General features: G+C 44.7%; 1 protein-coding gene across 3 annotated transcripts; it reads right to left on the bottom strand.

The window, feature by feature from the left end:
- Positions 1-3,346: 3,346 nt before the first annotated feature.
- Positions 3,347-56,653, bottom strand: NGF (nerve growth factor). 3 transcript variants are annotated; one of them, XM_063797813.1, is made up of 3 exons: positions 56,587-56,653; positions 11,053-11,176; positions 3,347-4,237 (listed from the first exon to the last, which is right to left on the bottom strand). In XM_063797813.1, the coding sequence occupies exon 3, from the start codon at positions 4,223-4,225 to the stop codon at positions 3,500-3,502; it is 726 nt and encodes a 241-aa protein (XP_063653883.1). In that variant the 5' UTR covers positions 4,226-4,237; positions 11,053-11,176; positions 56,587-56,653; the 3' UTR covers positions 3,347-3,499. The 3 variants fall into 3 exon arrangements, with proteins under 3 accessions (XP_063653883.1, XP_009426346.3, NP_001012439.1); XM_009428071.5 differs by lacking the exon at positions 56,587-56,653 and adding an exon at positions 56,426-56,532; NM_001012437.1 differs by lacking the exons at positions 11,053-11,176; positions 56,587-56,653 and having other exon boundaries at positions 3,500-4,225.
- Positions 56,654-72,089: the final 15,436 nt, after the last annotated feature.

Consider the following 72,089-nt stretch of genomic DNA (forward strand, 5'->3'; position numbering starts at 1 on the left):
ATCATGGCCTGGCTATGCCACATCTATATTCCATGATGCCCACTGACCAGAGGGTTTCCCTTATACAATCCATACACGTGCCAATAAACAAACATTTAGTGAGCACCAACATAGTTGCTTCTCTCCTATAATCAACACAGGAATTGTTTGGAATAAATTACTTTTCCTAACACTTGCATAGGACTGGACTTTTTGCTTTCAAATACTTGGTTTTGCTTCATGCTCACAACTCTGGGATATAGGAATGATTATTTTCATTTCACAGCTGCAAGAACCAAGCTCAAAGAGGAACTGTTGCTTGCCAAAGTTTCACAGATAGAAATGGGGGAGCTGGGGCCAGAACCCAGCTCTGCTGACACCAAGCCCAGAGTTTGTACCATGACACTGGGCTGCTCCCTCGGCGCTGGGTTTGGCTGATGACCTCAACTCTGAGCACCCGTTGCCTCCCACTGTTCCGTTCAGGCCTGTGCGAGAAAGACTCCCAGGCCCCTGGGTTCTCCATAGCCCACACTTCCACTCGGCTCCGCTTCTCTTGCCCAGCTGTCTCTCCTCCAAGGAGCGGACAGGGCGGACACGAGACCCGGGTGCCCTTTTGTCCTCTATTCCAGCTCTGGGCGGATCCTCCTCCCATGATGTGGATGATGCTGAGGAGAAAGTGGTAAGGCTTTTAGGAGGAACACTCCTGTTTCACGGAAATGAAAATAGCTGCTGGGTTGTTGCTGAAACTCTGTCCCCATGGTGGGCTTTCTATTAGCAGGGAAGGGGTCAGGCTGGGGAGGCTGGCGCTCTGGTTGGTGGAGGGCGTCAGAGGGACAACTGAGTGTACCCCAGAGTCAGGCACCCTGCGGTCTCCCAGGCCGGGGCCTGAGCCTTGCTAGGAGGGCGGACAGCCAGGGCGGGCGCTAGTTTTCTTGGGCGTGGTGGAGGGCGCCTTCCACCAAACGAAGTTGCCGAGAGGAGACAGATCTGCTCTCACCTTTTGGGCTTTTGGGGAACCCAGGCAGAAAAATCTCAGTGAGGCACAGGAAGGAAAATTTTGCAAAATGTGCTGCTGCCGCTCCTCAGCAGAGTATAGTGGGCGGTTTGAAGCTGTTTTCTTGGTGTTCAAGTGGCTGGGGCCCTGGCGACCCCGGTCAGCCCTTCTGGGGCAGCCCGGGTGGGTCTGAAAGCCAGGGCTCCCCTCCGTGTGTGGGAGCAGAGCCCAAGCTGCGGAAACCACCGCGCGCGGGGTTGTTTTTGGAAGGCTCCGACGCCGATCAGCCAAACTGATATCCCTTATATTGTGTGAAAACATTGGCTCCCACGCTGGGACTCCAGTGTTTCCGCCTAGAGCAGATTTCGCCTTTGGGAAGGTGGTGGTGTTCCTGGGATGAGGGGCCCTCCTCTTACCGGACACGCAGGAGAGCAGCCCACATGGAAGTGAGGGCCTCAGCCTCTGTGCTCCCTCAGAGGGTCCTCCCTCTCGGCGGCCCAGGGGAGCCAAAGACATTTTTTAGATGTCCCAGTGTCTTGCAGTGCCGCGGGCAGCACTCCAGGACCCTCTTTGTTGGTGTAGCTGCTCACAAGCCAACCTTCCTGATGGGGAGCTTCCTGAAGGCCTCCCTCTCCACTCCTCTCCCCACATCCCAGGCCCGAAGTCCAGTCCTAAGAGAAAAAAAGGCACCCAGAAACTTTGTAGGGGCACCTAGGACGGCTGAGACCACTGGCATTGGACCCCAGTAAAAGTCACAGACACAGATCACTGGGAGGGCTCCTCCCTGAGGCCTTTATCTCACTTAGAATCTCAGCACAGAATGTTCTAGCTGGTGTTTCTTGAGCATAAATCTTTATTCCAATTGCAGTGGCTCTGATAGAAAAAACAGGGCACATTTCATCATGCTTCTACCCTAATCAAATGGCTCTCATGCCAAAGCTCCCTACGTTTCTAATTTGCCCTATTTGGATGGCGTTGGAGGTGGGGCCGGACAGCGAGAGTTACAGAGGGAATGAATAAGACCATTTGCTCTTTTCTCGGATGGACAATTTGGGCCTGTTCTCTTGAAAACCAGTGTAGGCATTTCATCCTCGGGGGGAGACAGGATGGATAGAAGGGGAAATTTTCTGTCTTAATATAAATGCTCTGTCTGGGGGAATATTGTGGCTTCAAGGAAAATACAAAATGAAAGTTGCAGGGGAAGGGTGTCATGTGAGGCTGGGTGGAGCCCTGCTGCAGGCTGAACCCTGGAGTCCCTCTGTCACCTTCACTCCTGTCTAAGATGCTCTGGATGGAGTCAGTGTTTATTAGCACATCCAAAAAGCCCCACAAGAACCACCCAGGTTGCTAACTTTCCTGGAGGCTGGAGAGTGCTGGTAAAGATGAGAGATCACACCTTCTTCCTCCTCCTGCTCTGTCCTCCCCTCCCCTTCTTCACATCCACCTCTGGCCTTCTCTTTGTCATCCTTGTTTCATTTCCCCTGTTTGGGAGAAGCAGAAAGCCGTTGTTCCCTGCCGGCCCACCTGTCCTCCACATCTCCAGGTTTATTTGGTTCTTACTCCATTTACTTCGTCTTTCTGCCCCACCCTCTTCTCTGCAGGTCCCACGGCCCCAGTCACCTTTGGTCACTTATGGAAATCATCCAATTAAGAATAAAAACGTTTTCAGAAGTTCTCTTCCGTCTCTGGCTTCCCTGGCTGTGGGCTGATGGTGGGGCCCCTGGAAGTTGCTACTGTGGCTGTTAGTGGGTTGCAAGAGTGTCGGAGGCACTAATGTTTTCTTGGGGTAATGAAGTCTTTCTGCAGGAGGCTGCTGAGGGATAAAACGAGTACTAAGGCCAGCTGAACATGAAACCAGATCTACTTTGACAGGCCTCGTGAGATTACTCTGTTACAACTCTTCCAGACAGCACATCTCCCTCTACAAATGAGCAGCTCACAGATCTTTGGTGCAAGCCTCTTCCTGTCTATCGAGTGCCCCCAGGACTGAGACTGTGCCTCTGAGGCCAGGGCAGCCCCATGCCCAGTGGTGATCTGCCTCCTGATGAGGCTCCACTAACTTCCCCAAGGGAGGAGACCAGGGCCCATGCTTCCAGGCCGTGGGCAGGTAATCTAATGATTAGGTAGCTTTGGCTCTGGAATGTAGAACAAAGTTGCAATCCAGCAGGCTTCCTTTGCTAATCATGCCTGGCTTAGGCTAATATCTGAAACCAGTTAGCCTTTCCTGAAGTTGCAGCACTGGCTGGGGGTGGGGTAAGGGTTACAGGTGGGCCTTAGAAGGAGCCAGGGGGTGCTTCAGACAATTCCCCCTGCATCTTCCTGAGACTTGCAGATGATTTTACTGAGAAAAATAACCAGCATCAGCACACAAGATGCTTCCAAAAATTTAATAAATAATGATTCTTTAAAACTGTATAAACTATAAATTACCATGCAGTCCTTATAATTTAAAATAATTTACAGGTTGAGGTAGGGAGGGGCCCAGGAGAGTGTAGAAGGGGCAGGGGGAGGGAGCGTGTCGGCAGGTCAGGCTCTTCTCACAGCCTTCCTGCTGAGCACACACACACAGGCCGTATCTATCCGGATAAACCGCCAGGCAGCCTGCTTGCCATCCATGGTCAGCGCCTTGACAAAGGTGTGAGTCGTGGTACAATATGAGTTCCAGTGCTTTGAGTCAATGCCCCGGCACCCGCTGTCAACGGGATTTGGGTCCCGGCACTTGGTCTCAAAAAAGTACTGTTTGAATACACTGTTGTTAATGTTCACCTCTCCCAACACCATCACCTCCTTGCCCTTGATGTCTGTGGCGGTGGTCTTATCCCCAACCCACACGCTGACACTGTCACACACCGAGAATTCGCCCCTGTGGAAGATGGGATGGGATGATGACCGCTTGCTCCTGTGAGTCCTGTTGAAGGGGGCAGCACCACCGACCTCGAAGTCCAGATCCTGAGTGTCTGCAGCTTCAGGTGGGGGCTGGGTGCTAAACAGCACACGGGGTGAACGGAGTCGCCGCTTTTTAAACAGCCTGGGGTCCACAGTAATGTTGCGGGTCTGCCCTGCCACACGTGCAGCTATCGCTGCTGCCGGGGCGCTGCGGGCTCTGCGAAGGGCAGTGTCAAGGGAATGCTGAAGTTTAGTCCAGTGGGCTTGGGGGATGGTGTGTCCTGCAGGGACATTGCTCTCTGAGTGTGGTTCCGCCTGTGTGCCGATCAGAAAAGCTGTGATCAGAGTGTAGAACAACATGGACATTACGCTATGCACCTGGAATGAAAAAGAAATGAGGGTGACTTCATGGAGTACTAAATGCAGTCAAAAGGCAGTTTCTGGGTCCCTCAGAGTTGACCTCCCAAGGGGATCACGAAGAGGTTTCATTCAAACTGGGGCACTTCTGAGAGGGAAAGGGTGTGCTAGCAATGGTTACACCGGGACAACAGGCGTAAGCTGGGGCTGACTCAGGCGGTATGGATGTGTGGTCACCCCATCCGAGCTTCTCCAGGAAGTGACAGAGCCCCTGAAATTTTGCCCAGTAGTTCGATATGAGCTTGGAAACATCACTTACAGAGTCCTTTGAGTTCTCTGAAGCTTAAGGCGGCTGAGGGAGGTGGTAAGTGTCCATGTGTGTACCAGGGAGGCCGGTGGGGAGAGTTTAACACCTCTCCCTGGCACTTGTGCCTTGATGTGATGGTGCTGTCCTGCTCAACAGTTTTGGATCCTCTGGGAAGGCACTGGGAAGATCTGCTGGGGACATGTCTTGAAGCCTCAGAACTGGGTACCCCCTTTCAGACAGTGCACTGGGTCAGCTCTAAGATCTGGTGACTCGGAGCCCTTGTTATGAATTCACAAAGCATCATGTTTGGCAAAAACCTTCTGGCTCTGGGACCATCTTAGTCCAGGCACCTCTTCAGACGCTACCCCACATATATAAATGTGGACCACATAATAGTTCCTCTTTGTGTGATGTTTTTAAAATGTGTTCACTTCTATCTTCTCATGAGTCTGTGAGTTCAATTAGGATTTATCATATTTATTTCACCTATAAGGAAACTGATTCACAGAAAACGAACTAACACTAAAGCACTGAAGTCACAAATGAAAACTGAACCAGAAATAGAATCCAAAGTTGACCCCTTACTAAGCTAGTGTCCTTCCATCCACCCTTCCTTCTTTTCTCCCTCCCTTTCTCTTTCACTCTTAAGCATGTCTTTTCTTTTTATTGTTTGTTCTTATGTGACTATAGATCAAATGGTATGGATCTATCTGTCCCCAAGAGGACTCCATACTGCACTGCAGTTACCCCACAAATAATCCCCCAACTTGGTCAAGTAATTGTGGAATTAGTTCTGCTCCTGGAGGGCCTCTCACTGGCCTCTGCGGAGCTCCTATGCATACTTGTAGATGTGTAGCAAACGTCAGCTCCTCTGTAAAGCTTCCATAGGTCTTCCTGGTAGGATTAGAAATATCTCCTGTAAGAGTGCTCTACAAACTTCCAATTCTATCCTTTCTCCCATCTCTCCTTCCCACTCTTATGGGTCATTCTGCTCCGTTTCCATACAGATACCACCTAGTCCTCGAAGCCTTCTCAGATCACTCCAATCAAAAATGATCTTTTGCCATTCTGCACTTCAGAATAGCATAATTGTATGTGAATATGTGTGTGTTCATGTGAGTGTGAGTGTGTGTGTTCTCTCCTACTAAATCAGTGTAATGACAAGAACTCTGCATTGGGTCTAGGGGTTAGAAAATCTTGTTTGGATTCCTACTCCACTACTTGTTAGCAGAAGAAACCCATTTAATTTCCCAGAGCCTTAGCGTTCCCATTGATCGGAGGTGGGCAAAAAACACTATCTCCCAGAGTAGTTGTTAGGATGAAGTAGGTTCTCACAAAATTTATGTAAATCATGAGTTATTTCTGTCTCCTTGTGGTCAAGGACTTTGTCTTTTGTGCTTTCTACTGCTGGTTTTACCTCTCTCAGACCTCCTTCAAAGCCATTTTTATTGTCTCACCCTGACTGTGAGATACTCGAGGGTGGAGCCGTGTCTCATCCACCTGTGTATCTGGGCACTCCATCCCTTGTATTCCACAGCAGTTTGTGCATAACCCTATCACCTCTCCTAGGGTTGTGGATAATCATTAACTTGTCTGTCTCCCTGAGAGTGCTTTGCAAGCTGCACAATTTGCATTTCAATATTTCCAGGGCCAGTTGCCGTGTCTGGCATGTAGTAGGTACTCAAAAAATTTAAGGAGAATGAATGAAAGAAAGAATGAATGAGAGTGGCAAGAGAAGCTCGCCATCTGCCTTCTTTCCATCACAGTGTGTGGTTTCTTTTGGCCTTTGTGCATATGGCTACACACTGCTTTTCTAATCTGTTTTAAGGCAACACATTCTTCTCCTCCATACTGTGCTTTTATTCAGCTGGAAATAGACAGCTCTTTGGTGAGATACCAAGAAGGAAATCACCAAATTCTTTTCTCTTTGGTTTCTTTGAAGAATGTTTCTGTTTGCTCCAGTTCTCTAGCTGACCATGCAAAGGAGGCAATGGCATATCTGGGGTTTTGACCATTATCAGATCTGTTGGCTAATGGTCTTGCAGATAAATGTCCGGTCAACTCTTAGCGGACTGAATATTCAGTTGGCAGCAAATCTAAACCTTTTACTTTGGTCCTTTTCATGTTTCATTTCTTTGTTCTTCTCGGTACATAATATCTCTTATCAGATAGATTAAAGGAGAAGAAAGAAAATTGAAATTCATTCCCTTATATCCAAATTAGTAACACTTGCTGGAATTTCGAGAGGAAAATGAAATTAACTAAATAAAAGGGTTTCGATGGACATAAGGGACATACCTCTCCCTATTCCCCATTACCAGAGGTTCCCACTTCATTCTTGGTCTCTCCTTTGGTGGGCTCCTCCTCTTCTAAGGAGCCCATCGAAATTTCTGTGCAATTGACTCCCATACCTGGATCTCTAATCAACTAGTCTTTTGAAGCTAGTTCTGCCCTCCCGCTTCCTGAGGGCAATTCTCCATAGATACTGGCATTTTAAATGCAAGACATCCAAAACAAAAATCTTCATACTCATAATCATAATTAGGATCATCTTCTCCCCATCTTCCTTCTCTGCGTACAATAGCAACAGCCCCATTTTGGACCATTTGATGATAGTTTCACAGCTACCATCTCTCTTGATCCTCTCTCCTCATCTCCCTAAACACGCTTATTCACAGTTTCCTTTTTCTGTTACTGGAACCATCATTCATTCATCCACTAGCTCCATACCTCTGCTTATCCCTCTGCTTTTTCCTCCCTGACCTCCATCCAGCCCTTTTGGTTCTGGTTTGGTAGCATTATCTTGAAACTGTATTTTCTCTTCCATTCTCATCTCTGGGCCCCTAGTTCAGGTCATGGGAACAGTCTCCCACCTGATGTCCTGGACCCTCATCTCTCTTCTTCCAATTCCTCCTATCCCTGGCCACCCCATTTAGCTTCTTAAAGCCTGCTCTGATCATATCACCCTGCTCAAAGGAGCTGGTGCCAAGTCCCTTGTCTGTAAGCCAGTAGGGACTGCTCTGCCTGGCAATGGGATCCTGCCTCCTTCTACTCCCCTCACATAGTTTGCATTCCGAGTGCACAAAACTCCTGGGGGCAGTTCCTGCTTGAGCTTCCCCACCACTGCCCTTTTTCAGACTCTTCCCTTCCAGGTATGCTCCCCTACCCTCTCAGGGCCTTTTCTGCTCTCCACCTCTGTGGTGGAATCCTTCCTGTTGTCCTCCAACAACTTCAATGCTGCCTCCCCTGGGGAGCTTTCTCTAATTCTGAGACAAACTACCTTCTCTATCTTGTTTTTTTTTTTTTTTTTTTTTTTTGAGATGGAGTCTCGCTCTGTCACCCAGGCTGAAGTGCAGTGGCTTGATCTCGGCTCACTGCAGCCTTTGCCTTCTGGGTTCAAACAAGTCTCCTGCCTCAGCCTCCTGAGTAGCTGGGACTACAGGCACACGCCGCCACGCCTGGCTAATTTTTGTATTTTTTGCAGAGGCGGGGTTTCACCATGTTGGCCAGGATGGTCTTGATCTCTGATCTCGTGATCCGCCCCCTCGGCCTCCCAAAGTGTTGGGATTATAGGCGTAAGCCACCACGCCCTGCCCCTTCTCTATCTCTTAAAGCCTTCCCTTTATATTCTCTTAGGGCTGTTGTATTCTTTTATCCTGCCTTCTAGAGGACAAACTCCCTGTAGGCAGCAAAGTGTCCTACTCATCTTTGTTGCCCCCAGGTGACCTAGAACTCCTAGGTAACTCCTCCTCTAAGAAACTGTGAGTATGTAGACAAGTCTCCTGCCTCCAGTGTTCCTTAATTCTCCATCTGCATGATGATGTTAAAGGTATCTTCCAACCATTATATTCTTTCATTTCAGGCAATTATGAAGTTTTCTACCCTGCCTTGCATCTGCTGGTTTGACTGAACTGACTTCACAAAGTTCCTACACTCTAACACTACTTTTCCACTCACAGTCAAGATACCAAATGGTATCACATTTAATCACAATGGAGATTTGTATTACAGGCAGAATGTTTCATTAAGACTTGAAAATGTCTCAAATATGTCTCTCATTTAGATTTTAGGTTTAAAGTTTTTTTAAAAAAATATTTAATTTACTCATGAGAGTGTGTTCCTATAAACTTTTAAGTTTTAAAAAAACTCTCTTAAAAGTGATCAGTAGATAAAAGAAAAATTGAGTGCATTTTCTATTCTAGTGATATAATGCACCATTTAGAAAAGAACATTCTTTTTATTTTTGGTTGATGTGAACCAGGGGAGAAGTTTTATTTATTTATTTTTTAAAAACACCCTTTGAAGCCTTTCTCCTGAACAGATGACAGCTTTCTGTCTGGCTTTATTAAGCAGAGCTCTGCAAGCTGAATGATCAGCTGAGGAGGATGCAGTTAGGGGCTCACATGAACGAACATGTTCTATTTAATATGAGAATGCTCTTTAATTGTCCTACTCCTACCTAGAATGGAAGATCCATGACTAAGAGTGGGGCAGCCCATTGGGATGCCTTTACAACCAGCCACTGATGGGCTGCCCTGCCCTCTTGCCCTCTTCTGAACCAGCGATACATTCTGTGAATTTCCAATGGTTCACACACTCCAATAATAGGATAAATTTCTTGCACTAGGTGAATGGTCTTCAAAGATTCTGGCCTCACCTGAATAGGTGATGGAGCTGCTGAACAGAGCTAAGCAACTGGCCCAAATATTTGTGGTTAGGAGGGCTGATGGCACTGGGAGGCTTGGCAACCGTGCCTGGGGAGATGTGTTGTAGAAGGGAGTGAGAGAATTCCTGCCTTAGAGAGAGCCATGCCAAGAGCCACGAGTGATTCTTTGGCTAGAGATGGGATATGTGAACCCGGGTCACTAACAGTTGGTGAGAGAGGAAATTCTTGTGGCCAAGGAAATCCAGCCTCCTCCTCCTCCATCTCATTCGCCACATTCTGAGAGTGGGCCAAGGGTCATTTCTTGTTTTACGCTTGGCCTTCACTCTAAATGTTAACTGGCTGCTGTTTTCAGTTGTAAAGGCTCGAATACTCTTGGGGGTTGGAGCTGGTGTGGAGTGTGGGAGGAATTCTGTGGCTCCTCATTTCCTCAGCAAGGTACTTCAGAGGTGTCCTGGGGTGGGCTGAACAGAGAGAGGCATCGACAGAGTGAAATCCAGAGCCTCTGTTAGGACAGGATTTACTGGGAGGAGGCATGGCCTGGAAGGTACATCAGAGATTCAAGTCCAGAGGCTCTCAAACTTCAGGACATCATAATCACCTGGAGAGTTTGTTACACTATAGACTGCTGGGCCCCATCACCAGAATGCTCGATTCTGTAGGTCTGGTAGGAGGACACTAAGAATCTACATTTCTAGTAAGTTTCCAGATGATGCTGATGCTGTTGGTCTGGGGACCACATTTTGAGAGCCACGAGTCTAGCCTAATTCTTTAACTTTGTAGAAGACAAAAATGAGCCTTGGATAGGCTAAGTGACTTGGGCTTTTGCAGCCAGTGAGTGGCAGAGCCAGTCTGTGGACACCTGACTTGAGCTCAGCCTTGCTATCTTTTAGAGGAGAGAGGCCTGAAGCCGTATGCACACTGTAACTGATAGGTGGTGGGGTGAGTATACTCATCCCCCAACATCGAAATGAAAATTCCATTCAACAGATTGTAAGTTTTACCTTCCTGATGCCACAAATCCAGATATTAGGGAATATTTAGATATTGAATTGTTTTCATATCTGCTTTGTTAGGTTTCTGGGCACCGTGTAGACTTGATCTAAAAGCACTTGAAATGCCTGTGATAGAAATATGCAACCAGAAAACACTAGCAGGTACCAGCGCCTGTGGGGTCACTGGGCTCTCAGAGGGCAGCTGTGCTAGATACATTAATGGGAACCAAATCTACTGATCTGAATTCTAAGAGACATACCTTGACATGAATGAGCTGAGATAATAGTAATTATTATTTATTGGGTATAATTTTCTAATTAACCACTATACAAACCTGGGAGGTTGGCCATATTATTCCTATTTTAACAATGAGAAACCAGAGATGTAGTAAGATTAAGTAATTGCATCACAGGTACACACCAAACAGAAGTGGAACTCGGAGCCACACCTCCTGTGTGCAGATCTGGAACTCTTCCCTACCCCTCTACTCCACTGGTGAAGGGCACAAAGAGTGGCTGTGAACCTTCCATTTTGCAAGTTCCCTGCTCAGTTGGACCAGAGAGTTGTGTGGAGGGTCTGACTGACGCTGTCTATTCGAGGTCCTGTGTTCGGCAACTTTAGACCCTTGATGCAGCTCAGACTCCTGATATGTCCCTGGGGGCCATGGGGCCAACCTGAATGCACAAAAGATTTCCTTTCCTGAGTGGGCTAGGGGAGCTGCATTTGCTGCACCACTGAAAGCTTCTCCAGGCCCCTGCTGCTCAGCAGTTGGTTCTGACTTGCCCTCTCAGGTCCTGTCACTTGGGACTCCTGCTTCTGGCAGCTGCAGAGGGAGGACCTTGGCAAGGCCAAGGTCCCTTAGGCACTTACCTCAGTGTGGCCAGGATAGAAAGCTGCTCCCTTGGTAAAACTGTTATTGGGTCCGGACGCTGAGCTGAGCTTGGGTCCAGCATGCCATCCAGCCCCTTGGACTGCACGACCACTGGCCAAAACTCTGTGGAGGGGGAGAGCTGGCATTAGACTGGTACCTCACCACATTCCCTGTGCCCCACACAGTGGGGAGGCATGTGCCAATAGGACAAATTCCATTTCCTTGAGTTCTGGGATTTTACCAGCATCAAGGCCCAGGAAGGAGCTAGAATTTGGCTACCAAAATTTACCGGAGCTTGGCCTCTCATGGTCCTGTGGTGGCACCTGCCTCTCACTCTTGCGCCATACCTTTTGGTTTCAGCCTGGACACAGTCCATGGCTGATCTTGCACCTAGTGCAGGTGTTTCTAGACACATGCCAAAGTCTTGCCCCAGCAGATCCCTAATCTGGCATCAAAATGGAAATTGTTCAGTACATTACACATACAGACATAGCAAATCCAACTCTGAACCAGCCTAAAATACCTTATACAGACGCAAAATCCCTGACAATTCAGAGCAAGTTGGTGCTTTGATAAAAATGCAGATGAGTAATGGTGACAAATAAGACAGACTGACCATTTGAGAGAGAACGTGGAGCTCTCACAGAATCAAACAGGAATCTCAGAGTACCACACTGAAAGGCAGATTTTAGGATTGGAAGCTATGGAGCTGATACAATTTTAAAAAATCAATTTTAGGCTGTAGTTTCTAGAAACAATGGAAGTTTTCTATTCTCTCACTTCTATAATGTAATCTATGTAGGCACTTCATTCATTCACAATATTTTCTGGGCACCGACTACGTGCCAACCGCTGTTTTTGGTGCTGAGCAGCAGTAAACAAGACAAACAAGGCCTCTGCTCTCATGGGGCTTACAGTCTTGTGTAAATAAGCAAGATATCTCCAGATTCTTTATATGCCATGAAGGCAATTACAGGGTCTGATGATAGAGAGCAACTGCAGGATGTATCGAGGGGCCACTGTAGACAGGACGCTCAGCGAGGAGTTCTCTGAGGAGATGGCCTTCGAGTTGAGATCTGGAGGATGAGAAGGAATGAGGGAGAGAACATTCTAGGCAGCAAGAACAAGTGCAAAGGCCCTGAGCTAGAAACAAGACAAAGGTTCTGAGCATGAAGTAACGAGACCTAGAAAATGAGCTGGAGAGCCAGGAAGAGCCAGGTCTACAGAGACACAGCAAGGAGCTATGGTTTTATCCTCAGTATATTAGGAAGGCAGTGGAGGGCTTTGAACAAGAGGGTGATATTTATGGATAAATGAATGAATGATTATGTCTATCACAGAATTTGTTGTAGGGTGGAGATGCCCTCCCAATAAAGTTCTAGAATGACATCTTAACTTTCCTGTCCGTATTCTCTTTTCAACTTCAAAAAAATCTTCTCCCTGTGATATCTTTTTCCAGCGTGGATCCCCACCACATATCTTCATCCAACTCCCTCTCAGCTTGTGCTATGAAAGCAAATGTCAGAGAAGCCACCATCGCTCCCCAAATTCCAACCACGAAGAGGAGTTGGAGAATGGGGAGGTAGCAGGGGCCTCTGAAGTGATCTTCAAGTTACTAGAAATCATGAAATTAAGCCCTGGGATGTCTCCATTCTTCTTCCTTTCCCATCCTGCTCAAAATAGTCTTCTTGCTCCAGAAAGTACCAGAAAAACCTTTCAATACTCAATTGGGGTTGAAGGCTAGTGATGAAAATGCATACTCAGACACTATTTAAAAGGTTACATTCTGTGACAAAGAACATTTTCATGCTCTCCCAGGGTTGGAGTTAGCATGGGAGAGGGAGAATGGCATGTCCCCAGGGTAAGAGGTGGGCATTATCTGGTCCCATTACTCATGGGAAGATGGTTTCATCTAGTCCATAAACCCTTCATCTGGGTGTTTGGCTAAACCTGAAAGGTTGCAGGCTGGAACCCACACAACTGCATTCTGATTCAGTTCACTCTGAGCTTTCTCCTGTATAGAAGGAGATTCAGTTCTTCTTTGAGCTTTCTCCTCTATAGGATAAGAAGCTGGCACAGATGACAGCTAAGGTCCCCTTTGGCTCTGATCATCTGAGATTCCATGACTTTGAATGTTTTCCAGGCTGCATTGCTACTAGATGCTTAAGTAGTGCTTTCTCTCATCCCAAAATTGGGATTCATTTATTTCATTAATTAAACACTTAAACTTGCAGGTCCTGTGCTGGCCACTGTTTTAGGTGTTAGGTGCTAGGGACACAAAGGAGAATAAGACATAATACTTAACTTCCTAGAGCAAGTAATCTAGAGATAGGAAAAGGCACGCATATAAATAAACATTTAAAGTACAGTGTGATAAGTATGATGTATATGTGATATGATATGAAAACACAGTGGAAGGAGAAATTGGTTTTATCTGGCCAGACTAGTTAGAGACATGTTCATAGAGGAGGTAACATCTGAGCAGGGTTCTTAAGGATGAATAGGAGCTCATTAGGGAAGAAGGGAAGGAAAGGCCCCAGAGTTCAAGAACTGGGTGGAGGTCCACCATGGCATTGCAAGAGGAGTAGGGGAGGGGAGAGGAGTATAGAATGGGCCTTACACATCAGGAGGTGCTAATAGACTTGCAGTACCCACTTCTGGGGCCTGCCCACTGAACGTCTTCCTATAGGACACAAAAAGCCTCCGCTTTTAATCAGTGGAGCAACCAGAGAAGTAATAGTGACTTTCTCTGGAAATATTCTGGATATTCCACTACAAGCTAGGATGGCCTCCAATTTGGATGACTAGAAGAAGAGGGAAGTTTGGTTTAAATAAAAAATTCCACAATTCCTAGGAAGATCTGCATTCTTAGGGTGTCTACTATAAGCCAACCACAATAGATTCCCTGGCTCTGTATCTGCAATTTCTGGACCAAGTCACCTTGGTGCATGCCAGGGCCAGGGTCTCCTGCCAATCTCATCTGGATGTCTGATTGCTATATTTGAAACTGTGTCCAGCATTTCCTATGCCTTTGGCCTTGTCTTATTCTGTGTTGATATAAGCAGTTTACTACTGCAGAGAGAAATTCTCTGTCCACAATAATGAAACTCTAAGTGATTTTTATAGATATTGTTGTCATTGTTTTTAGTCTCATGCTGATGAAGGTTGAGGCTCTAAAATTAAATCCAATTTAAATATTACAAATTTCTAATGCAAAGGCATTGGGACAAACAACCCAAATGCATATCTATTTTTAAAACCCTGTGTGTTTTCATAGAGTAATCACTTAAACAGAAATCAGCTCTCACACTTTTGATAAATGCATGGAAATAAATCCCAGCTCATTTCAGGATCATGTTCTATTCTTTCTTACAGGGCACAAAGGAATCCTAATAAAGTCTGATGTACTTCTTCTAGAGCTTGTCCTGTCCTGGGTTTCATGCTTTAAAGCAGTGGTTCTCAAAGTGTGGTTCCATAGTAGTATTCTAGTAATATCTTAGAACATGTTAGAAATGCAAATTCTTGGGTTTCACCACAAACCTACTGAATCAGAAACTGGGAATGAAACACAACAATCTGCGGTTTAACCAGCTCTGCAGGTGATTCTGATAGTCACATAAGTTTAAGAACCATTGCTTTAGGGCTTCCACCTTGTTCCTCCTCATGGGGTGAAGTATCCAGTGCAAAGACAAAGCGCCAACCCAGAGCCAGTCCACTGCTGTAGACCACCTGCTTGAATGTAACTTTCCATATAACAGCCAAAGTTATGTTGTGGGCTTCTTCCCTCTTCTGGACCATACTCCTAGGACTTACCGTCTCAGAACCCATGTCCAACCAACCCCGAGCCTGGTAGAGCTAGAGGAGAGAGGGTTCTTTTTAAGACCCCTGAGGTTAATCAATAATATTTTGATCAATTTCAGCCATGAAACTTGATTAATGGCGAACTGTTCAAAATTCAATCAATGCATAGTTTAAGGAAACTGTGCCTCTGCTGATCGTTTGTCAAGGACTAATGGGCCTTAGCCACAGCTATTGAAACCTGATAATTCTGTCAATCACCATCCCCCTAATCCCTCCACACTCAGACTTTGTGGGACATTCTGTCTACCTCACTGGCTCCCCCTTTCTACTGTCCCTGAATCCTCTGTAGCAGTGGTTCTCAACTTTTGTTGTAGCTTGGAATCTTCTGGGAAGATTTCCACACTCCTGCTGCCTGTGTCTCACCTTCAGAGATTCTGATTTCATTGACCTGGAGTGCTGCCTGGGCATCAGGAATTTGTAAAGCTCCCTAGGTGATCCCAATATAAAGCCAGGGCTGGGAGCCCTAGGTGCACAGGGTGAATGGGAAGCTTGGAATTGTTTTTGATAAGCTAGTAATTAAGAGAGATTATCAATAAATTAATATATCTCAGAAAACATAAAGTTCAGGTGTGGTCACATTATAAGCCACAAGAAGGTCTGAAAATATAGCTGACAAACCCTCTGGGGAATGTTGTCCCTGTCTCTCCTGCCTGACCCACGCCCAATTGTCTAGATATAATTGACATTTGTGAATTGGAAGGTTTTTGTTTGTTTTACTCCTTGCATGCCACTTAAAATGTTCTCTGGCAATGCCCATTATTGACCATTATTAAGGCCATTACCAAGCACATCAAATCATCTCAAAATGGCCAAAGTTGATTTTCTCCCCCCAAAAGAACTCTTAGTCAGCAAACTTCATGGTTGCATTCCATACTAGAAAAGATTTCAAATTCCTTTTCCCATTGTGGACAGACTCTGAGTAAGGACTAACAGAGAGAGGGGATTCAGGGGAATAGTTACAGCCAGGAAGATCATAGCAATCACACCAACAATCATTCTTATACCCTCAACAACATGTCCTTAATCCAAGGCATTCCTAGTGAGTTTCGCTACTCACAGAGCTCTCCTGGGCAGAAACTAGGAGAAAGGGGGCTGCGGCTGCCCTGGTATCTTTGATGTAGTGCAAGCTGCTCTTGGGACTAGCCATTGCTTTGGAGCACATGGGAGGACTGGTCCCAGAGGTCTTTTTGGCCAAGTGTCCCTAAATCTTTGGTATTAAAAATTTCAGCACATGGTCCTTGGACTTAATGATAGGCCAACCCACTATTTGGTAATAGCCAAATCGATCACTACATTGAAGATGCCAGGGCGGCCACAGCCCCTTTTCTCCTAGTTTCCACCCAGGAGAGCTCTGTGAGTAGGGAAACTCACTAGGAATGTCTTAGATTAAGGTTGTGTTGTTGAGGAAATAAGAATAGTTGTTGGTGTGACTACTGTGATCTTCCTGGCTGTAGCCATTCCCCTCAATTCTCCCATTTCTCTGTTAGTCCTTACCCTGAGTCTGTGCACAACAGGAAAAGGAATTTGAAATCTTTTCTAGTATGAAATATAATATGAGGTTTGCTGAGAAGGAGCCCTTTTTTGAGGGAAAAATCAACTTTGGCCATTTCAAGATGATTTGATGTGTTTAACTATCTAGTGGTTTTGGCACATCCAATAGGAAAATAATACATCTGGTACCAAGGACTTAGGAAGACATTAAGGTTCAGTGAAATTGCTATTCTTTTTGATGAAAAGTTTCAATGCTGACAATTCTAAAGTGCCCTGGCAATTTTCTTAAAAAAGAAATGGTCCTATGGCTCTTTGGGAAATTTGTGGGTAAATTTCCCACAAAACCCTTTCTAGCACTTCCCCGGAGAGTCAGACAGCTGTAGGTAGGAAGAAGTTGTTGTGGTTGGCTGACCTCAGCTTCAGAATCAAAGGGCACTTGCTATGAATGAGAGTGGCCTTCTATTGTATGTGGCGAAACACAATCCTCATGTTTACCTGACTGGAGGAATTCATGAGCTGTATGACGGCCCACACCCCAGGGAGGTTTTCAAAGTGTGGGTAATTACAACAACATTAATGTGGTGGAAGATAAGACATCTAAACACACAGTAGCCTTCTGTTACAGAGTTGAGGGCAGAATATTTTTGCAAGAATGTAGGGCTAAATAATAGTCCTTGTAGTATAGCCCCTCAGCTTAGTAATACTAGTAATACATCTATAATCTACATTTGAGTGCCAAAAACAATCCAATAATTTTTCAAACTTTTCTGAGACCCTAAGAAAATGTCTCCTTGGTTCCAACTGGCTAATCCTTAAACCACACACACAAAAATCTATTTCAGTGATGCTTTTGGCCTTTCGCTGATCCGTTGTTCCCATACTTAGGACTAATAGCAGACAGCGGTACTGGGAACAACGACTCTCAGGTTCTCATATAATCATAACAGCACCTATGGAGTCAAGGTTCGCATGTAATCATAACAGCACCTATGGAGTCTCCAGGCTACTGCAGACCTTGAATGACCACCTAGGGTTGAACACGTGAAAGAAAACAAAACGGTGCCAGTGAATGTTAACACTCAGATCCAAGCCCTTTATTCTATTTGCTTTATAGGATTGAATGTCCTCGGCTCTTCTTGAGCTAGCCTTTTCCTCTCAGTGTGTGGTATGTTTTCTAAGCAATAGGTCAAGAAATGTTACAACACATAAGTCTATAATGCGATTCAGATGTAACTTCAGAAATTAAGACAAGGTAAGGATTCATAGCCCTGAAAAAGACCAGGAAATATACTGGCTTAACTGATACATGGGATTCTAGTGCTTTAAAAAAGGCAGGCAGTCCATCCTTCAATTAAGAAGGGATAAGGGATGAGTTATGGGACTTGAATGTAAGGATTCGAGTAAAATGCCCCCCTTACTCATTAAAGTGTCCATTAGATGAGGCCATTTCTGTTTGAGCAGCTGGACTTCAGTTTCACTGCAAAAATCGCTGCACCTCTACCAACCTGCATCCAAGAAAACATGGATCACAAGCAGTCAGCACCAAACACATCCCAAGGGAAACCGAATCTGAGGACACATCAGATACCGTCCCACTCACATCACTCTGGAGTGACAGCTGCCATCGCGTCTTGAGCTCCCTTGCTCTTCTGCAGTGACATTTCCTGGCTTGTCTGCTGACTTCACACCCAGAAAATCTGACTCAAGGCATGAAAGAGATAACTCAGCCCAGCTTTGCCCAGGCATGCAGCACATGCAAATCCTAGGTAACCTGAGGCGAAGAGCTGGAAATGAAGAATTTACTTCCATGAGTGTGTTTGTCAGGGGGCTTTGTGCTGTTTTAGCTACTTCCTGTGCATGGCTTTAACTATCTTAGTCCCACATGGGCTCCTATTATGCAGTAACACATATGACTTATGGGGAATGCTGGAATGCCATCAGGGTGGTTAACTCTAATGAAGGGCTATTTGGCAGGGATTTTCGAGCTTATGTTAAGGAGTTTCATCTAGCTCTTTCATTATCTCAAGAGGAAAGGTCAGGAGAGATGAAAACCTGCTGTCCTTTCTAAAGTCACTTGGTTCTCATATAATTATATTTCAGAATATTCCCAGTCTTTTAGTGTTTCTTCTTTTAAGGTTTATTTGATAATGACAACATGAACAAAATAAAAAGTCTGCATTGGGGAAATTTACTCTGGAGCTAATGAGAGACCCACAGAGAACATCTGTCTCTAGAGACCCAGAACATTGTGAGTAATTAGAAATTCCAGAGATGAGGGCAGACATTTTTCCTTCTCAATCACCACACAATCACCACACTTCTCAATCTTTAGCAAGAGACTTAACCTCTCTGCCCCTCAACATCTTCTTTCAAAAATCAGAACAGTTATACCCTCCATATTGGATTATTGAGAGGGTTAAACTGAATGAGCATTTAGCACAGTGCCTGGCATCTAGTTGGTGCTACATAAATATCAGCTATTCTTATTAATATCATTAAAGACATTTGGCCAGAATCAGGCAGCTAGTTACTGGCAGATCTGGGTGCAGAAGAGAAAGTGATGCCTCCTGTTCATCCCATGCCCCCATCTGGCCCTCTCTGGCAGGAAGAAATCGCCGCTTTGTGTCCCAGTCGTGATTGGAATGGCTGGCCATGCACATGCTCAGTGGAACCGAGCAATTGTAGAATGCTCAGCCTGCAGCTGTGGGGCGATTATCTGCAATCATTTGCCAACAAAGATGCTGAGTAACAAACTGAAACGTTTGTTTTTGAAATATCCATTTTCTTCAGCCATGTCGCAGTCAGAGGGAGGAAGCTGCTCCAGCTATGGCTGTGTTCATCAGGGTGCTGCAATGTTTAGCTATCACGAAAACTTGCCAGGCACTGTAAAGTTAATAGCATCTTTGCTTAAGTAATTGCTGCCTTGCAGAAAAAGTGAATCACAAGGAGAATACAACATGGATGGTATCCTCATGATCAAATTTATACTTGGTTATCCAGGGATTTGGGACAAGTTTAGGCATCTGCTGGATTAACTTCTTGAGGTCTTAGGAGTATTTCTATCCGTGGGGCTGTCCCAGTGTAGGCACTTAATGAATGTTTATTGAAAGGAATTGAAGACTCTTCCCACAGCTGCGCCAGTTTATTCAACCCAAGTAAATCATTATTTCATGTTATACTGGGAAATAACAAGTGGTCCCAATTCACCTTCTTGGATAACTGGGTGAGCCTCCCTTTCACTTTGGCTATGTAGTGTTTTATTTAAGAAGGAGAGTGCCACATTGGTGGGCTGACAGGTGCGCCACAGAGGAACTAAGAATCTAAGACCCTCGTTCCACCTTCTTTATGAGCACTAAAAGTGTACATAGGTGTTGTGCAAAACAGACATCCTCCTTACTTCCAGCTTGTTCATTTTTTTTGTCCAGAATTTCCTTGGAGAAGGCTATGCTCCAACCCAGCCGCTGGTTATGTTGTGCAATCCACTGGGATGGCAATCACCTCATTGTTTAGTTACAACCCATGAAAAGATGAAAAAAAGAAAGAAAAAAACACAGCACACATACAGAATGAGGGTGGAGACTGCACGATGATAATGAAAACCATTTGTTAGCATTTCACTTCTTTCTTTGTGAATCAGCCGAGTTTCTGGCAGCAGGCCTCTGTCTGTAAAGGAAGCTGCACCTCAAAGGCCCTCCAGGGACTCTTTCTGCCTTGTCTGGTTTAGAGAGTGTTGCCTTTTGTCCCCGGGAAGGTGGGCACTGGACTGACTGCCCCAGCTCCCTCTGCGCTGCAGCCACCAGGCCTGGCTCCAGCTCTCACCTTTTGTCCCAGGGCCACGTACCTATCCTATGTGGTTGCGCATAGGCAGTTACTTTTAAGCTCTGCCTAAACCACAGTTTGGTCTCATGTGTGTGAGGATGCTTTTCCCCTTTGTCATCTCCCTGTATTGTGTCCCCTCATCTGTGTCCACCACTTTCAGCCCTGCTTTCTTTTTAGCTATTTCAACTTTTCCTTCTTTCCACAGACCTGATTCCTGTATTCTCAAAATAAGGATTCAAACTTTGGAGGAATAAAAAACAAAAATAAATAAAAATTTAAGAAATAAAAAACCCCAACAAACAAACACCAAAAATTTCACAACCAGTAGAACACTGTGTATCTGCCTGAGCATGTATGTTTTGCCTGCACTGTCCCAAACAGAAGAATCACTTCAAAAGGCACATGTGATGTTTATGGGCAGAGACCAGTACCAATGCTCTCTGTGCACCTGTATTCATTAAGTCCCAGGACCTAAGTGCTCTCCCTCTCTGCTCACTTCTGAAATCTATCACAGCGTTTAGATAGGTCAAGTATAGAATTTAGATCCATAGAGCATGGCAGCATTATCTTCAACAACCACCACCACCCCTACCGCCACCACTGCCTCCACTTCTTCCATTACCATCACTACCATCACCTCCTCCAACACCATCATCACCACTACTTTCTCCATCACCATCATCACCACTACTTTCTCCATCACCATCATCACCACTACTTTCTCCATCACCATCACCACTACCACCTCCTCCATCATCATCATCACCACCATCCTCCCCAACACTTCCTCACCACCAACATCCTATCACCACCACCAGCATTACCACTTCCAACATATTGCCATGATTACCATCCCCACCATCAACACTGCCATTACTATTACTAACATCATCATCATAATCACCGCCATCATCACCATCATCATCATCCCCATCACTTCCAAAGGGTTAAAGAACTTTGGAGTCATGGGAGTTTGACCAATGTTCTCCAAGACCTCCTCATAGGCCATCAGTAGAATCACCAGAGGCAGAAGATAGCTGAGCCTTGAGGTCATTTAGTCTCTTATGGAGTAGTTAAATGAATTGTGTAGGTCCATATAACCTCCAACTGAGTGGTGAATAGAGTGGGGTCTAGAAATCAATATTCCTGATTCTCCATATATTTCATTATACTATTTTCTAGCACTCATTCTGGGGCTGTTTTTTTCCTTTCTTTCTCCTGAGATTTTTCTTTTCTTTTGTCAGCTTTGTGTTTCCAATAATGTTGGTTATAAAATTTTTCAGTTTAGACCTTGATAAATCTTAGAATTATCTCAAAAGAGCAATACCTCTAATGGTCACAAGAACATTTATATATAGATAGGTGCACATACACACACAAGTATTTTTTTTTTGAGATGTAGTTTTTGCCCAGGCTGTAGTGCAGTGGCATGATCTCAGTTCACTGCAACCTTCACCTCCTGGGTTCAAGCAATTCTGCCTCAGCCTCCTGAGTAGCTGGGATTACAGGAGCGCACCACCATGCTTGGCTCATTTTTTTTTTTTTTTGTATTTTTAGTAGAGATGAGGTTTCACCATGTTGGCCAGGCTGGTCTCGAATTGCTGACCTCAGGTGATCCGCCCACCTCGGCCTCCCAAATTGATGGGATTACAGGCGTGAGCCACCGCGCCTGGCCATATTTTTAAAACCAGGTAAGGAATTATGTACCTTCGTCCTCCAAAATGAGGCAGGCTCTTCCATTTGCCTGATGCAATCTATTAAAGGTAGGTGCACAATTTTTGCAGACCATGTTGAGTTTTTCAGTTTCTTCACATCTGAAGACAAGTGGACTTTGTGCTTAGGCCTCCAAAAGAAGGGAACACCCTTTCTGACCTCTCCTCTCAGCCTCCAGAAGGAGGCACTCCTCTGGCTAGTCCAATTCCATGGCAGCAACGACTCCCACTTGTAAGAGAGGAGTTCTGGGAGTTAAAGGCCAGGCCCTGAGCATGGCTGTCTCCTGGCCCTTCCACCCCAGCGGGAGAAGTGGCAGGACAGCTGTCTGAGGAGGAGGCCTAGACAGCTTCTTTTTTCCTCAGCCACTGGTTCAGACTGGGTGGGGAGCTCCTAGTGACTGCTGGGTCACTAGGGTGAGTATGCCAAAATTGTGAGTTTGAGTTTGGGTTTGTGGGAAGAAAAGGCAGGGATAGGATAGAAATCCCCAAGAGTCCTCTTCGGCCTCCACCTTAGGCTGTAATAGAAGTATTAATAAGGATAGAATGACCTATATTTTATGTATGAAATTAAATGTAATATAATATTGTGTGTTAAAATATGTTAATTACTCAATTAGCATAAACTGTGGGTTAGAAAAGAATACAACTACTACCACTAATACTCAATAACACGTATTATGTATTATGTACCAGACACTATACTAAGCACTTTGTATATATTTGTTTCCTTTTAAAATACTCATTAAAAATCTTTTGAGGTTGGTATCCTCTTCATTTGACAGATAAGGAAATTTTACCTCAGTAGTGCTGTGGGGAAGTAGAAGGTCACACTGTTGAGTGGGTGGCATGATGGACAACAGCCCAGGTCCCTTGCTCTGCAATTCACTCCTTTTTAACCCTACTCTGCACTGCTCAAAAAACTGATCAATTCAAGGGAGCAACAGTTCCACCCTCTGGGTTTTGTTCTGAGTGTCGATTTCCGCTTCCATGATATGGATAATGTATAGGTGGGATTCTGTGCATCTTCTATGCTTGAATATACCTGATTGCTTTTAAAAAATCAGCACACCCTTTTGAGTTTGTAAAATATCTTGGCTTCTCTACTTATCTGTCATGACATTCTCTTTGTTTATACCCTTGAGGGAGCTCCCTCCTCATGAAGTAATCTAACCACCAAGGAAGAGATTTTGGAAGGACCCACTAATCTGATAGAAATGTAGCCATGAAAGATAGATGCTTAGAAATGTGAAGTTGTTCCTTACTGAGAAATTTATAGAAATAGAATGTGGCTATTCTATTTAATTTTATGCATTTTGGGTAAGACTTACTCTTAATTCTGAGGCTGTGAAGAAAAACTGCAGGCAAGACAGAAACTATTCACTCTGGGCTGAGGATGTGATTCTCTGTTGATTGGTTTTTTGGGTGTGAATACCAAGCCAGAGGCCGATGGAGCCAAATGGAAACTGTTAATATTTCCATTCATGGACATGCAATAGCAAACCATCTCATACATTTACAGGAAAGCATCAAATATAATATCTTTGTTGAGCTTAAACAAAACCAGAGTAAAATTCCAGTCGACAAGAATAGAAACTTACCCTAATGATTTCATTTTTAGTCCAAAACATACAGTGTTTTCTCTGCTTGGTCTGTTTGTCACTTTCTAAAACAAGAAATTACCAAGCAAAGACTTTGGTTTGAGGGACGAGTGGAAAGCAATAAACATTGAGCAGAAATGCAAAGAGATTGAATGTCAAGAGTCCTTGGTGGATGAACATTCAGAAGTGGATTCAATTTGTGAATTGTTGACTTTATTTCCCAGAATTCATGTGAGTTGCTCAATCAGGATTCAATTGTCCAGGCTTCATGCTCTTAGCAGTGAGTGCTTCATATAACAGAAGTAAATCACAAGGCAAAAAAGAGGAGGTTGAGTTACCATCAGTGGTATGTTGTTTATTTGTTTGTTTTAGGCAAGACATTTGCTTTCATTTTTAGCAGGTAAAATGGTCTTTTTCTAGAATAATAAAAATCTCACAGTACAAAAAACATAGCCAGAAGAGAAAGAACCATCTTCTGATTTGCCATAGTGAGTTGAGTAGATAGCTTAATATTAGGAATTGTGTTGCTATGTATACAGCAAATAGGTGGTTTTCATTGCAAGCACTGGGTGCAACTCTGGAAGTTGCTCTAGCCCACCAGCCCATTGCCTCTAGAAACTCTCTTTAAAAGAGATAAAGCCACCATCTTCTTTTAGCTTCTCAAGAATAGTGAGTATGATGGTGCAAATTAGAGGAAGGCTCTTCATCAGTGAACATTGGCTGTCACCTACAGGGTAACAGTGACATTTTGCAGACACATCAGAAGGGCACACCATGGCCATTAATTATGCAGTTTGGCCCTATCACCACTGGGCACTATGGGGTATCTGACAATATTGGTACCGATGATTGATGGCCCTGGCCCTGATGCTGGATCTGCTGATTCCCGTTAGGAGCCATCCTGGGGCTAAGCCCAGGTCAGGGACAGAGGGAGAAATGGTTGTGTCATTTTCCATCAGCTTGGAGCTTGTTGAGTGTGGTGGCATGAATGGATGAGTCCTGAACAGATGGAATGAGACCATCCCAAAACCTATAGGCACTGGAACAAATTAAGTGAGCTGGGATTTGTCTTACCCTTAGGAAACCTGATGCTATTGTAGAGGAAAACTGAAATAGTAGGAAGAGAACATTGGAGCTATAGTGGGATGCAATTGAGAGAGGAGGGGAGTAAGAGAATGAGAGCAAAGAGTAAATGAGAAGTGGGGGAAGCAGGAAAACAACAGAGGGGAGTGGAGAAAGCAAAGGAGGGTGTGGAGGGAGATCCAGAGGGCAAAGGAGCAATGTCAGCAAGAGAGAGTGAAGCTGAGAGAAAGACCAGAGAAAGAGACAGAGACTGAGAAAAGACTTTGAAGATAATCTCAACCTCAGCTCTGGTGAGGAGGAAGAAATCACTGCACAAATCACAAGCAGACTTACAGTACTCAGCTCGTGCTGGTGAGATGTGATTCCTGAATTTCCCTAGAGTAAAAGTCCAAGGAATAGGTAATCATAGCCATTTTATAATAAGCAACAACTCTACCAAAAGAACCCAGATTTCACTGAACTGGCTTCTGGTAGTCTTACAAGATTATTCATGCTGATGTTTCAATTTAGTCTATTAGAATATGATTTCTGCTGGAAACATTTCAAATATAAGCTCAAACCCAGTGATAACATTGCCTTGGCAGAATGATACAGTGATTTCATCTCATAGGTTAGGATAAGGCCATTTCCAAGGGCTCACAACATCTCCAACACAAAAGTCCTTCATTGCAGGTCCACTGGGCTGGGTGTGCCAGACTGTCTCTTAAAATAAATGAGATTGTATGACCTCACCATTATCAGATTCAGAGAAAATGCCTTGGAAAAGAAATTGTGAGTAGAAAGGACACAAGGACAACATTAGGGGAATTGGGGTTTCCCATTGATGCTTGGATCCAGCTGGAGTTAGTTACAGTATAAACTTTGTTTAATCACATTCTCTGTCATTAATAAAACCCCAAACCAAATACAGAGATAGATGATGATGTACTTGGATTTCACATTGAGTTTGCATCATTGCTTTACCAGGTGCCATCCATAAATCTGGGATGCAGGCTGCTGGAGCTGGGGCTGCAGAGAGGCTGTCTCAGGGATGTGCTTCCACTATTCCTCTGTGCCACTGCCACGCCCCTGTCACTGCTGTGCAGTTGGTCAGTGAACAGGCTGATGAAGGCTATAGGCTCTGCCCAAGACCCACAGTCATTCTCTTCCCAGAGTGGCAGGTGTTAAAGGCAAACCAGGAAGGTGAGGCACCTGAAAAACCACACCATAACAAAAATGGGTTGGATGAAGTAGGGATGTTAGAACTTCAGGAAGGCTTTCACAGGGAGTCTGAGAAGAGCTGCTCTCCATCATTACAGGAAACACAATGGGCAGAACTGGAAGAGAGGAAAGTGCTACTTCAACATGAGGTTTCTAATGATATTCAACTAAAAAAAAATGGGCTGCCTGTTGTGGTGGAATTCTCTGTCATGAGCAGTGTTCAATTCAGTATGAATGACTGTCATGGCCTTTTGTTATAAGAGGATTAAACTTGTGTAGATTCAATTATATGTAATCAGAAAAAAATAAAAAGAGAGAAAAAGGAAGCAATGAAAGAGGTAAAGAAGAAAGGAAAGAATGGAGGAAAAAAGACAGAAAGTGAGAGAAAGAAAGAGTGAAAATGAAGAACCACTTAAATAGTAAGGGTGATTCTTAGTGTCATTCCACAAATGAGTATGTGAGGCTGAGACTTGAATATACCATTCTTCAGTCAGAGTTGGTTCCCATTCAACTTTCATTCTGCATGATATTGGTGTTAAAGATTTGTGTTTTTAAAACAATATGGCCCCTTGTAAGCCAACTACTTCGTCTTGTGCTCAACCCAAGAAAGAGCTACTAGTTCCCACTGGAGGAATAACTAGCTGGTTGGATTTATTGAGAGGCACTAATGGTTCTCCAACACGGGTCCCTCCTCAGGGATTTTCAAAGGTAAATTTGGTCATAGTTCAAAGGCCTTTCAGACATTGATTTTAGAATGCAGCCCCAGTATGTGATCAGTTAGGCTCCATTTAACAGGAATGCTAGACAGTCCTATTGGCAAGGAGGGAAGATAGGTGATCTTTAGCAGAATGACGTGGAGAAGGCTGCTGGGATACCTGAAGCAATAAGGTAGCCTTTGAGCCATTCTTTGCACTCTAATAAGACCCCTTTGTTATGCTGGTTAGAATTACTCATCTGACTGCCTTAGGGCAGCCTAGTACCTGCTTATTTAGCAAGCCAGGACTTGGTAATATGATAATAAAACTAATTTTAAATAGATGCATATATTAAATACAGACACAGGGGAATAAAGACTAGAAGGAAATATAATATGTATTAGCAGTAGTTGAATTAGGAGATTATGGGTGTTTTTTGTTTTATTCTTTATACCATTCTATATTTTATAAATATTTTGAAATAAACCATGAATAGCTTTTAAAATTATTATTATACTTTAAGTTCTGGGGTACATCTGCAGGGCAGTTTTGTTACATAGGTATACACGTGCCATGGTGGTTTGCTGCACCCATCAACCTGTCACCTACATTAGGTATTTCTCTTAATGCTATCCCTCCCCTGGCTCCTAACTCCCTGAAAGGCCCTGGTGTGTGATGTTCCCCTCCCTGTGTCCATGTGTCCTCCTTGTTCAACTCCCACTTATGAGTGAGAACATCAATGATAGACTAGATAAAGAAAATGTGGCACATATACACCATGGAATACTATGCAGCCATAAAAAAGGATGAGTTCATGTTCCTTTGCAGGGACATGGATGAAGCTGAACACCATCATTCTCAGCAAACTATGGATAGCTTTTGTAAACAGAATCATGTATTTTAAAATAATTTGACAATATTATACTTAAAACTGTAGAAATGCCCATTGTTTTTAACCTACTAATCTCACTTTTGAGGTTTTATCCTAAGAAAATGTCCTGAGAAGGAAAAAGTTATGTGTATGACTTTTTTTCCTGCTAGTAAATGATTTATAATTGCAAAGTCAGAAACCAAGTGTTCCTCAATAAAGGGATAATTAATTAGTTGCTTTGTAGAAAATCTTCTGCAAGAATTTCTATGCAGTCATTAAATATGAAAACTGTGAAGACAGTAAGAATCAAGGACAATGCTGTGATCTAGTGCAGTATGGGGGCAAAAGAGATTAAGGAGAATACGCATGAAATTGTTGCAGCCAAGGGAAATCACATGTATGTGGGAACCAGGCCTGGAAGTAAATATGTAAGATGAAAACAGTTGTATTGAGTGCTAGAACTTTGGGTGATCTCCTTCCTCTCTTTCCCAATTTCCAAATGGCTGGTAATGTTGTTATAATGCCTTTATAATGAACATAAGGTCCATAAGCCCTTCCATGTGTCCTTTCTGTAAATCCTTCAGGTTTAGGACTATACCAGATACATTTTCATGTTACTGTTCCCACCATGGTGCTGAGCCTGGGCCTTTTCAGGGGCAATCAGTGTTGCTCCAGTTAGTGTTGCTGAGAAAGAAACCAGGTCTATTGGATGGCTTGGGGGTGTGGGTAAGAAACATGGTCAACCTGTGAGCAGGCCCTTTGTTTGGTCAAGTTACAGTCCTACCATGTTGGACAGAGAATAATAAACTGATAAATTCGTCCAATGTGTGTGGACATATTCCCTGTAATTGGAAGTTCTTGGGCATGAAATGCTAAGGGTTGAGAACTCAGATTCTCCTTTATTTATTGTTGACTCAGGCTGTTCTGTTCTCCAAAGCTCACGTAAGATTTGTATATATGACAGCTTTTGATTATCTGTGTTATGGAAAGAAAAATAGGAAAGAATCCAGCAAGCATATATATTGGTTGTGTTTATCCCAGGCATTGGGGCAAGGGGTGTGGGGTGTGGGGAGGGGTCATGGGAGGAGTAACAGGTGGAGTGGGAGGAGGAGGAGGAAGGGGACCACAAATATTTAATACATGACTGGTACTTGCCAGGCATTATACTAGAAGCTTTTCAGTGTATGGCTCACTTACGCTTGAGGCCACATGCAAAGTAGGTATTCTATTTTGGGCAAACAAGGGAGTTGAGACTGAGAGGCTAGACAACTTGTCCCAAGCCACATAGGCTAGAAAGAAGAAGATTTATCTAGTTCCAAAGCACAAAAAGCATTGATTTTCATTCTCTGGGAACATACTAACTGATAATCCACAAAACTGAAAATTCACTTATCATTAGTCTTAAAACTGACTTTAGTCAGCAGGAGTTCTTTTATCATCAGTGGCTCTCAACCAGGAGAGACTTCTCCCACTCCCACTCTTCCCTTCATAAATTTCAGATTTAAACTTGGAGTTGTCATCCAGATCTTATGCACAGTTATTTGATTTACATATGCTGAGTGGCTCTTAAATGTATGCTCAGTAAACAGACAGCACCTCTGATGCTTTATGTATTTGAGAATTCCTCAGAGCCACAGAAATTTAATTTCTGCCACTTCTCCCACAAGGGACATTTGGCGATGTCTAGAGACATTTTTGGTAAGGGGGTAGGAGGGGTGCTACTGGCATCCAGTGGGTAGAGGCTAAGGATGATGCACACTTGCTATAATGTACAGGACTGCCTCCCACAGCACAGAATCATCTGGCCCAATATGCCAGTAGTACAGAGGCTGAGAAATCCTGCCATATCATAATAAAGCCTAATGTAATTTATCCTCACTAAATTCACTTCCTTGTTTACTTATGAAATTAAGTTTCTGTGGCTCTGAAGAATTCTCAAATACATAAGGCATCAGAGGGGCTGTCTGTTTACTGAGCATACAATTAGGAGCCACTCAGCATATGTAAATCAAATAAATGTGCAGAAGATCTGGATGACAACACTAAGTTTAAATCTGAAATTTATGAAGGGAAGTTACAGTGAAATTGCCAGCAAGAAATTAACAACTCCCAAGTGTTACCAATTGTGGCTAACCCTAATCTGTATTAAATTCTACAAAGAATAGCTAAATGTTCACTTGATTCCCAGGATTCCCATATGTAAAATCAGAACTTGACTGTTCTCTGATTACAAGGTCAAATCACTAAATTTTAAGTTCTAACACTTAAGTTGTGTCTATAAGTAGAGAGTAAATTGCTTTAGTTGCTGTTGCTTGTCTATTTGGTGGGGCAGCATGCATTAATTTTGTGACTTTTGTGGCATTAAGACATCTCTTGGTAAACTAGAGCTAATGAATTATTCAATACTTTGTGGTTCACCGTAATTTTGTAGGCACAAGATTGTACCAATATTTGAAAAAGACTCTTAGAACTGCGAAACTGAAAAGAACTCAAATGATTATCTAGTTTGGTCCTTAATCAGTCAATCAACCAGTATTCATTGGATGACCTACTGTGTGTCCAATCCCATGCTAGGTACCACAGAGAATACTAGACAAGTATAAGGCATGAGCTTTGTGTTTAAGTAATAAACAATATAGCAGAAGAGACACGACAAAGGCACAGGAAATATTTAGTGAACAACTTGGGATATAAATTTTGCTGTACATACTGTCAGCAATGAAGGGGTCACAGAAGCCTGTATCACATGAAAATGCTGATATTTATGTACATTTTTGTCTTTTGCTTTACCTTGACAGATACCAGAGTTGCTGGATCTTAGCACTTTCTTTTTATTTGCCTTGGTGTCTAGCTAGAGAGCCTGGCCTGTACAGGCCAACTAACAAAATTCTACTTAATAGGTGAATGAATGATCTCAATAGAAAATAGACCTTAATACTGACCTTGAAGTCACAGAAATGTTTAAATCAGTGTTTCCCACCCCTGGAATGTCAAAAGGGGTTAGTAAAAAGAAGATTCCATGGTCAAACATATTTTGGAACTGTTGGATTAGAAACAGCTTTCTTTACTCAGAGCTCTCCATATGCATTGGGAATCTCTAAGATTTCATTTGTTTGAGATCATACTTATTTCACCATGGAAACATTTTTTACTGAGGATTTGGTAATATTTATTTGAATCAATATACCAAAAATGTATTGAGAATCATCTAAACCATCCAAAGAAAATGGCATTTTGAGTTGACCAATGCTTTGAAAATTGGTATAATAGAGCCCATAAAACCGTGGTTTGGGAATTTTATAGAGAGAGGAAAAAGAAAATTCTGTCCCTCTAAGCCAGTCGTGTGTGAAGGAAAGACCTGAATACTTTTGATGTTTCACATAGTAGCTTTCATAAGTGGCCGTTTTGCACCTCTGGTTTAGAGAGTACTGCTTTGGTCTGTCGTAATGGTTTGAGCCTTGGATGCACATCTTTGAAAATCTTTGGATGTGTCTTTTCTTAATATTCCCAAGGGGCTTGTACTTTTATTTTTTAAATGTCTTTTGCCTTGAACTGCTCAATTGGGCTTGATGAATTCTCAGCAGGCTGCTGGCCCAGACCCTTAGATGAACTGGGACAGCTGTTGTTTGTTTTTATGTAAATCTGCACTTGCTTTAATTTTGGAGGGTTTCCTGGCATAGTTTGCAATGACAAGGATCACTTATGGGCACCAACTCACTAAAAAGGTAAAAGCGAAATACTCATCATAGTAAGTTTCTTTATTAAAAGCTTTTTCTTTTTTAGTTTAATAAATCTTTGAAATGCATAATTGTTTGTTTGTTTTCTGATCAGCTTTTGAAACAAATCTTCCAGATACTAAAGAGTTTTTAGTAAAAGGCAAAGCAGTTTAAAAATAATTGATAGTGACCTGGGGAGTTGAGTAACATTCTATTGCCATGAGGATAAAATATAAGCAGACAGTGACATATTTTGTGAATTATTTCTATTTAAACATTTGAGCCTGAGGAAACAGTTGAGGGCAGAGCTAAATCCATTTTCGCAAGTAGCTTTGATTTTAAGATAAATTTGTAAAATAATTCCTAGTACATTGTGTCATGTTCTAGCCCCACTTATAACCCTGAAATTTGTACAACTCAGGCTGCACCTGAACTCCTTCCAAAAGAGCCAGTTATTAAAAAGACCACATTATAGCACAGCCTATATACCAGGACTTCAGGATGCGGGTCCTGAGGGTGGCATGGTGGAAGACCCCAGTCCATTACCTTAAACAAATGGACATGATTCCAAAGTCAAGGAACCAAGTGGTTTGATTCTGTAGAAGTGTAGCAGAAATAAACAGGAGCAAAAATCTTGGTGTGTCTGACTTGCTGTAGTTTGTCTACATGGTTCTGTGACACATGGCATACCCTTCCCCTCCAAGACAGACTCTGTGACCTTTTGGCTTGGATCCAATCGACCCTTCTGTTGCTCTCCCCAGAGCTTGGCTTTGCATGCTCAGGCCTGGCAAAGGGTTGCTGCTAACAGCTCTGACTGGGATTGCACCTCCCTGTTTTCCTCATCACACAAAGCTCTGTTTGTGTGACTACTTCTTCCCAGAGTTGCTGCCTAAGTTCTAATGAAACATTGGGACTATCTCTCAGAAAAATTAACAAACCCTTTGGGCATGCTTCTTGTAGATGATATGAACTGGATTTAAGTCACAAAATCTGTGGCTAGTGCTTGGTAATTGCTCAACTTAATTCAACACACATTTAATGAGCACCTGTTCTGTGCAGGTGCACCATGCCTGGAACTGCAGGAATTACAGATGAATAAGACCTGCCTAGTAGGGGTAATAGATAAGCACACAAACAGCTAAGCTGAATGAATGTTTATTGTTGATTCACTTGTTTAGCAACTAGATATTGAGCAACTATTATGCACCAAAGCACTATTCTAGATACTGGGGATATAGTCGTGAACAGAACAGAAAAATTCTTGCTCTCAGGGAGCTTAAATTCTCGTGGAGGTGGACAGAAGACAAATAACAAATTAACAGGAAATGTCCATTGGTGATAAGTGCTGGAAGAAATAAAGCACAGTAAGTGTTTTGGAATTATAAGTTGAGGCGCTAGTTTGGTCAGGAAAGGTCTTTCTGATGAGGCAATGTTTACAAAGAGACCTGAATGAAGTGTGGGAGAAAGCTATGCAGAAATGTGGGAAGGACATTCCAGGCAGAGTGGATGGCCAGTGTGAGGTCCTGAGGCAAGAACCTGCTTGGCTGAAAACAGCAAACCTGCCCCTGTGGCTGGGGCAGAGTGTTAGGAGATGACAGCTGAGGGGAAACTGGAACCAGCTTTTGTAGGGCTTTATGGACCCTGGTGAGTTTGGACTTTATTTCTAAGGAGATGGGAAGCCATTAGAAGATTTTTAGCAGAAAGCAACATGACTGGATATATTTTAAGAGGAACACTGTGGCTGAGCACACACAATGGGGACCAAGAAGAGAAACCGGAAGATCAGTTAGGCAGCTCCTGCAATTATCCAGGCGGGAGGTGATGGTCTGGGGCCTCATGGCAATGTAGCAGAGGTGAGAAGACAATGGAAGTGGGATGTATTGGAGGAATAGGGTCAAAAGGACTTCCTGGCAGACTGTGATGTGCAGGAGTGAGGGAACAGGGGGATCGAGGATGACGCCAAGCTTTTTGGCACCCAGCTGAAAGGAGGTGAGATTTACTGAGATGGAGAACACTGAAGGAGGAACAGGATTGAAGGCAGAATCAAGAGTTTAGGTTTGAAAGTGTCAAATTTGAGATACCTATATACTGAGATAGCTATATTTGAGATACCTTATATTGGACATACACATGGAAAATTTGAATAGGCAGTTGATATAGACATGTAGAGTTAGGGGAGAGGTCAAGGGCTATAAATGTACATTTGGTAAATATGTAGTAGCATTGGGACTTGTCTGGCATAGGGAGTACGAAGAACGAGCTCGCTGAGGTTCATTACGTGATTCGACTTCTGACTCTCATTGTACTGTCGAGGAAGTTAAACAAATTTCCTGTTTCTAAGACCCCCTTGTCCCCTGCTGTGACTTTCCTTGTCAGTCTCTTGAAGCCTCCCAAAGAGATTCTGTCTTATTTGACTTCCTGTCTCTTAGATTGTCAAGCATACACTTGGCACATCAGCGGATTAAGCAAACCATTCATCAGGTACCTACTATGCACCCAGGGCTGTGCTATGTGCTGTGTGATATCACAATGTAGTAAAAGGCAATAGCGGGAGTCAATGTCATTATATATCAATCAGAGAGACCATCTGTCGGAGTGAAAAGAGGAGCGGTCAGGGCCCTAGAGTCTTGTCTTTGCTGCTCTGTGACATGGGGAAGTCATCACCCATTTGGGCTCAATCTCACCACCCAGACTGGTTATCTCTAAGTTCTCTTCTAGTCCTAAACTCCTGCCACACCAAATTAAGCATTCATTACCTCTAGGGCTGGCTGGGAAGAGATCTAAGAGCCAATGTGGGCTGGAGGACTTGAGTAGGGGCCCTGGATATTTGTTTTACACTCACATCTATTCAGAAAATAAGCCAATTGATATCTCCTTGTTGATTGTCCACTTGTTGTTTTGCAGAAATTGGTGTCATCTTTAAAAGAAAAATGAAAATTATATAGCTAATGATAGCTACAATTTCTTATATATCTTGTATAGTCAGGTATTGTGGTAAATACTTTAAATGGATGATCTCACTTAATGCTCATAATAGCCCTATGAATAGAGCTGTTTAATTTTTGCACAGAGGAGGAAACTGAAGCTATATATACATGTTTGCTTATGTAAATATCCAAAATCAACCAACAAACTTACTCTAACTTAATGTTTTACTCAGATTACAGTTTTAACCTAGAAATTCTCAAAGAAATTCAATATAATTTAGATTAAACTTAAAATTTAGACCAATTGAAATAGTTGCTTATCTAGAATTTTAAGATAAAATTGTGTTAAGGGATATTGCATATTAAAAAAGAATTTCCAAACAATCTCAGAATTTGTTTCTGACAAGTTGAATACTATTTGGGAATTGGGTGTAATTTTCTCAGAGAAGTGTGTACAAGTCCAGATATGCCATGCTGCTTTTTAATTCCAATTCCCTCCTACTCAGAGATAATGAATATTAATATTTAGGGTACATCCTTCCAGAATTGTCCATGGTATTCAAATTTTCATATTACTTTAGCGATCTAGGAGTGCTGTATTTCACAAGCGCCTGGCCCCTCAGAGTGGATGTATGGAGAAGAGAAGGACTTTCTCTTACCCAGTTGGTAAAAAAAAAAATGCAGTTTTGCGTGGTGGAGAGGGGATGGAGTCATGGCCGTTGTAATTTTCCAATGTGATGGTGCTTGCGTGGAGCCACCATCTGTTTGCAGGGCAGCTCGAGTGTTGTGCATCTGATTTCAATAAGCTGGGCCAGCAGTTCCATCCTACAGCGCATTAGCAGGCAGGCACATCTGCTCTGTCTCCATGCTCCAGAAGCCAATGGAAAGTTAGTCTGGAGAAGCCCACGGTCTAGCTTGACAACAGAAGAGAGTAGTTGCTGTTGGACCCTCTCCAATTCCTATGGAGGTCAGGTTTTGACCCAGAGCCTTTTGGAGCTTAAAAGCCAGGCTGGTATTGTTCTTTATCATTAGTTGTGTTGTCTCAGTTAGAAAAAAGAAATCTATGAAGTCTGGATGCAGAATTCTCAAGTCTGGAATTCCTCCCACACGTGGAAAACAAGATTCAGTCAAGGAAACAATGCCACTGTGTTTGTCACCCACGTATTTGGGGATCTGACCACAGAGAATAATTTGCTCTTTATCAGAGCGCTCTTCACCTGGGATTGATAAGAAGTTGTGGCCGAGTTACAGTCAGGAGACCTTAGTCAAGTGACTCTGGCAGCAAAGCAAACACCGTGCTCACTGTGTAACTTGAAATGCATCCCTGCCGCTGGCAGGAGTCCCGTGTTTACTGTAACATTTGGAAAATTATCAGCAATAAGATGTTTTATTGAACAATGTTTAGACAATGAGCATAATAATATAAACAAGTTAATTATTTCAATGTTAATAAGGAAAACATTCCTTCATCGTCAGACCACAAGCATTTCAGTGTAGTAAAATGATAGCCCCGGGCTAGCTCTCAGTGACTTGTAAAGTGGCTAATATTGGTCTTCACCTTTCCCTGTTCCAAAGGCTGCCCCCTCCAGTGGGACCCCACTGTATACGCTCTCTCTCATTTTCTGGCCTTTCCATTCTCTCTTGGGGCCTCCCTTCCATGGCCTGCAGGGGCTCCCAGAATGGGGGCTGAAGCTAAGTCCTAAGGAAGCTTCATGTGAATTAGAAGAAATGCCCCTTTCTTAGGCAGAGGCCACTCCTTGCCAGGGGCATGGTTTGGTGAGCTGAGCCCCTGCTCATCCCCTTAGCTAGATGCCCTAGACAGGACACAACCTGCACAGCTTTAATGGTGACTGCCCACAGTCCCTCTACCGAGAACTGGACAGTGCTTCCCCTCCAGGCTTTCTCACTGACTCTCACTGTCTGGACCAGGACCCTCAAATTATACTTTGCCAGCGGTGGGGATGGGGTCAATGGATAACCCCAGGCTCCAAGGCAGTGTCAGGAAAAGGAGTAGCATGTGAGCTGTGCCGACAGGCCACAGCATAGGGCGAAGGAGGAAGCAAGACCTGGGAGGGGGCAAAACTTCTCTGCAAAGCAGCCAAGGGCCATCTTCATGTCCACCCACCTTCCAACAGTCTGTCTGCTCACCCGGCACCAGCCTCCACCCCTATATACTCTGTGATCTCCAGCCACCTCTCTTCTTTGTTGTTACTTCTCTACTCTATGTAGAGCCTTCAAATAGCAACTTTCTGCATCACCACATCCCCACCTCCCTGGCAGCCCACCTGCTTGTCCCTACTCTCCCAACAGTAAGCCCTTCCGAGAGCATTTCCCCTGAGCCCACTCCTACCTGCTCCCCACTCCCAAACATGTAGCTGACAATCAGAATGAATTCAAGACTAGCCATCAATAGCTGGCAATGCCACCCAAATCACTTCTCATTCTTGCTTTTGGGTGGAAGCTTCCTGGAGACACACTGTTGGCCCAAGTGTAGCTTACAGCAGGGCTATGGACAGATGTTGTTGAATGGCTTCATGGGACTCCCCAGATTCAAACTCTGTACGTTCCTGCCTGGCTCTCACTAGCGTCCTGGTGGGGAGACATACAGGTCTTATCCAGCATTTAAGTCTGACTAAAGGTCGGCATAGTAAATGGTTGCGTTCCACAGTGTCTTCTCCAGCATGGGCCAAGAATGAGAGTCACTCACTCCCTTCTGGAGCTGAGAGATGACCAGAGGGAAGGGAATTCTGTCCATCCAGGATGCCTGGTTTCTTTTCTTTTCTTTTTTTTTTTTCAGCATTTACAAAGCTTTATTTAGTCTCAGGTACATAAGCACCAAAATGTATATTTTCTACATTGCTATTTTTTACTTGCCATTACTCAGTTACAAAAATGAGAAGGTATTTGTTTTTGATATGACCATTCAATTGTCTTCCTCCCTCCCTGTTTGTATCTCTCCTTCTTTTCTTCTTTTTCTTCCTACTCTTCATTTCTTCTTTTTTCTCCCTTTCATTAGAAGAGACTTCTTTTCTTTTTTTTTTTCTTGTTTTTTAATTTTTTATTATACTTTAAGTTTTAGGGTACATGTGCACATTGTGCAGGTTAGTTACATATGTATACATGTGCCATGCTGGTGCGTTGCACCCATTAACTCGTCATCTAGCATTAGGTATATCTCCCAATGCTATCCCTCCCCCCTCTTACCCAGACCCGGTGACTGGCCTTCTTCTTCAAGATTCTCCATCTCATAGCCTTGTCTGGCTGCTTCCTTCGCACCCTGCACCACTGCACAGACACTGTTGCTCTCCACATTCTGTATGCACTGCAGACACACACCCACAAACACATGCTTATACACACACAAGCACACACACATGTGCACATGTACTCACACACACACGTACTCATGTACACACCTGTACACACACAGTTTGGAAACAAAGACACTGCTACTGCAAAACCCTCGCCTCTGGGATGGCTGCTCATCCTTGCTTCCTAACAGATTTAGTAGAACTCAAAAGTCACCTTTTCTTTTGGCAAATTTCTTTGGAGAAGTGGAATGGTAGTGGGGGTACAAGGGTGGTAGCACCAGTTGTTTTTAAAACTTGACCAAATCATACATAGTATGAACTCTGACCCCTACTCACCTGGCATTTCTGGTGCCTAGAAACAAACAAAAAATTGCAGCAGTACCATCTCCTAAACCATGCCCTCAGCTGGGCACCCAGCCCTCGTTCTTGTGCCCCCAGTGGCCTGAGTTCTTCCTTATATTAAGGAAGAACAATGTCAGCCTAGCAGCCTCAGCCAGGCCCTGAATTCCTGAGGGGTCAAAGCCTGACTTGAGATCTGCCTGGCCAAGTGTCTTATACAGCACTGGGCAGGCGTGGGTGGTTGATAAATATCATTAGATGGCAAGGGGGTGGCGAAGACCACAAGAACAGGCTCTTTCTTAGCTGCCTGGTATTAACTCATGGGGATGTTCTGGATCCTGGGAGAAGCCAGATGGCCCAGGGTCTGAAATAAACAGCCCCAAGGTCCAAGTCACTTGTTGACAGTGCCTTTCTGGGAATAGGCATTTGGTAGAGTTTTTGCAGGAGCAGGACCAGGCCTTTGGTGGCTTAAAGGGCAGTGTTTGTGTCACCCTCAGCCTGAAAACAGGTGGAATACAATAGTTGCTCTTTATCCGCAGGGGATATGTTCCAAGACCCCCAGTGTAAATAGTGCCAAATCCTATATACACTATTTTTTTTCCCCAAACCTACATAACCTATGATAAAATTTAATTTATACATTAGGCACAGTAAGAGATAAAAAACAATAACAATAAAATAGAACAATTATAACAAAATGCCAGCATCCCTACTCTTGTGCTTTGGGGCCATTATCAACTAAAGTAAGGTCTACTTGAATACAAGCACTGCCATACTGAAAGAGTCCATCTGATAACCAAACCAGCGACTAAGTGGGTAATGAGTGACAGTCAATCTGACAACCAAGCAGGCTACTAAGTGACTAAGGGGCAGGTAGCCTAGAGAGCAGACAAAGGGATGATTCACGTTCCGGGCAGAAAAAGTGGGATGGAGCAATATATCATCACACTATTCAGAATGGCACACAATTTAAAACATAAACTCTTTATTTCTGAAATTCACCATTTAATATTTTCGGACCACAACTGATCCCAGGTAACTGAAACTTTGGAAAGTGAAACCACAGCTAAGGGGGGGACCACTGTATATGAAGCCCATGAAGTGTTGGTAAAAAATGGCTCTACAAAGCAGAAGGAGGTGGAAGCCCTAATTTGGAGCATCTGCTACTTTCTGCTGTGTGATTATCCCTAGTGTGGCCAATTCCAGGTTAGAAGTGTGGCCTCACTGGGAGTGGAGTTGGGAAGAGAAGCTTACGGTGGAGCAGGGGTGACCCTGTGTGAGCTGGCTGCAGTCCGCCACTACGTGAGACATTTTCTGGAGGACTTCTCTTTATCTTTGGAGCATCCTTCCTCTCCTTCTCCTGCCCACTTTTCAGACCTCAGATGGATCATCCCTTCTTCCAGGAAGCCTGCTCTGCCCACTAAGATGTAGTATGGACCAGCAGGTGGAACTCTCCTTCATGACACTTAGCACGTGGAAATGGCCATTTCTTTGTGTGCTGACTGATTATCTTCCTGGCTAGTCTGTAAGCCCCGTCAGGAGGGAGAGAACTATGTATGGTTTTTGTCACTGTTGTATCACCAGTGGCTAGCACAGCTCCTGGTACAATGTTGGTGCTTCATAAATAGTTGATGAAAGAATGGAAGGAAGAAATGAACTGAGCCCTGGGCTGGGTGGGCTGTTACTAGCACTGTGATTTTTAATCAAGGAACTTCATCCACCAGCTTTTTGGGTTTTTTTCCTTCTTTTTTTGCATTTATTATAAACAAAAGGACTGAATTATTTCCCATTATTCTTTCAACACTAGGATTCTATGGATTTTTGAGTCCGAAAGGACTGCAGTTCTTTAATGTTTGCCGTTGCCTCAGAAATGGCTCCACTTTTGCATGATGTGTGTATGGGATGTGTGTGTGTGTGTGTGTCTGTGTGTGTGTGTGTCATAGCCAAGGGCAGATGGTAGAGCATGCAGGAGGGGAGAAGAAACCTTATAATAAAATGTTTTCATTTCCTTTTCATGTCCAAGGCCACAGGGTCATAAAAGAATCTGCCTGACAGCCAGCTCTGTAGTATTAGATTCATCCTAGTGATTCTTTTCCCAAAAGCCTAAAGTCTTCCTTGTAATTAAAACTGAAATAAGAAGCACCAAACAGATGGCAAGCCCCTTATGGGCAGGTGTAAATCTTAAATGTTCTTACAGCCCCCAAAAGCCCAGAGTAGTGCATGCACACAGTGAGGACGCAGTCATACTTGCTGCAGAATTAGCTTGAGATAGACGTGGCCCTTGCAGTAAGAGTTCATCCTAACTACCAATTTTGGTGGACCCAAAATGTTTCTCCATTTTTCTGTTTGCTTAGGAACACAGACAAAATATCCTCACGGCATTTTATAAAGTTTTGGTACCTTTGATCATAAATGAGACAACCCTACAATTTACTTCTCCCCAAGTCCAAGGACACTAGAGAAACCTTGTCTCTGGAATTTCTTTTCTGTCCCTGCCCAGCACTTTCTGGCAGGGCCCATGGCAAAAGCTAAGTCTGGGCGCCTTGCCCTTTGATGGTGCTGAATAAATTCCTTTCAGGGGTTACAGATCCCTTGCTTTCATGACCATCCCAGGAATGAAGGGTGACAGCCAGGTGGGACCAACTCCAGGCCCATGGTAAAAAAGGAAAGGGGCTGTTCCCTTTCTGTGCATAGCATGACATTGCCTTTACATGTGACAAAGCCACCTGGAGGCTACAAGGAGTGGGCCCCAGAAATCTGTGGGAGTGATTTTTGGAGGCTATAAATGCCCTCTGACACTAAGAGAGCTTTGGGGTGGGGGCTGCACTGTCCCCCCCTAAATTGTGAAATAGTGCCTTAGGAACCCAGGTTGGACCTGTCTAAATAGTGGCTTGACCAGCGTAAAGAGATGACAGAGGAGCTAGCAAGGGAAGACTGGTTGTGATAACAACAACTCTAAATTTTTTGAGGCTTGTGTGCCCGGAACTGTGTTAACCATTTTATAAGCATTGCTATATTTAATAATTATAGCAACATTTTTATTACCCCCATTTTGCAGCTGGCTTAATGGGGCTTAGCCCACAAATGAGTGGTCAGTCACCATGATGCCATGGCAACGACCTTCTGCATCCCTTGCATGGGAATCCACTCTTCTGCCCTCTCACTTTGCAAAGACCTCAAGCTCTAAAACATTTCCATGAGTCATTGACTGATGTCTGAAATCTTACTTCCCAAGATTTTAATAATATGATGAGGATAGCTACCATTTGTTGAACAGCTTTTATGTGCCAAACACAGTGCTAAGTGTTACATATGTTCTCTTTTTACAATCACTACTTTATAAGGGAGTATTATTATTATTCTGGTTTTACAGTTCAGGAAGCTGAGAATCAGAGGGAGTTTGTACAAGTTATTGAAAGTCACATTGCTAGCAAGAAGGAAGGACCAGGGCCAGGCTTTTGCTTGTTCCATTGTTGCTGAGTGGCATTTATTACCTTTCTAACTGAGAGAACTTGACAGCTGCTTAGAATCTGCCCCTGGGATGAGTATGGGTCTGAACCTTCATCAGCCCTGTATTTCTTAGTAGGAATGAAGATCCAGAGATCATGCTTCAATGGAACAGAAGTTTGAGAGTATCAAATCTGTGTCCACCAAGAAGAGGAACTAATGATGGAAGGGGATCCCAAAGACCAGTTGGCAGATGGGTTTTGTGAATGAAAAGACAAAGTGGCCTGTCAGCAGCTCTCTAAGGAAGCAGGAAGGGATGGTCAGCACAGGCTGTTTTATGACTTCTGAGGCTGTGGGACAGGCAACCTTATCATAGCCTCAGCCCTGCAAAGCACACAGTGCCCAGGCAGCTATGAGACTACATCTGTGGGAAAATCCATATTTCTATGGACTGAGTCAGGCTAAATTAAACATGAGGGTAATTTGACACATCTGAATTTCATCACCATTATATCACTCTGTAGACCTTGTAACTTTTCATAATGACATTTTTGCTCGGTTGGAGTAAGCTGTCTGCATCTTAGGTGTGTTACTTTAAAACTTTAAAACAGACTAATAAAATGAGGTGTTGGCCAGCTAATCACATGTAGTCATCTCCTCAGAAGGATCCAGGCAGCAAAATGAACCAGAGTTATGAGTAAGTGTCCTGAGGTGGCCCTGAGGGCACAGACCCTGACCATACCCTTTCTCTTGGAAACAGTGACAGGATGGCCAGAGCTGTGTACATGCCACCAGGCATCCCTCTCCTGTGAGAGACTGTGTGATCTGCAAACCCCAGAATTTGTATAACCTGGAATCCTGGGACCTTGGAAATATGATCTATGACCTGCCCTGCTCACTTCATCTCCCTTAAGAACTGGACATCAACATCATTATTTTGAGATGGTACAAGGGGCTCACCTGGATGGAGGTGAACACCCACTCATCACCTGGCATTGCTAAGCACTGTTACATGTGGTGTTACTGTCATGATTTTCTAAAACTGAAGGACAAGATCAATGTTTGATGACGGGTCAGAGCATTTGGAATCAAGACTGTCCTGGAACTAACTGTGTGTGTCATAATGTCATGTTTCTCATGTGGTACCAGCTCTATATGGGTCACTATGTCTAAACAGGACTCAGTCTCTGCCAGGCTACATGAAAGGTTTGATTTTGTCCCTTATCTGCCTTCCAGTTCATTGCTTCCTCAATTGGCTCTTCACCCCAGGATGAGCCAACCTAGAGATTTTCTTCTGGAGTTGTCCTTCCCTGGCCCCTCCCTTCCCTCTATACTGGGCTCCATTCCTGACCTGAGCCAACCTGAGCTTCGGCTTCTCTTTCCTGGCCCTGCTTCTCTCCTACTCACTTTCTTTCCTGATTCCTCTCTTCCATCAGAGCCTGGACCCCTGAGCCCTACAGCTTGGGTCTCTGTCCTATCACAGATTAAAATCCACAGCTGTCTCTACAAGAAGGCTACAGTGGGCCGGGCGCGGTGGCTCACGCCTGTAATCCCAGCACTTTGGGAGGCCGAGGCGGGCGGATCACGAGGTCAGGAGATCGAGACCATCCTGGCTAACACGGTGAAACCCCGTCTCTACTAAAAATACAAAAAATTAGCCGGGCGTGGTAGCGGGCGCCTGTAGTCCCAGCTACTCGGGAGGCTGAGGCAGGAGAATGGCGTGAACCCGGGAGGCGGAGCTTGCAGTGAGCCGAGATCGCGTCACTGCACTCCAGCCTGGGCGACAGAGCGAGACTCCGTCTCAAAAAAAAAAAAAAAAGAAGGCTACAGTGGGTGCATATATGCTTGAGAGGAAGCCCTTCTCCATTTTAGGGCTAGCTCGTCTGGAGGGGTGGGGTACTCCGGAAACTCACAGGGCAGCCCATGGCTGGTCTACGCCAGAAAGCATTCCCTGAAATGCTAGATCCCGCTGATCTCTTCTCCTAACATTCTGTCATAGGCCATGTCTGTGCTATCCTTGTCAATTATTTGTTGAATTACTCATTTGACAAAGACTTATAGAGCTCCTACTACATGATGAATGGGTCCGTCAATAAACACAGCAAAGTTCCTGCCCTCATTCATATGTTCTTGTGGAGGAGACAGATAATAAAATAAGAAAACAAATAATAAAATTAAGTATTAAAAAATAAGTAAGGCAGGATGGGGGAATAGAGTGGCAGGACTTGGTGGGGGTAGGATAGATATTTAGATTAGGATGATCAAGAGGTGATAGCAGACCTAAAAATGTCGATCAGAAGCTAACCATGTGAAGATCTGTGGGTAGGAGTGTCCCAAATAGAGCAAATAGTGAGTGCAAAGGCCCCAGGACAGTAACAAGGTTGGCATGTTGAAGACATTGCAAAAAGGTCAGTGTGGTCACCACACAACCACAACGGGAGGAGCGATTAAGATGCTGGAGACGGTCAGGGTCCAGGTCGTATAAGGCAGATTTCTTCCACCCCAGAACTATCAACATTTTGGGTCAGATGATTTTTTTGTTGCAGGTGCTTGTCCTGTGCATGTTGTTTTGCTGCACCCCTGGCCTCTACCCACTGGCTGCCAGTAACACCCCTGAAGCCTCCACCACCCCCTTTATGACCACAGAAATGAGGTGGTCACAGATATTGCCAAATGTCCCCTAGGAGAAAAATCACCTTCATTTAAGAACCACTGAACAAAAGCCATGGCAAGATAATTTCATTCTACATATAATGGAAATCCATGGGAGGCTCAGAGCTGGGAAAAACCATTGCAATTTACATTTTTAAAGGGCACTCTGGCTGCTGTTGGCCTAAAAGAAAAACAACAGCAGAGGCAGGAGATGCAGGAAGAGGTCTAGGTGAGAGGTGACCCTGGCCCAGATTAAAGAGGGAGCAGTGGACTGTAAGAAGTGATTGGATTCTGACTACATTTTGAGGGTGAAGCCAACAAACTTGCTGGTGAATCGGATATAAAAGGTGAGAGGGAAGGCAGAATCAAGTATGGTTGCTAGATTACTCTGTGGGAATAATTATGTCATTATCTAAAGTAGAGAAGACTAGGAGAAAAGTAGTTTGGGGGTTAAAAAAATTCTAAATTTGAGATGTCCTTTAGACATCCAAGTAGACATGCCAGTAGAATATAAGAGTCTGGGGCCCAGGGGAGAGATCCAGGCTGGAAATGAACATCCGGAAGTCGTAGATCGTAGCTCTTGCCTGGGGAGGATGAGATCATCCAGGAAGAGGGCGATCTAGAAAGGAAAGCTGAGCTCTAGGGCACACCATATTTAGAGGTTCAGAGAATAAGGAGAAGCCAGCAAACGAGGCCAGGGAGGAGGACTAATGAGGGAGAAGGGACATTAGGAGAAGAGACAGGGACATGTGTATTCCTGAGGGGTCCTGGCACTGTTGTTACATCTGCCTTAGACTGAGTAGTTGGGGAGCTCCTCAGGCATTCATTTGTGTTCAATGGTGGCAGCAATGGTACTGAACTACTATAAGGTACTATATCCAAGTTTTAGACAACCAAATGATTGAGCAAAAGCCACCTTGGTTAATCTTTAAGAAATAAGTGCTACTGATACCACTTTATAGCTGAAGAAACTGAAAATCAGAGCACTATAGCAACTCGCTTTCCATCACATGCACTTTAAGCACGACTCATGGGACTGGAACCTTGGAAAGCCTGTTTCCACATTCATGCTTTTTCTGTGGTGTTCTTGGCCTCTGCCTCACAAGGTTCCGCTCAATGCCTGGCACAGACCTCCATTCCGACCATGGCAGGAATACCTCATCTCTGCTCAAGTTTATGTGAGTGCATCTACATCTGCTACTGCGTTTGGAATGGACCAGGAGGAGCCAGAACTGCTCAATACCAGGGCAAGTGACTGTCAAGATCCCTCATGCAACTAAGGCCAGAACCAGCACGAGCACCTGGAGTTTCACACTCCTGGTCCAGGTTTTCCCATCTTACCTTCTGTGTCTACAACCAAGATGTTTCCCCATCCATCAACCATATCCAATGCAACAGCCCTAATAGATATGCAGGGGAAGTAGCATTATTCTCATTTTCCAGATTAAGAAACAGAGGCTCAGAGAGGTTCTGTAATTTGCCTAAATTATACTACTAGTAAGATTCTGAATCAGGAATAAATTCCTCATCTCCTAAATCTAGGTATTACTGAGCTGAAATAATCTATCCCTGACTTAGCCATTAGTTTTTATTTCTTACATAATAACTTTCCCAAACCATAAAAGAAAGAAGATACAAACAAGCTTTTCTGAACACCAGTATTGCCGGTCAGAATTCTGTAATAGGTTCATAGTCGTTTAAGAAGTCAAAATGACTGGAAGATGAACATTTTGTGCACCATGTCAACTTAAAATTATTATTTTTTGGCTTAATCATAAAGATGCTTTAAAAAGAACCTTTGAAACATATTTTGTTGCTTTATTAAGCTCTCTGCTTTCTGACATCTCCTGCTCTTTTTTGGAAAAGTTCAAAAACAGCACTTGAAAACCCCACCCCCCAAATATTTTCTTTCATTTCCAAGACACAGAGATGCTGACACATGGGCATGAAATCTGAAGTCAAGCTTTGGAGTCTGACCTCTTCAAAACAGAAAATGAAAACATTTCTAGTGTTCACACTTTCCCTGTGAAAACACAAACACAACACTCTTGAACCCAGGTGAAAAGAAAGGTAATTCGTTTCATGCGTAAGAAACATTCTTAGTGGTGTGTCATTTCAGGGGCAATTGATTCCATTTGTCATTGCAATTTTCAGAAAGGGTGGAAATACACTCTCCCCGCCACCTTTTCAGCACAAAAAAAGTAAGTCAGCATTTGCTTTTTCCTTTAAAAACAGGTGCAACAGCAAACATCTTTTCCTTTAAAAACAGGTGCAAACATCTCTCTGCTGGCTTGTTTGCAGTCCACTCCAGCTCCCTGGTGCTTGGCTCAATATCATTCACCTGCTTGGGAGGTGGGGGCAGGGCATGATGTGACAAATGTCTCTCTTCCGCTATAAATATTATTTGAAATGGACAACTGGCTTGGCGACATTAATTTTACAGGCAATAGTGGAATAAGCAGTGGAGAGAAGAGGATACACTTAAAAAGATGAACATTATCCCTAGAAGCAGGTCTCTTTTCTCGCCTTCTGTCCCACTACCTTGCAACCTCAAATAGAGATATGTTAGCTGCCTAAAAAGCAACATTAAATCTTTGGTCTGGACAGGAATTCAGCATTTGAGAGGAGATGTCACTAATAATCCTCTCTGAGTACTAGCGGTGAAAATGGGGCCCAGTGGGAGGGCATTTTACTAGGAGAGAGTTGGAATGAGCCCTGGGGGAACAAGGGTGAATACAGAATGGGGGCAGGCTAAGCTTCCATGAGAACTAAGAGGTAGGCAGTTTGTCATCACTGATCTGTCCTCAGAGGCTACATTAGCCAGGCTCTCAAGAAAATTGGGACATGTCACCTTTGTGGCCCTAAGGTAGAATCTTGGTGTGGGTCACTCTTTCATGTGCCCTCCACTGGGAACCAAAGGTCTGAGGTCAGTGATAGATTGCCCACTGGGTTGAGGGCTGGCGTTAGGATCAGGGTTTACCTGAAGGTGTCAGCTCCAGCATTCACATTAAGAGCCTTTAAACTGTTTATACCAGGGGAGAAATTGAAACCCTCCGCACTGTGGCAGCCTGGAGCCTCGCTCAGGAGAAAATGTTAGACTCTCTGCTCTGGGCAGAAACTTCTTTAGAATTTTGACAATATCAACATTTTAATGGTATCCTAGCCCTGTTGTTCTTATAAAAATATACTGAAGGGGAAGGATATGATTTTGTGGGATCAGAAGCTCCTGCCAAAGTCACTGAACCCACACTAGGACCAAAGCGTTTACCCCAGTGGCCAGGCCATGAAAGGCCATGCTACCCAATGTCAGTGCCCAGTGACAGGGAGGAGGACGTCTTGTGCCCCTTGGACAATTACTGTTATGGTCATGCTTGGGGAAGAGAATCACAGAAAGATGGCTTTGCAAGCATGAAATGGGAGAAAGACAGTGCAGAAGGTGGGGCCAAAGACAGGATACGATTATTGTTGCTTCTTTGCTGTGTTTGCCAGAGAAAAAGCAAACCTTAGGGATAAAAACATTGTCAATAGTTCTGATGAGGTTGAGTAGTTACAATGAAGATAAGAAAGAGGGAAGAGGAAGAGGTAGAAGAGGAAAAGAAGAGGAGAAGGAACTAGAAAGAGGAAGGGGGAAGGGAAAAGAAGAGGAGGAGGAAGAAGAAGAGAAGGAGGAGGAATGGGCAAGGGGAAGGCAGATGATGACAGCAGCTCTCACTTACTGAGGGTGTCCTTGGTGGCAGGCACAGAACTTCATAGTATGTACTTCATACATCTATGTATGTACTTCACAGATGTACTTCATACACTTTGTCACTTAATCTACACAACAGCTATACAAGAGAGAAACTAGTCTCACCTTACAGATGAGGACATTGTTGCTTAGAGAACAAAAGTTACCCAAGATCACACAACTGCAAATCACAGAGTTGGGACTTAACCCCAAGCTTGCCTGGCTTCAGAGCCATCCGCTGTTCGAAATCATGCTGTTGTCTATGCCAGTGGCTTTCACACTTTTTTTGACTATGACTTATAGTAAAAAAAATGCATTTTCCATCATGAGCCAGTTTGCATATATATGTATATGTACATACATACAGTACAACTAAAACAAAAGTTTCATAAAAATTTTCCCTTGCTATATCCAATGCATATTAATTTTTGAAAATGTTACTCTATGCTCTTTCATTTTTTTCCCTAATGAGAGTTGCACACTAAGTTGATTTCACAACCTGTATTTTGTTTTCTTTTTTCTTTCTTTCTTTCTTTTTTTTTTTTTTTTTGGACGCAGGGTCTCACTTATGTTGCCCAGGCTAGAGTGCAGTGGCATGATCATGGCTCACTGCAGCCTCAACCTTCTGGGCTCAAGTGATTCTCCCATCTTAATCTGCTTAGTAGATAGGACTTACAGGTGTATGTCACCACGCCTGGCTAATTTTTTTATTTTTATTTTTGTACAGATGGGGTCTCACTTTGTTGCTCAGGATGGCCTTAAACTCCTGTCCTCAAGTGATCCTCCCGCCTCAGCCCCCTAAGTGCTGGGATTACAGGCATGGGCCACACACCCGGCCTTCAACTTGTAAAAACATTTTCTGTTCTCTGCTCTATGGCAGTTGATTAGAAGTGTCCTTGAACTCCTGCTTGATCTTAGTGGATGCTGGGCAGCATCTCGCTTCTGAGGCATGCAGCTAATTGTGTACTCTGGACCATCCCTCTGGCAAGAGGACATCATTAATAAAATATTTCAGAAATTACAAATATCTGACAAAGCCATTTGCTTGGAAAAGAGTCAGTCCAGGAAACCATCCAGAATATATAATCACTCATCTCAGGCACTGACTGCTAATATTTTAGGCAATTGATGTATGCTTTAGCAAAAGAAACTATTTTCTCTGTTTTCAGAACCTAAAGAAGTCATCTGTTCTGAAAGGCTACACACAGTCGCCATCTAACAATAAATGGTAAAAGAAAAGAAACATGCAAGGTGTTGTGGTGACTCTATCAATACACCCTCCAGAGTAGTGCTGTCTTTCTCAATTTGGGGTGAATACAACCAGGATCTGAAATTAGATTGCTTTTCAGAGGAGCATGTACATCTCCACCCTGGTTTGGGATTTCAGGGATGATTTTGTTTCAGCAGCTAGGGGCAGTGGCAGGGTTGGTTGAATCACATTTAGGTCATGGAAAGTGAAGTCTGATCAGGTGGCTCAGCTCGAGTCAGCCCTGATGGGCTGTGGACTCGGTGACTTCACTCCAAGCAATGTGCACGCTAATTGAGAAAACATGTTCCTGCGATGGCCTCATGCAAAAATCCAGATTTACGAATTTTTTTTATTCCTAAGAATTCCTTAAATATTTGCCGTGCGTGTCTATACAGCCTCCTGGAGTACTTCTCCTTACTGAGTAGGGTTGTGTTTTTCTGCTGTGGCCCAGGTCAGGCTTGTAAAGGGTGGGATTCTGACAAAGGGCAACTGGGCAAGCAGCCACAGGCCTCGGGGAGAAGCAAGAAGAGGGCAGCAGAGGAGAAAAATAACCCAGACCACCTGTGCTTTTCCTGGGGCAGAAAAAGCAATTCAAAATCCTTGAAAAGCAATTGTCTGCAATGTCAATGAGGGGGTCCACATCGGGAAGGGGGCCTCAGCTTACTGGGCATTGGCTATATTCCAGACTCTGAGGTAAGAACTTTCCAGCACTCTCTCCTTTCCCCTTCACAATTGCCCTCAAAAATCAGTTGGCATCATGATTCCCTTTTACAGATGAAGAAACTGAGGCTTACAGGGGTTAAGTGATGTGCTCACAGAGCTAATGAGAAGTGAACTTGGACCTAAATCCAGTTCTATCTGTGTGCCAGGACTCCTGTAAAATCCTACCTGCCTATGGGACAGCCCCTCACTGCCCTCCGAGGAGCCTCCCTGAAAGCCTTCTTGACATCCAGACCTGTCTCTCTTGGAGGTCATATATTCACAGAATTAGTACTTCCACTAGTTCCAGTTTTGATACTGCTTGCAATTGCTCCATGTGTTAATTCACATAAGAAGATTAAAAAGCCTGCAGACAAATTTTGTTTGGTCTGTACCCATGTGTGGAAAGTGAAGAAATTTCAGAGTTTTGGCTTTTCAGTCTCAAAGTTTTGGCTTTTCTTGAAAAGTTCTTGAAGAGATCTGTATTGGACCTATAATCCTTTACAGCAATGGTTGGCCTGTCCCTTAACAATGAGGCATAGCCTCTCTAGTTTTTCACAGCCCCAGCAATCTCTGGCCTCAGCTCATTTATATTCTCTCATGAGCCACTAAGCCTTTTAGTTATGACTCCTGAGCAAGCTCCTTGGGGCAGGATCATGATTTATATTTATTCTGAGTCCCCACAGTGCCCAGTGTCCCAGGTAGCATATTAATAAGGATGCTAATTGAGAGAAGAAAATCTATCCAGTAGCCTCATACGTGGTGGGCCCCCTTCCCTGTGGGGCGAGGACTATCTTCCCCTTTAACCACAGGTTCTATGTAATTCAGCAACAGCTGCTTAACCCTTGGCTCTTGGTCTGGGAGAGCAGAAATGCCCCACTGCCATAGCAAAATTCACTTTCTCTTTCTTTTCTTGTAAACTTGAAGAATTCCTAAGACATTTAAAATCCTAAAGACACAGAGGAGTTGTTACGTGGAGTAAGGAAGCAAAACATTCTTAAAGCTGCCAGCAAACATGGTCATTCTCAAGAAATGCCTTATTTAGAGAGCATTGCATAACATTTCTGAAATAAGAGTCTGAGGAGAAGTTTGCCTCTGAAAGAAAATTACAGGAGAACCTCCGTGAGTCTTCTCTTACCCAGACATTACGAGGCGAAGATAATTCGCAAGATGAAATGTTTGGTTAAAATTCTATCAAAATGAGAATGTTAACTACAGAAGGTCAAAATATCAGTGAGTAAATTCCTAGAGAAGTCTTCAATGCAACCAAAAAGATTTCTCCTCCCAATACAGAAAAGCTACATATGCACAGATACATTAAAAACATACAGAAAAGATGTTATCCTACCTGAAATTTAAAAAAAAACTATGAAGTGGGGGCTCCCCTCAGATCAGCCCTTCCAAGGGAGAACGTGAGGGGAGGAAGCTCATGTTCGTTGGTGCCCACCTCATGACAGGCCTGTGCTGCTGTTCTGCCTATGCCTTCCCACTTAATGTGCACAACAGCCAGATGACAGCATAGCTACTACTAATATCTTTGTTTTACAGATGAGAAAACTTAGGGACAGGAGAGGCCCTCCTATGTCTCCACTTTCCTGGAGTACTCCGTCCTTCCCCCTGCTTATCTAGTCCAGCACCTCTCAGGCAGCTAGAAACAGTGTGACTTCTTTTTCTGAAAGTGTTCTCCATAATCCAAAGGGAGCCTGTCCCACTTGGCATCACTCATACACAATGGGGGTTTAATACATATCCATAGTGATGAGGCAGTACCTCAATCGTTGACCTCTCAGGCAGGTCTGCTCAGATCCAAAAATGGGTTGGCATTTCACTAGACTGAGCAAGTGAGACATGCAAGTCACTCTATTACTAATGAGGGTTGTAATCCATCTGTAATGATGAAGAACTGAAGTCAGGACAGTCTCCCCCACCCCCTAACCTGGGCAAGGGCTGAGCTCTTGAGACCATCCTCCCTGGGCTCACTTAGCAACTGCACACAGAGGGGAGGTGACCTATACCACCAACTCTGACTACTGAAGGAGCAGCCAAAGGAAATGGGAAAATCAGCCCATCTGTACTGACAACAAATACTTCGTGGTTATTGGGAAACTGTTCCTGTAGTAGTGGATTGAAATTGCCCAATGTGGAATGGCTTCTGTGTGAAACTTGGGTGGTTCATTCCCACTGACTTCATAGCCAGCTTCTTTCATTCGCAGGGCTCTCCACCTGCAGAAGCCACCACAGGCGGTGCCAAAAGTGCCAAAACATCTCAATCTGCTTAGCCTAGTGGTGGATTTTCAGGGAAATCCTGACTGTCTGACTCTGACTAATAGTACTACTAAAAAAAAAAAAAAAAAAAAGAAAAGACTTCCCGCACGTGAATGCGTTGGCTACAGTCTTAGGCAATTCAAAAGCATTGTTGCTAGTTCCACCTGACAGATTTCATCATCAGATCAACCTCATTTGGGGAGGGAGCTCCTTAAGACTTTCTTTCTTTCTTTCTCTTTTTTTCTTTCTTTCTTCCTTCCTTCCTTCCTTCCTTCCTTCCTTCCTCCCTCCCCCCTCTCTCTCTTTCTTCCTTCCTTCCTTTCTTTTCTTTCTTTCTTTCTCTCTCTTTTTCTTTCTTTCTCTCTTCTCTCTCTCTTTCTTTTCTTTTCTTTCTTTTTTTTCCCTCATTTGAAATCAGCGCCAAGCTCTGCAGTTCCTTTTCACTCCTACTTGTAATGAATTGGGCATGAGTAGAAAGCATGTGTTCCTATAATACCCTCCTACCCTCTGAAGACATTATTCATTTTAACCCTATGTACTATAAATAAACAAATAGTTCTATTTTCTGTCCCCCAATGAGACCTTGAGGCAGAGGTGAGAATAATGAGCTATTCTACTTGAGAATAAACCCAGTGCCACAAGCACCATCCCTCGAGTGTAGTGTTGCTAGCCTACTTTTTTTCAAGGAAATGTCACGTTATCAATTCTCATTTATTTTCACAGCTTGGGCACAGTTGTATTAATTCGATGTCAATGTGCACTCATGTTGTATTAAGTGCGGTCAGTGTTGGGGGCATCTGCTTCAGGGAAGGAACCTCCTGATGCCAGAGTGTGATCCACTTAGCAAAGGAGGGAAGGATTTCCTCCCAGTGCTGCAGACTCCACAGGCATGCAGTCTGCCTGTGTTTTTAATAACATATGACAGAGTAGGAAGCTGCCATGCTCTAATAGCACCTGTCCCTTCACCTTACTCTTTCTGATTTTCTTTTCCCATGGGTCATTTGTAGTCCACTTCACTCACAAAAGGCAAAGGATGACACCTGGTGGGACTACGGCACTGAGGTCCCTGCCGATGGTGGCCTAGAGTCTGATTTGCTGGCTCTTGGAGGATGAAGCCCAGGAATTGACTTCTGGAGCCCCAGTTTGATGATTAACCACAGAAACCCCAACAATAGGGCCCTTATTGGTAATTTCCAAAAGACTTCTCAACTGGGAGCAGCATTATCTTTGAATACACTTAGCCCTTTATGAGGGGCATTTGAGGTTGTCACTATGACTTCTGACATTTAGGAGGTGAGGCAGGAATACTAAACTATCTGCACTGTGCAGATTGGTCACACTTAACCAAGAATTGTCCCCAAATGCTGACAGCTCCATTCAGAAACAATATAAATCCAATATACTTGCCTAATGAGTTGGGAAAGTGAGGCCTGAGAAGTTTAGCGACTTGCTCAAGGTCACAAAGCTACTTCCCTTCCTTTCTCACAAGTGAGGAAACTATAACAGGAAGTTTACCCAAAATATAGGAGAAGAATATCAAGGGATCATCCTAACATTTTAATCTGATTCCTGCTGTGTCCTAGTCTGAGGCCTCAAAAGCATGTAAAGTAGCCCAGAGAGGAGCAATGAAAACATCACGAACCACCAGAAAGTCTTCTCCATTGCATGTTTTCATTCTTCTGGTCTTCACTAAACTTTGTGGCTGAAGGTTTATTCTCCTCCGCTCAAATAGTGACGTTTCTATGCTTCTGCACAGCCTAATAAAAGACCGAGGACCCCAAAGCCTCAGTTTCTCCATTCACATATCAGCCTCAGGATCATCCTGGCCTTACTGCTATTTGGAGTTAGGATCTTAACTATTTTCCCACTGTTATCAAGCGATGTCTCATGGGAATGGATTGGGGAAGGGTCTTTCATCCTCATTTATTTACCCAATGCCAGTGTACACTGTTTTCTCAAAATGGTCCACCACAGAAGTGATTTCTCAGAACTGGCTAAGCCTGAGAGCTGATGGTTTGTGAGATCAGCTAGTGAAAGAAACACACAGGAACTCTTTCTGTGTCACAGAAAGGTGTTTTCTGGGAGCATGGGTTGTTTGCACACAGATATCCAGAGATTTTATGCAAGCCGTCAGCAAACCTTCCACTGCTTCCTGAGAGCAGAGAATTTGCTGCCAGCAAAGGTCTCTAAGGCTTGCTCCAGACTCTGAAGTCAGTGAAAGTTCTTACTTGGAAAAGGTAAATGGCTGGGCCTCTGCTCCCAGGTCTGGCACTGACATCTGCTTGGGGATCTGGGCCTTGGCCCTACTCCATGCCCAGTAGAGAAGAGCAGTGGCTGAATCTCTGTGTAGTTTCCCTGCTGCTCTGATGCAGGGTACTGCAGTAAAGCACTCCATCAATGAGCAGCAGGAGTGCTCAGCACTCTTTAAAAAGTAAAGTTGTGTGATTTTTTTCATCAGTTTAATCTCGGTAATGATGAGAAACTTCCCTCGGGCTCCAGCCCTGCCCTGCCCTACCCTACTCTCCCTGCTGATGTCGGCAACCAGGGCCCCCTTCTTGTCCAAGGCACAGATTTCTCCCTGAAAGAGAATGAGAGTGTGAAGCCTCATTCCTTGCTCCCACTGGCCCTTGGGGCAGGAGAGTTGTGAGGTGGGCAATAGGAGAAGGCAAGAACCTCATTCCTTGGTACGGGTTAAAAGTAGGGAAAGAGTCACCAATACCGGGATGACTGCCCTGAGTGGGCCCAGTTCATTTCTCTGGTGGGCCTGGGCTGCTGTTGGAAATGCAGTGGTGCCAGCAGCTGGTTCTAAAATCCTCTGAGGTGCTCCTATACTTCTGTCAAATTAGTGTTCTCATGCCCCAGTGATCTTGGCTTCCCATTTTTGGTGCTTCCTTTTTCCCTTCACCTGCATAAAGATGTTGGGGAAAGAGTGGGCTAGGAGTTTGGCAACATGTGGCATTAACCCTATCTCCCTTCAACAAGAGGAATGTTCACTTTCTGTGTGAGTCAATTCCAGCTAGGCCAGTCTCAGCCCCCAGACCCGCCTGTCTCCTCTGACCCTCTGGAAACACTGCCCATCATGAATTGACATTTGGGTTGCTCAGGTTGACGTATAACTTATTCAACAAAAGAGACCCATCAGGTTTGATACAGCCTTTCTTCTGTGACTCTGCAGAGGCAGAAAGTTTCAGACATTCAGGAGGAAACTGTAAACACAGGATAAGAAGGGCTGGCAGGGGCCAATGGCTGCTGCCCTTCTGCACTGCCTCGAGAAGAGGAAAGATTCCCTTCCAGCAGACTTAACTGACGGCTTCAAGAGTTTGAGGACCCTGGAGAGAAGTTACTGATGGGGTCTCCACTGTCATTTCTGCATTTGCAGAGTGCAGCTGGCTGTGCATGGATTGGGGAGGAGGGGACTGGCACTGGCAGTGGGTGTGCCCAGAGGATGGAGCCAGAACAATTAATCAAGTGACTTTTCTACAGGATTTCCATTGGCCTTGGATGACAGATGGGGCAGAGGCACCCAGGAGAGCACTATTTTGGTTTCCAGCTGGGAACGTGCACTGTTTTCCTTAATACCCACAGCACCCAAAAGGCTTTGCTGTAATACACTTTAATGCATGAAACACTCATAAATTATCCTTCGAACTGCTACAACTTCCAACCTGGAACAACTTGGAAAAACCAGCCTAGCAAGCAGGCTCTTTTTTAATCTCTCAAATCACAAGAGAAGACAAAGTTCAAGCACGAAACACCTTCCTTAAGAATCTCGAAGTTTTTTTTGTTTTGTTTTTGTTTTTGTTTTTGTTTTTAGAAGGAGGTTTGTAATTAGAGGGAGCTAAGCTGCTTGTTTCTGCTGGCTCAAAGTTGCAGCTCCCTGACCCCTGAGTCCTCTCTCCCTCCCCTAGATCCTCCTCGCCTGAACTCAAGGCGCTCCCCGCCCTAACCTTCCACGCCCGCTTCTCCCACACCTGGCAGCAGACAGCTGGAGATGAAGCGTGTGACCTAAGTGGCAGGGCTGAACCTTGGCGACCTCTACCTGAGGTTGTCCAACGCGGCTCCGTGGAGGGCCCCGGTACGCCGGACGGACCCCGGCGTTGGCTCGCAGACTTCCTGCGTTAACCCCCGGGGCCCTCAGTCACGACTCCCAGCCCTTCCGAGACGCGCTGAGGGAACTGCCCCAGGTCTAGCGCGCCCCGTTCCGCTCCTCCCCCTACCTGGGGGCCGCGCAGCACTTTCCCTACTCGGCGCTCACCTCAGCCAGCGCGCTCTGCACTCCTCCCGCGGTGCTGGCCGCCACTCCTCCCGCCCCGGCGCGCCAGCTGCCGGCGCATCCCTCTCCGCGCCCATTCGCTCTCCCTCACTTGCGCGTTATCCACTTCTAGCCCTCGAGCTAGACCCTGGCATGGCCGTGGGCTTCTGCAGGCGCCAGGGCTGCTCCCTGGACTGCAGGCCATCCTGGGACTAGGGACTCCACGACCAGAACTAACGCTGTTCCATCGGTCCGACTCGTCCTCCCGCGAGGGTCCCGCGCCCCCACACCCACTCGGGACATTTCTCAGGGCTGCTCTTCGGCCTGCGGGAGCCTCGGGGGTAACCAGAGAGCTCGCCAGACCGGTATCCTTGCAAACTCTCCCGCGAAGCCCAGCCACCCCTGCCCGCGCCCGCGCTGCGCCCCTCTCGGGATCGGCTCGGGGCAGCCTGACTCACCGCTGCGCTCCCCTCCGGCTCCCAGCGCTCTCTGCTGTGCCGGAGCGCCGAGCTGCTCTCACACAGGCTTCTTGAATTCTTAGCCCCTCCTCCCGTACTCCTGAGTCACACGCTCCAAATCCTGGCCCCCATCCCTCCCCTCCCCACCACCAGCCCCGCACCTGCTGTGGCTGGGCGGTGGTGCCCGGCTGGAGGGGGTCCTGGGGACTACAGACGGATCGCTCCTGGAGGGCTGGCCAGACCCAGCCAGAGAAGGACTTTAAACCTTCAGAGGTCAAAGGGAAACCCACTGGGGTCTGAGGGGCCGCGCGCGCAAAGCCGGGAGGGGGAGTTTCTGGGGCACCGGCAGGGGTCGTTGGGCCGACTGGCTGGGGCTGGGCGGAGTTGCTCGCAGCTTCCCTCACCTCTCCGCCCTGCCCCCGCGCGTCGCCCTTCGCCAGTGCCTCCCTGGTCTGCCTGGCGTCGCCCTCGGTGCCCCAGGCATCGGCTGCTCCTTTTCTTCGGGGCGCCTTTTCTTATCCCAGGATAGGTGAGCACCCAGGGGGAGCTCCGCGAGGGGCAGGTGCCCAAGCTCCTCTGACAAGGGAAGGCGGCTGCAGAACCAGCTAGAAGGCCCCCAGGCCCGGCGAGTCCAGCATGGGGACAAGGGGCAGAGGACTTCAGGAGTCAGGAGCTAGACCCGGGACCTTAACTTAAGGCCCTGGGTTCCAGGAACTTCCCGGAGTCCTTGGCCCCTCTGAAACTGTAGGCTGATTTGCGCGACTGTGTGCAATGCTAATATTCTTTTCTGAGCTGAAGGTCCGCAGCTTTCATCAGTTTTGCAAGGGGTCTGTGACCCCAGACTGATATGGCCAGCAAACCTTCTGCCTAGGCCCCCATGCCCCCCTCTCCACACTCCAGGCCCCACACAAATTCTTCCTGACCCTTCAAAATTTCTTGAGTTCCCTCGATTCAGCCTGACAGGAGAGCTTGCCTGACTTTCCCCTGCCCCTCTGCCAGGGCTGTTCCCACCCCAGCATAAAATGAGCAAGGGAGAAATACCCCTGAAGTCAAATTTGTCACCAAATGTGCATCATTACTTGTAGCATTCCAGGGGATTCATAGCTCTTTGGAAATTTACAGCCCCACTCCCTCCTGCGTTGAGCTTGTCTGTGCCTTCGCTTCTTCCTATAGCAAAGGTGGGTTGGACCCCTACCCTGTATGGATGCCACAGAGGAGAAGTGGGTGTGAGGAGAGTAACAGGGAGGGAAGGTGGGGCACAGAATCTCCCTATTGCTGGTAACACCAGCCAGTGCAACTTAGCAGAAGGGCACCCTCCAGGGAACTGGGATTTAGTGAAGCAGATGATTCCTGTCCTAAGTCTGGGGGTGGTCCTTTACCCTTAATGGATGGCACTTGAGCAAGATGAAGCCCTGACTAGGCATTTCCAACTCCCTTGATTCAGATTAGTCTTGAGGTCTTACTTCTTTCTATTTTCACGTTTGCTCCCATAAGAAAGTTCATTCCATTTACACGTGCTCTGAGAAGGATGAAATAGGCAAAAAGCCCTGGAATTGGAAGTCAGCCTTAGCTTTGGTGTGACCTTGTTGTTTCCCAGCCTTAGGCTTGTCCACTTCTGACTTGTTCAGATACAGGCTGGTGTATGAACACACTTTGGAAGTGAGGGCAAGAGGCCAGGGAACACCGTGAATGGCCCTTTCTACAAAAGTAGTATCATAGTCGGGGTGATCCATTAGGAAATTTATCATCGTCAATTAAACAAAAGAATTTCCAGATAACAGGATGAATTCATCCATCAATCATGTCATGTATAAACTTGTTTGGAAAGCACTAGCCCCAAGCCTTACATAATAGCTGCCTGAGAATTTGGGTATGAAATTAAACTTTTAGAATAACAGAGAATTTGGTTGTTGAATGCAGAGCGCTTGTATGTGTTCTTGTGGCATCATTCAGAAGGACAAAAGGATTTGGGACACTTGTGGTTCTTTTCCATGTGGTATGTAAGGGGGAAACTTTAAGTGATGTAAGCAGATTATAAGTTTGCTTATATGCTCCATCCTCACCCCCTAAATTGTTGGTCATATTCTTATTGCACATGTTGATTTAATAAGAGCTCCTTTCTGCCCCTAACTACCTCTATTTCTGTCCCTGGACTTCAAGGATCTTGAGTAAATAAGAACATGTAAACGACAAACACAAAAATACTCCAAAGATTATTGATTGAGAGCCTACCATATGCCAGGCACTGTGTGCTGGCAGTGGTACCGGCTCTCAGAGAGCTTATGTTCTAGTGGGGGCTTGATTATTAGTCCCTGGCCATGTTTATCACAGTTTCCCTAGGTCCTACCATAGGACCTGGCCTATAGTAGGTGCTCAGTTAATACTTGTTGAATCCAACAACGGTCAGAGTCATTTGTGACTGTCAGACAACCCACCAACACTGGAACCTGGTTTCCAGCAGGTTCCAGATCAGCCTGCCTTTGGCACAGAGACCACAGCCAGGTGCCTTTTCCCCTGCCTCTTCCACTTTCAAGAAGGTTCAAACAGAAATGTCCTTCTCTTGGGTCATTGAGAGAAGGACTTCTGGGCCTGGACCAGCTACATTCATAGGAATGAAAAACAGCTGAGAGGGCAGCGGCCAGAGGAATGGTGCAGACAAGCAGAGGATAAGAATGTTTTTCTGTTCTAGATTTTCTCGAAAGAGCCTTTTATCCAGGGTATCAAAATAACCAGCAGCTGATGCATTTGCTGACTTGGAGGAGAGATTGTGGCGTGTACAGTAATTGTTGTTATTTCTGAAGATCTAGAAGGCTGCAGCCATTGAGTGCCTCATCAACAGCAACAGTCAGCTAGCACAAACCCCTGGCTTCTCCCTTGCTTCATTCCAGGAGGCCAGGACAAAGTGCATGTGCTATTTAAAACACCAGCAGGCTCAGCAGAGATCTGCCAGCAAGGATGGAATCACTGGATCTGCTAGTTCTTCATGTGAAACACAGAAATATTGTCCCAATTGCTGGAGGAAGTGATAGCTTCCGTTTAAAGACTTTTTTTTCCTCTTCCTTCTAATCAGAGTGAAGAAGAACTTCAGAAGAGGAAATGTTTCATAATGCTTAGTGAGATGACATGTTCACAGAATCACAGAAATGATCAATCCAGCCACCTTATTTATGGATGAAGAAACAAGGGCTCAGGAAGGACAAAGGCTCAGCCAAATACACGTGGCCAGTGTCCGGCTTTTTGACTTCTAAGCAAGCCTTCTTTTTACTACACTCCCTGAAAGAGGCTGGGAGAAAAACTGACCAATTCAGACTACAGGGAAAAGCTGGTAAAGGAGCTAAAGTAGGCAAGAGTGCAGAGAGGGCCAGGGGTGCCCCCTTCTCCTCTGGGCTATCCCTGCCTACTCCTGTGGCCTGCTCCTGGCTTTTGCTGTTTCTCGCTGAGATCTCCAGTTCCTCCATCTCTACTAGTTCCCTCGCTTTTGCTTGTGAACATTCACTTGCCTTTTCTCTCTTAAAGAAACTGCTAGCCCAAACTCTGGATTTCTTAGCTTCCATTCACTACCAAATTCTTCAGCAAAGTAATGTATACCCATCATTTCCTTGGCACCCCCTCCCCGAAACTTTCTGCAACCAAGTTCCCATCTTCCTCCCCTACGTTTCCTTTCTCCCTACTGAACTGATAATTTTTTTTAAAGGTCGTTAGTTGCAAGAACACCACCAACACCAACACAATCTCAGCAGCATTTATCTAGTGCTTGCCTTATTTCAAGTACTGGGCAAGGCATTTTTCCTAGCCTTATTAATTGGTCCTATTGATTTGTAGATAAGATGAAACTCTGAGAGGTAAGTCACTTCCCAGGTCTCATAACTAGCCAAACGGCTGAGTAGAGAATTGAACCCAATCCCTTGCTGTCAAATGCCATGCCTCCTCCTCCTTTCAGCCAAGCTCAGCTGACTTTGACAGTCCTAGTCCACTCTATTCATGACCTCCTTTGTCTACAACTTTCCTTTCAGAACTCCTGTGACCATACTATCCTGGCTTACTAGCCACCTCTCTGATTTCATCTGCCCTCTGCACTCATGGGCCTCCCACAACTCAGTCCTGGGGCTTTACATTCTCCTCCACTCTTGTTCTTCCAGGTGTTTTTTCTACTAATTTTATAATTCCAAGCATGGTTTCAACTCTGGCCTCTCCTTTAATCACCAACACTTTGAGTGTTATGTGCGAAGCACTACCTAGGTTCTTGTTTCAGCGAATCTGCACAGGCCCTGGCAAGGACTGTGTTTCTGCCTCTCCTCTGACTCTCAGCCCCTCCATCCAAAGCCCTTGCTCTTAACTCAGCCAGGCAGCTGCCCCACAGATCCCATTCTTGAAAGGTCAGGAAATCCACGTGGGCCCAGGACAGTTCAGCTCTTTTCCTGCAGCCCAGGAAAGTCACCAGTTTGGAACTGGCAAGATTTAGCCCATCTGTCCTCTTAAGTGGTGTGTCCTTAGGAGAAAGATTGACCCTCCTTGAGCCGTAATAATAATAATTACTTTTCATTATATGGAGTGAATATGTTAAACAATTTTCAAGCACCTGCTACGTGCCAGTCCCATTCTAGGTGCTGGGGATTCAGCAAATGAACAAAACAGCCTATAAACACATAGAATTTTTTATTTTTAAATTTTTTTATAATTTCAACTTTTACTTTAGATTCAGGGGGCACATGTGCAGGTTTGTTACAGGGGTATATTGCCTGATGCTGAGACTTGGGATATGATTGATCTCATCACCTAGATAGTGAGCATAGTCCCAACAGTTAGTTTTTCAACCCTTGCCCCACTTCCTTCTTCCCCACTCTAGTAGTCCCCAGTAGATACATGGAATTTAAATTATATTAATTTGCTTCACCTATTTAATAAATGTGCATTATTTAATGTATATTATATGCCAGGCCCATAAAAGTCAGTTGTGATTTTGGTGAGTTGCAGGGCAGGTGAGTGAGACAGATGCAGACACAGTCAGTGCCAACCAAGTCAATGATCTCCTTAGGTGCAAGGAGAGTCAGGTGAGCCCTCTGGGGACTGGATCCTCTCCTCTGCTGTCCCGATTCAAACAGCTGTGAGCCTCCACCTTTTCAGACTGGTCTGACTCCAGTCTCCACAGGAACTGGTCTCCACAAGAACCCCTGGTGACCCTGTGGCTTTCACTGGTGCTTTCTTCAGAGTCCCCTGAGGCTCTCTCACTCCTCTCCCACTGAGGCAAACCCTCAGTGTCCCTCATGAGCCTACAGCCAATTCAAGTGTGCCTCCATCTGGGTCGTCACTATACAACCCTCCCTGGCCCTGGAGTTGGTACATTCCTATTGGGGCCACCCAAGAGATACCTCTGGGGCAGGATTCCCCAGTGATCAAGTTTGCTTGCATAGCATCACAGCTGCTCCTTCCTGTCACATGGTATCATGTTGACAATTAAGGTTTTGTGGTGCTGAGGCAGGCAAGAACCCCACACTTTCATTTGTGATGCTCCTATGCAGGAGTCTGAGATAGATGGGCTCTGCCACATCCTGGGTAGATCTCTGTCCCCTCAGTGGTGACACTGAGCTCACTGCATTTATTAAAATCCTATCCTGGGGTAGAATCTGTGTTAGGTAAAAGGAAACAAAGATCAAGAAGAAATGATTATTGCTATATAGGAACCTACTATCCAATGGGGCATCAGACACATAAACTGATAAGAAATCTGTAAGGGAGGATCTAGAGGCTGGAGAGATGGGAAATTCAACCAACTTAGAGCTTTGCCTTTGTTGTCATCCCATTGCATTTTGCATAAATTCCATATTCTTTGAAGAGACTTACGAGGCTCTGTGTCATCTGGCTCCTCCAGCCCCTTCATCTTCCTTTCTTGCTACTTTCTTTTCTTTGCTCTAGCCTCTGCCGTGGTGAATTTACTTCAGTTCATTTCACAAGCAGCGCCAGCCCCACAGGTCCTATATGGTGTTTCCAGTGCTTCAAAAACTTTTAGCCTTCCCCCTACTCCTTCACCTGTCCGTTTCCTCTTCCTTTGAAACTCAGCTCTGAGAATCTTCAATGACATTTCTAGTCAGGTGATTTCCCTGATCCTCCAAGTCAAGACTGAGTGCCCTTTCTAGGTGCTTCTGCAGCCCTCCATATTGCACAAAACACATGCTCAATAAGTCATTTAAAATGAGATATTGCCCGAGATAAGCTTTGAAGCATGCGTAGGAGCCAGGAGAAGAATGCTGGGAAGGACATCATTTGAGATAGAAGGAACACTTTTAACCAAGGTGTGCAAGTGTGAGATGGTATGTTGCGTACGGGAAACTGCAGCTGATTCAGAACTGGTGGGGCATGACGTGGTAGGAGATACTGCTGGATCAGTCACTGGGAAGGTCGAGGAAGGCATGGATAATGAAGGGTGAAACCAAATGCAGAGAGACCACCTAGGGCCGGTAGTTATAGTCAGGGTGAACGATGATGGCAGCAGCCTGATCCACGCATGGGGAGCTAAGCATGCAGAGGAGACATTCAAACAAAACTTAGCATGTAAATTCATCAGGAAGTGGGGAATGGCTGGATGCAGGGGTAGGGTGAGAAAAGGGTCTCCTGGGTGCCCTTTGGATTCCTGATTTGCCTGAGCAGGTAAATGATGGTGCTGGCTATGGAGATGGAGCATCCAGAGGTGGGGCCTATGTAGTGGCCTTGGAAGCAGGGGTCTTCAATTTAGGATTTTGCTGGGCCCATGGAATACTCAAGGACATATGTGCAACATATGGAGTTTGGAGATCAGGAATGATGTCGAGGCTAGCTGTCTCTGCACACTGCACACAGGCTGAAGGCAACCAGTAGCATCATCTCAGAGTCTCCACTGAGAACTTACCTCCCCATCAAGCCACACTCTCACTGTCCACCATGTTGGCACCATACCAACTATGGGGCATCTCCCAGAGGCTAGAACCCAGGGAAACAGATCACTCGCTCCAGTGTTACCTGGTTCCCTCCTTCTTGTTTATTTCTATAATACTCACTCTCCACCTTGAGGTGCAGGCCAAAGTGTGAGAGCAACTGGGTACCCTAGCGGATAACCACCTTGCCTTTCCCATAAAACTCTATGATCAAGCTCTCCAAGCCTGGCTCTTTATAATCTGTGAGAGTTTAAGAAATTCAGAATCCCTTCCCCTTTTTTTCTTTCACAAGAATGACTGACTTTCAAAACCACTGTCTCGCTATGAAATGTCTTGCTGAAGATGTATATGGACATTTTCCCTTTGCATTCCAGCTGCAACAGTCCCAAGGGTACCCTGTGAAAATCATATGCCCCTGGCGGAATCGGGGGGGATCACACAACTGGGAAATGTGAAAGAGAATACCTATGCATTCCTTATCACATTTGTACAATAAATAACAATCTGCTATCCCCACTAAACTATAAAATTTTCAGGAACCTTAAACTCCATCATAATACCTGAAATATAATAGGTTTTCAACAAATGCATTTCATATGGATGAATAAATTAAGCTCAGAGGGTTTGAATAATCATCTTGAACAAAACTAGCAAATAGCTAACCTAGTCTGTATCTATGTCACAGATTGGATATTTGTCCCCTCAAAATCTCATGTTGAAATTTGATCCCCGATGTTGGAGATGGGGCTTGATGGGAGGTGTTTGAGTCAAGGGGACAGATTCTTCATGGCTGGCCCTGTGCTGTCCTCATGGTAATGAGTGAAGCCTCACTATTAGTTTCCATGAGCTCTGATTATTTGAAAGAGTCTGGTACCACCCTCCCCTCTCTCTTGCATTTTTCCTATCCCCATGTGATGCCAGTCCCCCTTCACCTTCCACCATGAGTGGAAGCTTCCTGAGGTCCTCACCAGAAGCAAATCCTAGTGCCGTGCTCCCTGTGCAGCTTTCAAAATCCTAAGCTGAATAAATGTCTTTTATTTATAAATTGCCCAGCCTTGGATATTCCTTTATAGCAATACAAATGGTCTAAGACAGTCTGCAAAGCTCATGCCCTCAGTACTATACCTTACAGACTAATAATTGGGAAAATTCTTAAAGAACCAAATCAATTTTTGTCAGCATGGTAGAAGTTAAGAAGACTCTCTTTGTCACTCAGATGTGCTGGCTGATTTAACTCCACCATGACCTTTAGCTGTGCCCCTTCAGCCATGCTCAGTCCAAAGCTGTACTACTGTTATGTAAGCAGCAGTTGTGGACAAGTAGGGGGTTCCCGCATCCCCTTCAGGTACTGGAGATGTGCCTCCGTTGTGTGGAATTACAGGCTGAGCTGCTACAGAGCCAATGGGAAACATGCATCACCCCTTATTTGACAAGAGGCTTGCTTCGAGCAGGACTTCAACTTCTGCCAAATTCTGAGTCTGGCAAAAATTGCCTTGCTCTAGGGGACCTTAGGTCATCCTCAGGTCTCAATCCTACCCTCAGTAAATGGCCTAGAATACTCGCTGGCCTTGAGATGAAACCACTGGAGTCCACTGGTTCTTACAGGAGTATTTGCATTTCAGTGGGCAGCAGAGGTAACTCAAAAGATGGAGGAGATAGTTTGTAAACTGAGTGAAGAAGATAATTGGGAGAATACAAGGTCAATGGGCAGGCCCTGAAATCATTTTGCTTAGGTTTTAAGATTGCTCACAGACAGACTGTATTGACTTCCATGAATAATGCTCTATCTCATTTCTGGGCCTTTGCAACATGCTCCTTCCTCTTCCTGGGACGCTTTCTCTGCTCTGTGTTTCCTTCACTAAGCCAACTCCACCTCATTTCTGAGACCTCAGTGCAAATGTGACTTTCTTACTGCCCAAGTCTGGGTTAGGTGTCCTCCTCTGTGACCCCATCATCCCCTCTGACTGGGTCTCCACAACACTCTGCAGTCTACACACTGTATTATAAAGGCCTATCTGCTCGTTTGACCCCCTTCTCCTCCCCACCTCCTTTACAAGCTACTCTCTGGGGTGGCAGGGGCCGTGGCATCCCCAGCACATAACACCATGACTGCATGCAGTAGGTATTCCATTCTTAATTGCTGCCTAACAATATGCTTACATGCACACTCTTAGATTCATTTGCCTTTCTGTGGATAATCATACTTTCTTAGGACACACCTTTCCCCAAGAGAAGAAAAACAAAACAAAACAAAAAAAGCCTAGGCTTTAGAACCACAAGATTTGAGTTCCTAATTCCAGCCCCTTTGCTCATTGAGTCCAATGCTTGTAAATGAAAATGACACCTGCGTGTAAGGCACATGAGAGGGTGTAGGGAGTGCCGTGTAGGGAGTACACAGCACAGACTTGGGTGTCTCTCCTTTTCCACCACAGCTCCAGCACACATGCTCTACCCATACAGCCCCCCAGCACACATACACAGGCACACGTGCCTTTTCATGGGCTGAGCCTGATGGGATTATAGCGGTATTTGGGCAGACTAAGGGACGCTTGAGTGATTGTCACAAGGTTAAAGAAAGAGAGGCTGCCAGATGCTTGGGAAAAACAGAAGGCGAGGATTCAGACCAGAACTCCTTCTTCAGGCTCCCAGCTCCTCTGGGCTGTGGGAAGTCCTTAGGCTGTCTTTTCTCCTTCATTTTTTGAGCCTGCAGAGTGCAGAGCTCTTTTTTTTTCAGTTTGGAGATTCATTTATCTGCATTCTAATTTTAAAATTTCCCCATGTGCAGAGATGACTTTGATCTTTAGCAGGAGTTTATTTCTTCCTATTAGCATCACATTATACAATCTCTGACAGATTAATCACAGCTATTGTTGTACTGTTTATTCTACACACTGTATAATTTTACTTTCAAAATGTTATTTTAATTAAGAAGGAAGTGCATTAGGGGAAGGCATTTTCCTGACAGACAGGCTTCTCTGGCCCCACCAAGCAAGCGTATACCCTGTACTGCCTACAATGGCAACATCTCCAGCAATGAACTCAAGTCCCAGGGAGCAAGTGAGACCTGGGGTTTTCTGCTGTCACAGGACGACTGTGAATAACTTGAATTATATGTATATATATATATTGACTATGCAGCGGAATTATATATTTTGCCAAAAATTTTTCTTCATTGTCTTTTTAAAAAATAGCATGTCCTTGTACCACATAGCCTAAAGAATGTAGCTGGAGTTTGATAGAAGGCTTTAAAGGGACAGAGTTGGGCCTGTGGCCGTTGAGGTTTCTTTATCTTACATGTGAGTCCAGCCTGCCTCAGCTACTTCCTACCTTTATGACCTTGGGCAAGTTACTTAACCTCTCTGAGCACCGGATTCCTCAGAGGTGGAAGAACCCTGCTAAGGATGCGGATGGAGAGCTTTAACCGTGACAGTGCAGGTAAGGGACTTTGGAATGTTTCTTGGCATATGGTGAGTGCTCAGTCAGGGGGTCCTTTGATTCCCCAGACACATTTCCTTCTGCTCAGACCAAGCTAGGGGCAATGAGGGGGAGAAGCAGACTTCGCCAACTTGACAGTTTTGCAGAGGGCCCACCCTGGTTTGGAAAGGGTAACCACTTAGGAGCTGCAGAATCTAGAAACACATTTCAACCTCACCATTTACCCTCAAGTTCTGGACCCAGAGCCAGAAACCAAGCTGGTTGGAGCAACAAGTTCATTTTTTAAAAAAGAAAAACATTTTGTGGTGAGGGAAAAAATGCTTGCACAAGAGGCCCGAGGAGAAAAGCTCTTATGTGTGATGTAGTTCCACTGGACAGAGATGAAATAAATGGCTGCTTTGCCACCAATGCCACAGGGTGGGGCAAAGGCTTGATTTAAACTCTGCATCTGATGTGTACTTTGGTGCAGATAAATCCCAACTCAGTCGTATGGTATCGATGCTAATATCACACTGTCAGACCTGATTGACTTGATTAAAGTGACAAGGAGGCCTCCTCAGTCTCCCTTGGAAATAAGTAAGTCTATGTTATGGCAGAGGAGCAACTGGAGGTGAAGAACTCCTATCCTGGAAATGGAACCTAGAAACTATAGGCCCCTGACAAAAAGCTGCAGAAATGGAAGAAGGAAAATAATAAAATCTAAAGCATCTATAGGATAAAACCACCATTCCCACTTGGAATCCTGTATTAGTTCAAGGGATAACCACAGTTCCTTTGTTACGTTGGAATTTTGTCATTTCAAATACTGAGCCCTTCGGCATAGAGTATTCAGCCTTTCTTTTTTGTCTCTGATCAGCAGAGCTGAATTCAGTATAGTACTTGGAAGAATTTGTCTTCAAATATAGTCATTAAATTGAATTGAGTAAAATTATTCCAAGAAATGGGCTATTGTTTGGGATCATTCGTTGTAGAGAAATATTTGTTGTGATGGGACTTAAACCACATTCTTTAATAACAGCTGGGATCTGTTAAGGTGGAATAAAGGTATATATGGAGGTAAAACTAAAGAAAGCGCATATGGCATTGTCATTAATGGAATTTAGAATGCAGTTAATATATGAAACAGGTCGCGTGTCCAGGAACAGCACACAATGTCACACTGTTCCAACTGCAGCTTTAGTGATCTTTCCACCACACTCCTTGCACATATGGAGGGAAAGACAAAATTGGTTTGCATTGGAAGAAAGCGAGGTTTACCCTGCACATCAAGTGCAGTATTTGCAGATCTCTCAATAGAGAAATGAGGCACAGAGCATGCCTTTTTATGGGGACATTTCTTTTCCAATGAAAACAAATTCATTGGAAACACCCTGTCTTAGTTAACATTTTTATAGGCTCTGATATACTTTTTGGCACTTTTATGTAATGCAGATATTCGTTTAAACTTCAGAAAGAAAAGTTAACACAATTTCAGTTTATTCTACACATTTTTCCAATACTAGGGCCTGGTAAACATTATAAGCTGTCCCTCCAGCTGCTGATGGCTCTGAGGATTGCTATTTGGCCTCTAACACTGTGACCTCTTTTGTAGCATTTTCCTCTTCAGGTTATTCTTTGCCTTCTTCTTAGAAGAAGAGATTCAGGTCTAAACTCCTTGTTGCCTCTCGCCACTCTGCCACCCCTGGGAAATCTCCAATCACTAATTATAAAAAGGTGGTTTGGCTTCCCTAGACCTCAGAGCAGGTCTACAACAATAGTCACTAAAAATGGGCATTATCCAAGGTTTGCAAAAAGCCAGAGAAGGGTTCCAATGTTAATGGTTTCAAATAGCTGTTTTAAAAGGTAAAACTAATAATAAAAACATAATAAAAATTATAGTCAGGCATCTCGCAAATTTAAAGTATGTCATAGAAGTGCATAATACAAATGATTCTAGTTAGTGTGCTAAGATACATTGTGCTAGGATACGAAGAGATGTGTTGGCACTGTCTGTTTTTAGCTGTGCCCGACCCATGTGGAGCAGCTCAAAGAATGCTTTGCAAGAAGAATGGCACAAAGCTGGCAGGGCAAGAAGACACCAAACAAGACAAAGTGAAGAAGGGACCTGAATGTGTTCCATGCTTTGTAGGTGTCACACACACACACACACACACACACACACACAGAGCAGGATGTAGTTTTTTAGTTTCTTTTAATACTTTTTCTTCTCAGGTTTGGTATTTGGATCAGGACCAGTGAAATCAAGGTTAGTGTGATGGAAGTAATTGCAACCTTAAGGGAAGATATTTGCTAAGGCCTGCTCAGGATGGGTCTATACAAAACAGTGAAGGAGGTAACACTCCTTTTAAATGTCTCTCCTCTCCTCCCTGCCTCCCCTCCAAGGCCTATGCACACCTAGGAGCATCCCCTGTCCAGGCTGGACATGAGGTGGGAGGTAAAGCACTGCACTAGCAGTCAGGAATCTTTGGATATCAACTCGACCCATTTTCATGTCAACTCGACTCATTTTCTACTTGAAGCTGGGAAAGATCATTTATCTCCCTGGACCCCAGTTTCTTCAGATAAAATGAGTGGCTTGGACTATATGATTTCAAGAGTTTCTTTGAATTGAAAGTTGCTAAAATAAATTGATCCACAATAAGGCAACCTCCATCATAAGTCTGTTCATTTTGACATAAACTGCCTGTAAAGGGCAATGCTTATTCGAGAGGAATAACTCCTTTGCTTGCCAAATAAGGAACAGGGTTTGGGGTTTGCTTTTTAAGGTTGTGTGTGTGTGCGTGTGTGTGTGTGTGTGTGTGTAGCAGGTGGTTTGGACGCTCAAGAGCATTTTTATCCTTCTCGTTGTCCACACTGAAAATCTTGAGGTTATCTTTGATTTTTCTTTTTCCACCTAATATCTGATTCATTTGCAAATCCTAGTGGTTCCACTAGAATGTCTAGAACATGATTACCTCTCATTGCCTCCCATGTTACTATGATCCAATAGACCATCATCTTCATCTCTCACCTGGATTATAGCAATACTCTCTTAACTGCTCTCTCTGCATCCAACTTTGTCTCCTTTCAGTCTATTCTGAACACCAGTTCCAGCCAGACTGACCCTGCTAAAACTTCTCTTCCCAAAACCTTCCCTTGGTCTCTGCATCAGTCAGTTTGAGCTAGAAGATTATGCTCAGGTGACAAGCAACATCAACATCTCAGTGACTTCACCAAACAAAGTTTATTTCTCATTCAAACCACATGTCCCATGAAGTAGAGCAGAAGGGCTCTGTTCATGACAGTCCCTCAAGAACTGAGCCTGAAGGAGACCCCTGAAGTCACTGAAACCAGCAACACTGACAGCGCATTTCACACAATGGTTCTTAAAGCTTCTGCCTGAAGTGAACACATCTCCTCCACTCTCATTTTGTCGGCTGAGCAAGTCATATGGCCATATATAGCTTCAAAGGGACAAAAACAGGCAATCCTATCGTATGGCCAGAGGGGAAGAATGGAAATGTTTGACTAAAAGCATAATAGCAACCAAAGTTTCCCATCTTATTCAAAGGATAGCCCACTTCATCCTCCTCAGGTTCCTCCAGGGTCCTGCATGGTGTGCCCCGTCGCCCCCAGCCCCATTACCTGTCTGATCCCACCTCATTCTACCTTCCCTCTCCCTCCACTTTCACTCCTTCAACACTCCAGGCATGCTGCCCTCGGGGCCTTTGCACTTGCTGTCTACTCTAGAATGCCCTTCCCCAAGACACCTGCAGTGCTCTTCTCAAAGCACTCTAGAATGCTCTTCCCCATGACATCTTCCCCAAGATGTTTCCCCAAGACATCCCTCACTTCTTTCAAGTCTTTGCTCAAGTGCATCCTTCATACTGAGGATTTTCCCAGCCACTGTAATTAAAAATACACACCCCACTCTCCCCACCGCACCCCAGCCTCCTTATCCTGCTTCTCTGCCTTATGTTTTTTCTCCGGAATATATCATCGTGTAGTACAATGTACAAGCAACTGATTTATTTTGTGGCAGTGTAGTTGTTTGAAAACTGAGCTCTGTATTACTTACAGAAGTTAAATCCATGGCTCCTTCACTTCCTAGCTAGCTCCCTTGAGGAAATTACCTAGCTTCTCTGTGCCCCAGTTTCCTTGTCAGTAAAGAGGGTTAGTAATAGCACCTACCTCACAGACTGGTGGTGAAGGTGAAATATGTGAAGCAGGCAGAGCAGGCACACAGTAATAGCATTTGCTATTCTTATTTGTTGTCTGACTTGCTGCGTTGGGATGTAAGCTCTGTGGGGAAATAATATTTGTCCTATTTCAGCCCCGAACTCCAGAGCAATGTCTGACACACACTAGGCACAGCAGAAATATTTATTGCATTAAAGTGTGACTGCTTGAATGACTAGTGCATCCGGCAAGCTGGCTTGCATTCACTCTCCTCTGGCCCCTTCATGACCTTCAAGGTCTCTGGGTCTCAGCATGGGGAGGACTGCAGAGGGGATGGCTCTTCCCACCCAGCCAGACTGCACATGCTCAGGGTCCCCGAAGCAACTGCCTCCATCACTGAGGGGACTACCCTAGATGTGATGATGTGTGATGGGTGGCATGGGCTCATGTTATCGGGAAGCATCCTGATGCACTTTGAGTCTGAGTATAAAATGGACCCCAGAGTGCTGATAAAACCTGAGTAGACTCTGGGTCATCAGAAATTCAGCCCCGATGTGGAGCAGAGTGTACTGCCTTGAACCCCACACTCTGCTCCCGTGGTGCCAGGTATGCCTGTTCGTTTTGAAAAATGGCCACTTGCTATTGTCATGATTTGTCTGTCTCCTGTGGGGAGTGCTAAGGGCCCAGCAGTGGTCCCTGGGCCAGGCACATAGTAGTTGCTCAATAAAGGTTTGCTAAATGACTGAGCCAATGAATTCTGAAACCCATTGAGTGGAAGCCAAACTGCACACACTCTCTGGTATATTTGAGGGAATTTTAATCCCTCGAAGTATGGGACATTGCAAAGAGAGCTATCAGAGTCAAATGTTTTCCTTGTAATTGGACAAATTAACTTAACAGCACGAACTTGAACTACCTTAATGGAGAGCATTTGGATTTCTGGGATGTTGTAGTGCTTTCTGGTCCAATGTATCAGATCTTCACAGGTGGGTCAGCAGCCTGAGGGAGCTCAGGGTGAAATCAGCAATTTCCTGGTCTGTCCCATCCAGGGTGCCCAGCAGCTTTCCATGGTGGAACTGGCTTAGGGTTACAAAGCAAAGTGTAGATGCTGAGAGAAAATTCCTGGCAGTGAGGACACTGAGAATGGTTCGTGTTCCTAAATA

This window comes from Pan troglodytes, chromosome 1 (genome assembly GCF_028858775.2).
Source record: "Pan troglodytes isolate AG18354 chromosome 1, NHGRI_mPanTro3-v2.0_pri, whole genome shotgun sequence".
NCBI classification, from domain to species: Eukaryota; Metazoa; Chordata; class Mammalia; order Primates; family Hominidae; genus Pan; species Pan troglodytes.

Coding starts and splice junctions, on each gene's coding strand:
- NGF (XM_063797813.1), bottom strand. CDS start 4,225: ATGTCCATGTTGTTCTACACTCTGATCACAGCTTTTCTGATCGGCACA.